We start from the raw sequence: 72089 nt of genomic DNA on the forward strand, positions 1-72089 counted from the left end.
TAGCCCGGCACACTGGCAGGCACCTGTAATCCCAGATACTTGGGAGGCTAAGGCAAGACAATCACTTGAACCTGGGAGGCAGAGGTTGCAGGGAGCTGAGATCACGTCACTGCACTCTAGCCTGGGTGACAGAGCAAGACTCTGTCTCAAATATAAATAAATATTTAATATCCAAAAAGAAAAATTGAATTGTGCATCTTTACAGTATTTAAGAGAATTCCTTAATATTGTTTGGGACATATTTAATTTCAGTTTGCATTTTCTGCTGTTTAGATCTGTCATTCTGTATTGTAAAAGCTATATACTGTAATTTTTTTTGCCTTAAGTAGATTACCTTATGTATATTTTTAAAAAATATAAGCCGTAATTCTCTAGTCTATTGAAATTAATTCTCACTCTTTTTCCTTTGTGTATAAAACTGTTCATTTTATTACTTCATCTTCTACTAAACATACTGTTTAAAAGAATTGTAAAAGATGTGTTTTACCGTGAGAGGGAAATGAATTTGAATGTTTACGGAAGATCACCTTTGAATAATTGCGGTTTGCTTCTGTTATAGAGCTGTTAACGATCTGTGCTGGAACCAATAGCAGCATATGGCCAGGTTGTATTTCGACTCCAGGAGTTCATTGATGAAGTCATGGGATACAGTTCCGAAAGCATGCTGCCTGGAAGTGGGTCTGTTCCTAAGAAGTCACCTACCAAGCTTTCATGTGAGCCCTGTACAAATACTTCACTGGTTTCAAAGAGGAACTTGCAGACATTGAGAAGTGCATCATCAATAATGGTATTAAATGTTCTTCAGTTTTACTCATACTACACATAACTCATAATTGGAATGCCATTTAGATTTTTCATTGTATAAGATTTGAAAGTTGCTTGGCAAATAAGTGGTTCTCGTGAATACTTCATTTTTAAAATTAAATTTGTATTTTTAACCCATTCATAGCTCTCAAAATCAAAAAACTACAGAGGATTTAGACTGAAAAATCTAAATTACTCTTCTTGCACCAGTTCCCCAGCCAGTCAATTCCCCTCCCCAGAGATGACCAGGTCCTCAGCTTCTTATACATCCTTCCAAAAAGAGTTCAACATACACAAGCAGTGCATATACATACACCCATATGTAACAGTCATTACACTACTCTCTTCAAATATTTCCAATTAAAATTTTGAGGATAATACCATAAAAATATAAAGAGCTTCTTGGTTTTTTATTTGTTTGTTGTTTTTCTGAGACAGAGTCTCACTCTGTTGCCCAGGCTAGAGTGCAGTGGTGCTATCTTAGCTCACTGCAACCTTCGCCTCCTGGGTTCAAGCAATTCTCCTGCCTCAGCCTCCTGAGTAGCTGGGACTACAGGCACATGCCATCATGCCCATCTAAATTTTTGTATTTTTGGTAGAGACAGGGTTTCACCATGTTGACCAGGCTGCTCTTGAATTCCCAGCCTCAGGTGATCTGCCCACCTTAGCTTCCCAAAATGCTGGTATTACAGGCATGAGCTGGAATTATACCACACCTGACATGTAGGGTAGCTTCTTATAAATGGAATTGCCATGTGTGATTTTGCTGAGTTTTGCCACTTTATGGGGAGGTACAAGTAAATAAATGTATACTCTTGTGAGCCATGTAGATGAATACCTGTTTCCTCACACTCTTGCCATCTGTGTGTTGTCAGATGTTTTGGTCCTCACCATTATGGTAGATGTAAAATGGTAACCCATGTAGCTTTTACTCTTAACTTTTATTTTGAAGTGCCACAGAAAATAATACAGAGAGGTCCTGTGTTCCCATTACTTTGCTTCCCCGCCTGGCAAAACCTCACATAATTATAGTACATGATCAAACCTGGGAAACTGGCACTGGCACAGCCCATTAGCCAAGCTGTAGACCTGACACAGTTTACCAGTGTTGCAGAACTTGCTTTGAGCAGGGGTGTGTGTAGTATCGTCTTGTATACTTCCAAGCCATTTTATCACATGTCTAGCTCCACATGGTGACTTCCATGTTGAGGTCCCAGCTGTGCCATCACCTCATAGGAGTTTGTGCAGCCCTCTGTAGGCACAGCCTCCTGCACTAACATTGGCCCATGGGGAGGTGTTTTGGTTTACCTAGTATAATTTAATTTGCATTCTTCTATTATAAGTAAGGTCAAGTGACTTTCTATTTGTTTTAGAACCACTCATCTTTCCTTTTCTGTGAACTGTCAGCTCCTTTATGTATTATTTTTCTGCTGAATTATTTTTTCCTCCATGACTTGCAGGAGTTCTTTTTTTTTTTAACTTTTAAAAAATATTTTAATTGACAAATAAAAATTGTATATACAGCATTTATGATATACATGACATATGTACATTTGTATATACTCATATACACACATTGTGGAATGGCTAAATTATGTTACTTAACATATGCATTACCTCACATACTTTTTTGTGATGAGGACACTTACAGTTTACTCTCTTAGCAATTTTTAAATATATTTCTGTCAGTCTTCTTGGATTTTCTTTCTTTAATCCTATTAAAGCAATAGAAAGCCTCTGTGCGCTGGCTTAATTCTCGGTGTGTGCATGCTGCACCACATCTCTTCTGCATCGCCCTGGACCACTGGTGAGGCAGTTAATCTCTTTGATCCCTGACAGTGGCCTTGATCTTTTACATCTGGGAGTCTTGCTGTTTGAGCAACTCTCTAATTGATTCAGGCCATCTTTCCTTTTTCTGGTGTGAAATATTTTAAAAAGATTATTCAAGAAGCTGTTATAAATCTTAACTGACGTAAGTGTGCTGAGGATGTTAAATCTGTTTGCTTTACTCTTCCTATCAGCGAAGCTAGGACTTCTTTATCAGATAGAGTAATTTCACAATAGAGACAGAAACTTGAAATGCTTCACATAAGATCCGTGGTAGCTAACATAATATTTGCTTAAATTAAAAAATGCATTTGTGTCCTCCAATCTGTATGCACTCTTTTGAGACCTATATACTCATAGAAATATGTTGGTACTTTGATGGCTATACATGGCCATAATAATAACCGTATGAATTTTCTGGAATTTTTCTTTACTTGAAATCATTTATTTTTACATTTTCTTAGAGTTGGAAATCCTTTGTTTAGTAGAGGTCTTTTTTTTTTTTTTTTTTAATTTTTTATTGGATTATAGGTTTTGGGGTACATGAGCAGAGCATGCAAGACAGTTGCGTAGGTACACACATGGCAGTGTGCTTTGCTTTGCTTGTTTTTGTCGGGTTTATCAAAGATTGTATAGTTGTAGATATGTTGTGTTGCCTCTGATGCCTCTGTTCTGTTCCATTGGTCTATATCTCTGTTTTGGTACCAGTACCATGCTGTTTTGATTACTGTAGCCTTGTAGTATAGTTTGAAATCCGGTAGTGTGATGCCCCCCGCTGTGTTCTTTTTGCTTAGAATTGACTTGGCTATGCGGGCTCTCTTTTGGTTCCATATGAAGTTCATGGTGGTTTTTTCCAGTTCTGTGAAGAAAGTCAATGGTAGCTTGATGGGGATAGCGTTGATTCTGTAAATTACTTTGGGCAGTATAGCCATTTTCACGATATTAATTCTTCCTAACCATGAACATGGAATGTTTCTCCATCTGTTTGTGTCCTCTCTGATTTCGTTGAGCAGTGGTTTGTAGTTCTCCTTGAAGAGGTCCCTTACGTTCCTTGTGAGTTGTATTCCAAGGTATTTTATTCTTTTTGTAGCAATTGCGAATGGCAGTTCGCTCTTGATTTGGCTTTCTTTAAGTCTGTTATTGGTGTAGACGAATGCTTGTGATTTTTGCACATTGATTTTATATCCTGAGACTTTGCTGAAGTTGTTTATCAGTTTCAGGAGTTTTTGGGCTGAGGCGATGGGGTCTTCTAGGTATACTATCATGTCGTCTGCAAATAGAGACAATTTGGCTTCCACTTTTCCTATTTGAATACCCTTTATTTCTTTTTCTTGCCTGATTGCTCTGGCTAGAACTTCCAGTACTATATTGAATAGGAGTGGTGAGAGAGGGCATCCTTGTCTAGTACCAGATTTCAAAGGGAATGCTTCCAGTTTTTTCCCATTCAGTATGATATTGGCTGTTGGTTTGTCATAAATAGCTTTTATTACTTTGAGATACGTTCCATCGATACCGAGTTTATTGAGGGTTTTTAGCATAAAGGGCTGTTGAATTTTGTCAAATGCCTTCTCTGCGTCAATTGAGATAATCATGTGGTTTTTGTTTTTGGTTCTGTTTATGTGGTGAATTACGTTTATAGACTTGCGTATGTTGAACCAGCCTTGCATCCCCGGGATGAATCCTACTTGATCATGATGAATAAGTTTTTTGATTTGCTGTTGCAATCGGCTTGCCAATATTTTATTGAAGATTTTTGCATCTATGTTCATCATGGACATTGGACTGAAGTTTTCTTTTCTCGTTGGGTCTCTGCCGGGTTTTGGTATCAGGATGATGTTGGTCTCATAAAATGATTTGGGAAGGATTCCCTCTTTTTGGATTGTTTGAAATAGTTTTAGAAGGAATGGTACCAGCTCCTCCTTGTGTGTCTGGTAGAATTCGGCTGTGAACCCATCTGGACCTGGGCTTTTTTTTGTGAGGTAGGCTCTTCATTGCTGCCTCAACTTCAGACCTTGTTATTGGTCTATTCATAGTTTCAGCTTCCTCCTGGTTTAGGCTTGGGAGGACACAGGAGTCCAGGAATTTATCCATTTCTTCCAGGTTTACTAGTTTATGTGCATAGAGTTGTTTGTAATATTCTCTGATGATGGTTTGAATTTCTGTGGAATCTGTGGTGATTTCCCCTTTATCATTTTTTATTGCATCTATTTGGTTGTTCTCTCTTTTCTTTTTAATCAATCTGGCTAGTGGTCTGTCTATTTTGTTGGTCTTTTCAAAAAACCAGCTCTTGGATTTATTGATTTTTTGAAGGGTTTTTCGTGTCTCAATCTCCTTCAGCTCAGCTCTGATCTTAGTAATTTCTTGTCTCCTGCTGGGTTTTGAGTTTTTTTGATCTTGCTCCTCTAGCTCTTTCAATTTTGACGATAGGGTGTCAATTTTGGATCTCTCCATTCTCCTCATATGGGCACTTATTGCTATATACTTTCCTCTAGAGACTGCTTTAAATGTGTCCCAGAGGTTCTGGCACGTTGTGTCTTCATTCTCGTTGGTTTCGAAGAACTTCTTTATTTCTGCCTTCATTTCGTTGTTTACCCAGTCAACATTCAAGAGCCAGTTGTTCAGTTTCCATGAAGCTGTGCGGTTCTGGGTCGGTTTCTGAATTCTGAGTTCTAACTTGATTGCACTATGGTCTGAGAGGCTGTTTGTTATGATTTCAGTTGTTTTGCATTTGTTGACCAGTGCTTTACTTCCAATTATGTGGTCAATTTTAGAGTAGGTGTGATGTGGTGCTGAGAAGAATGTGTATTCTGTGGATTTGGGGTGGAGAGTTCTGTAAATGTCCACCAGGTTTGCTTGCTCCAGGTCTGAGTTCAAGCCCTGGGTATCCTTGTTGATTTTCTGTCTGGTTGATCTGTCTAGTATTGACAGTGGAGTGTTAAAGTCTCCCACTATTATTGTGTGGGAGTCTAAGTCCTTCTGTAAGTCATTAAGAACTTGCCTTATGTATCTGGGTGCTCCTGTGTTGGGTCCATATATGTTTAGGATCGTTAGCTCTTCTTGTTGTATCGATCCTTTTACCATTATGTAATGGCCTTCTTTGTCTCTTTTGATCTTTGTTGCTTTAAAGTCTATTTTATCAGAGATGAGAATTGCAACTCCTGCTTTTTTTTGCTTTCCATTAGCTTGGTAAATCTTCCTCCATCCCTTTATTTTGAGCCTTTGTGTATCCTTGCATGTGAGATGGGTTTCCTGGATACAGCACACTGATGGGTTTTGGATTTTTATCCAATTTGCCAGTCTGTGTCTTTTGATTGGTGCATTTAGTCCATTTACATTTAGGGTTAATATTGTTATGTGTGAATTTGATACTGCCATTTTTATTCTAAGTGGCTGTTTTGCCTGTTAGTTGTTGTAGATTCTTCATTATGTTGAAGCTCTTTAGCATTCCGTGTGATTTTGGAATGGCTGGTACTGATTGATCCTTTCTATGTGTAGTGCCTCTTTTAGGAGCTCTTGTAAAGCAGGCCTGGTGGTGACAAAATCTCTGAGTACTTGCTTGTTCGCAAAGGATTTTATTTTTCCTTCACTTCTGAAGCTCAGTTTGGCTGGATATGAAATTCTGGGTTGAAAGTTCTTTTCTTTAAGAATGTTGAATATTGGCCCCCACTCTCTTCTGGCTTGTAGTGTTTCTCCCGAGAGATCTGCTGTGAGTCTGATGGGCTTCCCTTTGTGGGTGACCCGACCTTTCTCTCTGGCTGCCCTTAGTATTCTCTCCTTTATTTCAACCCTGTTGAATCTGACGATTATGTGCCTTGGGGTTGCTCTTCTTGTGGAATATGTTTGTGGTGTTCTCTATATTTCCTGCAATTGAGTGTTGGCTTGTCTTGCTAGGTGGGGGAAATTTTCCTGGATGATGTCCTGAAGAGTATTTTCCAGCTGGGATTCATTCTCTTCGTCCCCTTCTGGTACACCTATCAAACGTAGGTTAGGTCTTTTCACATAGTCCCACATTTCTTGGAGACTTTGTTCATTCCTTTTTGTGCTTTTTTCTCTGATCTTGGTGTCTCGTTTTATTTCATTGAGTTGGTCTTCGACTTCAGATATTCTTTCTTCTGCTTGGTCAATTCGGCTATTGAAACTTGCGTTTGCTTCGCGAAATTCTCGTATTGTGTTTTTCAGCTCCTTTAATTCATTCATATTCCTCTCTAAGGTATCCATTCTTGTTATCATTTCCTCGAATCTTTTTTCAAATCTTTTTTCAAGGTTCTTAGTTTCTTTGCATTGATTTAATACATGATCTTTTAGCTCACAAAAGTTTCTCAATATCCATCTTCTGAAGTCTAATTCCGTCATTTCGTCATAGTCATTCTCCGTCCAGCTTTGTTCCCTTGCTGGTGAGGAGTCTTGGTGGTCCTTTCTAGGAGGCGATGTGTTCTGGTTTCGGGTGTTTTCCTCCTTTTTGCGCTGGTTTCTTCCCATCTTTGTGGATTTGTCCGCTGGTCGTCTGCGTAGTTGCTGACTTTTCGTTTGGGTCTCTGAGTGGACACCCAGAATGTTGATGATGAAGTATTTCTGTTGCTTGGTTTTCCTTCTACCAGTCTAGCCCCTTCTCTGTACGACTGTTGAGGTCCGCTCCAGACCCTGCTTGTCTAGGGTGCACCTCTAGTAGCCGTGGCACAGCGAGGGATGCTACCAGTTTCTTTTTCTGCTCTCTTTGTCCCAGGATGATGCCTGCCTAATGACAGTCTTTTGGATATAGAGGGGTCAGGGAGCTGCTTGAGGAGACAGTTTGTACTTTATAGGGGTTTAATTGCTGAGCTGTGCACTCTGTTGTTCATTCAGGGCTGTTAGGCTGCTATGTTTGATTCTGCTGCAACACAGCTCATTAAACAACCCTTTTTTTCTTCTCAAATGCTCTGTGTTGAGGGGTTTGGGCTTTATTTTTGGATGTCCGATCAGGTGTCCTGCCCAGCTCGAAGGCAGACTAGCCACTGTTTGGCTGCCGATGCTCCGCCCTGCTGTTGTGTGATTCGCGCTGTTCCTGCCGGCTCTGCTGTGGTCTCCGCCACGCCCTGCGGCGGAGTCTCTTCGTTGTAGCGTGTTGCCTCAGCAACGGCAGGCTGCGTCAGCAGTGGGCGTGTATCTCAGTAGGGACGGGTTGCCTCGGCAACGGCTGGCTGCGTCAGCAGTGGGCGTGTATCTCAGTTGGGGCGGGTTGCCTCGGCAACGGCTGGCTGCCTCAGCAGTGGGCGTGTATATCAGTTGGGGCAGGTTGCCTCCGTAGTGGTGGACGTCCCTCCCCCACAGAGCATCTCGGTTCGTCTGCCTGGGATAGTTTGAAATCGCGGTTTTGTTCGTCCCACTGGGTATCCCAAACGATCTGTCCCTGCACACCCCTGGGCTGGGCTACTGTGCAAGTCTCGTTCAGTCTCAAGTCCAGCCCTCTCAAGTCTCAGGTTGCCGGTTCAACAAGGCACCCGGACAAGCGCGCCCTGTGGGGATTGCTGGGTAGGGCCGGCCGCCGCCGCCCCGGCTGCCGGCTTCGCCAGGCAGACCTACTGCCTGGCGTTCCGTGTCTTTTTATACTTGGGAGTTTCCCCGTTCTGTGGGCAACAAAGATCAGTCTGGAAATGCAGCACTGACTCACCGTTTGCGAATTCAACGCGGGCTCCAATCCTGGGTTGTTCTCACAGCGCCATCTTGAGTCCCCCCTCCGCAGGAGTTCTTTCTTAGGGAATTTAGGTCATTGTGATGTGAGATCAAAATCCACCATCCTTCATTTTGCCCTGCCTGCCCGTAAACCTGATGATTTGCCAGCATTTATGTCACATTTTAGATGCATGTATTTTTACTTGCTCTTGAGCTTGATTTGTTGATATTTGCAGATGCTACAATAACTCTTGGGATAGTGGTGGACAAGTTGTCACCTTGATTGGCTCAGCTCAAGGTTCACACAGAGTGTTCAGTATCAGAGTAGCAGAAGTTCCACCTGATACTCAAAACGTCTGGGCCTCTCACCTGCTCAACACCCTGTCCAAGGCCATCCTCGAATATGACAGTGTTGGAGAGGCTTCTGAGCAAACCGTATGTGAGACTTCTGTCTAAAGTGTGTGACTCCGTTCTGCCCAGCAGAGGGGCAGGAGACAGCTGGTCATGGTTCTGTGTTAAATGATACTCGAATGGTGACTTGTCAGACAGTTCAGAGTTTTCAAATTAGGTTCTAAATTTGAGGCTGTAGGAAACTAGCTTTTCAGCTCTAATTGCCAAGATCCTCAGAAGGATGAGGCAAGGGCAAAGCAACATGTGAGAAATACTTAGCTCATGTACATAGACATTTACAATAATGCTTTCTGACATAAAAGCTAAGTCTATTACATGAAATACCTGAAGTAGTCATATTCACAGAAACAAAGTGGAATGGTGGTTACCAAGGACTGGGGAATAGGGAGCTGTTATTTAATGGGTACAGATTTCAGTTTTATGACATGAAAAAGTTGTGGAGATTCGTCACAACGATGTGAATGTACTTAAAACCTCTGAACTTAAAAATGGCAAGGGCGGGACACAGTGGCTCATGCCTATAATCCCAACACTTTGGGAGGCCAAGGGAGGACTGCTTAAGCCCAGGAGTTTGAGACTTGCCTGGCCAATATAGTGAGACCCTGTCTTTAAACAAATAAGTTAAATTAAAATTTGAAAAAGAAACAGATAGGTAAGATGATAAATTTTATGTTATATATTTTATATTGTAGTTAAAAAATACAAATCCAGGCCAGGCATAGTGGTTCACGCCTGTAGTCCCAGCTACTTAGGAGTCTGAGGTGAGAGGATCACTTGAGCACAGGAATTTGAGACCAGCCTAGGCAGTATACTAAGGCCCTCTCTCTATAAAAAATTTTAAAAGTAGCCAGGTGTGCTGATGCCAGGAATTTGAGACCAGCCTGGCCAACATGGTGAAACCCCATCTCTACTAAATATACAAAAATTAGCTGAGTATGGTGGTGAACACCTACAGTCCCAGCTACTCAGGAGGCTGAGACAGGAGAATCATTTGAACCTAGGAGGTTGCAGTGAGCTGAGATCATGCCACTACACTCCAGCATGGGTGATAGAGCGACACTCTGTCTCAAAAAAAAACAAGTAGCGAGCTGTGGAGTAGTAGCCATGCCTGTGAGCCCAGGTACTCGTGAGGCTGCTGCAGGAATATTGCTTGAGTGTGGAAGGTCGAGGCTCCAGTGAGCCATGTTTGCAACAGTGCACTTCAGCTTGGGTGACAGAGCAAGACCCTGTCTCAAACAATATATAGATTTAACAAAATCTATTTAGAGGCTGTGATTTATAATGCTACAGTTTTATTTGGGTATGTTTATTAGGTGTATTTTCTAGTTTGTTGGTATAACTTTTTTTCTCACCAATTTAATATTGCATTTCAATATAAAAGAGATAGATTTTCTCTCAGCACTGCCATTTTTTATCCTCTGAGAGCTACTGGAATTAAGTAATTTCCTCACTCTTAATAGACACCTTGCTAGTAGTACAATTTAAATAGGGAAACCTTGCTCACCTGCCAGGGTTGTCTCAGGTCACACCTGCCTCTGTGTCATTTTCACTCTCAAGTTTCCCAGTCTGGACTGCAAACAATGTGATCCTTCCATACTTTGTGAGTTTTTCATAAGGATTTTATAGTATATGTTTTTGGATTTTTAAATTTCAAGGCATTTCGGAAATGTTTAAACCTCCTTTTGTTCTAGTGGCCAGGGAGCCCTGAGAGCTGACCATGCATATTCTCTGCCTCAGGTCTCCCTCCTGTTCTCTCCCTGGGTGGAAACGGTGTGGCCTTACCTGCAGACAGTGGATGAGTGGGTCGTGCATGGACACCTGCGGGACAACGCCAGGGAGTTCATCATCCAGAGGTGAGCTGCAGCAGAGCACAAGGTCGCTGGGGGCTGTTGTCACCAGTTTGCTCCCCATGAAAATCAAATCTTTCATTAGTTTCAAACAGTACGAAGAAAGTACAGTCCACATCACAGAACTCGTTGTCATCATAGGCTAGTTCTATTTCATTTATATGGAAGACGTCAGTAATACCAGCTGATTATTAATATCTTTGTCCAGGTTTTGTCAGTTCACAACTTCTAAGCAAATCATATTTTTGGATGATAGTGTATTTATATGGCTATCATTTCCCATAAAATGAGTTTAGGTGATATCAGATGGTTTCCACTATTTCCAGTATAAAATATCAGTAAAGAGATACAGAAATACTACAGAGTATGCCTCTAATACATTTATTTCTCAGAATTAGCTACTCACTTCTTTTACCTTACTATAATTTTTTTACTGTTCTCTGAAATGAATGAATTCAACCAGTACCTTAGTATAATATTTAATAAAGCAATTAAGAAAAATCTTAATCCATTTATGACAATTTCCCTTCTGTTATTTGATTTTTCTGAACAGAATCATATAAACTATAATGTAGAGCTATTTGTACTCTTTAAACCCAATTTTAAATGATGTGGTGTATTTAGATGTGTGGTTTCTATTGATAGCTATCCATTGAATGCATCAGGAAGGGTAACTTTAAGTCCTTACTGTTCTGGAAGCATAGCAATATGTATGTGATGCTCATATAAGTGAACTGACCTCCCTTCAATGTAGTCTCTTTTTCTGTCACTGTGTCCTGATTCATCAGTCTCACATGAGAATTTTTGTGAAAAATGGGACTCTGTTCTTGTAGGGTGATGATTGACCATCATTTTATTGTTAAAAGTAGTCCAGTTAAGAATTTTGTTAGGGAAAATGGTAGGGAAGTCTGCAAATTAGTTTCCCAGGAGATGGTAAATGGGAAAAACTTTTATTCTACTTCTAAAGAGGACCAAATTAGTCATATTTTAAATAATTCCAATTCAGGAAACTGTTTCTACTTAATTAAATTTTACTATACTGTTGAAAGTATCCATTCCCTTTTCTCTCTAAACTGAGATCAGATTGAAACTGCCCTATTTGCCTAAAGATTGTTTCAATTTAGTAATAATTAATATTGTTATGTTTTATAATATACAGTGTGTCAGAAAAGACAGAAAGTGAAGAGAAAATAAGTGATAATGTGAGTACAAGTTCCAGCAGTGGCCAGGGACCCTCCAGCAGGCAGCAGGTGTCCTTCCTCAAACCCGTCCTGAAGCAGCTCATAATGGCTGGCAAGTCCATGCAGCTGCTGAAGAACGTGCAGTGTGTAGAGAGCACCGCCTGCCAGGCTGCAGCCAGAGGTACCTGTTCCGTGTTCTGTCTTCCTCAGTCTTGGGACACCTGACCCTACTCCCTCTTGTCATCCTGATACCTGAATATTTTGTAGTTTGCAAGTCATCACACCCTCTTATTTCAGTGATGATTATCAATTATGATAGAATTAATAATCATGCTGCTCTTGATTTTTAAAAAGATTGTCTTATTGAAAACTTTTACTGCTGTGTTTAAAAAGGCAGTGACAATAAATTCCACATTAATTTTCCTTACTTCAGATTCCTTAAGACTGGAACTTTAAAAAATAATTCCTAGACATTTGTTTTCTTTTATTGTTTTTATAAACTGACATAATAATTGTACATATTCGTGGAGTACATAGTGGTTTTTGATACAGTTATAGTGATCAGATCAGGATAATTAGCATTTCCATCACCTCAAACATTTACTACTTCTTTATGTTGGGAACATTCAGTATCCTCCTCTTAGCTATGTGCAACTGTATATTATTAACTGTAGGCATCCCATAGTGATGCAGAACACTAGAACTTATTCCTTCCAGCTAATCGTTTGTATCCTTTAACAAATATCTTCCTCCCTTCCCCCTGCAAAATCTAGCATCTAGTATCCTGTTCTACTTTTTACTAACATGAGATAAACATTTTTTAATCTACCACATATGAGTGAAAACATGTAGTGTTTAACTTCCTGTTCTTGACTTATTTCACTTTACATAATGTTCACCATTTCCATCAGTGTTGCTGCCAATGACAGGATTCATTCTTTTTTATCTCTGAGTTTGTGTGTGTGTATACCGCAATTTCTTTACCCATTCATCTGTTGTTGGACACCTAGGTTGATTCCATATCTTGGCTATGTGAATAGTGCTGCAGTAAACATGGGGGTGCAGATGTCTCTTTGATACCCTGATTCCTTTCCTTTGGGTAAATGCCCACCAGTGGGGTTGCTATATCCCATAGTAGTTCTATTTGTAGTTTTTTGAGGAACCTTCAAACTGTTCTTTATAGTTTCTGCACTAGTTTATATTTTCATCAACATTGTGTCAGAGTTCCCTTTTCTCCACATCCTCACCAGTGTTTGTTATATTTTTGTCTTTGTGATAAATAGCCATCATGACTGGGCTGAAATGATACCCTTATTGTGGTTTGACTTGCATTTTCCCTAGTAATTAGTGATGCTGAGTATTTTTTCATCTATTTATTGGCCATTTGTATGACTCTTTGGAGAAATGTCTGTTCGGATCATTTGCTTTTTTTTTTTTTTTGAGACAGTATTTCACACCCATCACCCAGGTTGGAGTGCAGTGGTGTGATCTTGGCTTTCTGCAAGCTCTGGCTCCCGGCTCAAGTGATTCTCCTGCCTCAGCCTCCTGAGTAGCTGGGATTACAGATACCCACCACCATGCCCAGCTAATTTTCTGTGATTTTAGTAGAGATGGGGTTTCACCGTGTTAGCCAGGCTGATCTGAACTCCTGACCTCAAGTGATCTGCCCATCTTGGCCTCCCAAAGTGCTTGGATTACAAGCATGAGCCACTGAGAGGGGTGTCGGGACGGTGCCCGCTCTGCCGTGAAGTCCACTCGGAGCGTCTGCGGATGGAGCCGAGCACTGCGCGGACCCCCTGGGGACTGAGGCTTAGAGCGTTTGTTTTCTCGCGGCGGAGGGCACCATGGCCATGCCAGGAGCGATGGCGTTTCCTGGAGTCATCGGGTGGACTCTGGGATGAGGCATGGCCGGAGCCGTGGGGTTGCCCATGCGGGTGTGCATTGCTGTGCCTGACAGCTTGGTGGCTGTGACAGAGCCCTGGCCAGGCCGGGACCTGTGGGGCCCCACGTGTCCTGCCCTTTGCCTGCACTAGCCAGTGCTATCCATGTGAAGTCCAGATCCACAGGCATGGAGCCTGGAAGAATGAGTCATGTCGTGGGTGGGCACGGGCCGTGGCAGGTGTGCACTTGTAGGGTCCCTGCAACCGAAGCGCCCTGGAGTCCTGCGTTAAGTGTCTGTGTGCCACGCTCAGACAAAATGTATCCCCTAAGTTTGTGTGTGTGTTTAAATTTACTTTAAAATTTACATATAGTAAGATTTACATTTTGGTGTGCAGTTAGTTCAATGAGCTTTAACAGATGCGTGGACTGCAGTGAATACCACCGCAGTCAGGATACTCAGGAAGGCAGCCTCTCTCCTCCTCCCTGCTCCTGCAGCCACCTGTCTGTTCCTTAGTCCTGCTCCTTTGCCTTTTCCAGAAAGTCATGTGTGGGCTTGGAGTCTGGCTTGCTTCACTTAGCATAAGGAGTTGGAGATTCAGCCATGCTCTGGTTTGTCCCTGAAGCATAAAATACAAAGGTTTTAAAAGTGTGGCTCTCGGGTACAGCCTGAGAGAGAGACTAAAATGATAAAATGATAAAATTTTTCTCAGTTTATGAAAATTACGAAAAATTATGAAATTATAGTTCATTAAAAACATTAAATAGTATGGAACCAACGTGTATGCTGAAAGTGAAATTCCCTTGGTACTTTTAAGTAGTATACAGTCTTTGCTGTGCATACATAGTTTTTTTTAACATAATGAGAGCATATTGCATATGTTATCATCATACATTTTTCACTTAATGATGTTTTGTTAAACATCTTAGCAATCTTTACATGTTCATATACACAGTGTATACACACAGATTTCCCTTAGTCTTTTAAGTGGCTGTATAGTGTTTTGTTTTGTTTTGTTTTTGAGGCAGAGTCTTGTTGTGGCCCAGACAATAGCACAGTGGTGCAAACTTGGCCCACTACGACCTGTGCCTCCTGGTTCAAGCGATTGTCTCATGTCACCCTCCGAGGTAGCTGAGATTACAGGCATGTGCCACCACACCTGGCTAGTTTTTGTATTTTTAGTATAGACAGAGTTTCACTATGTTGCCCAGGCTGGACTTGAACTGCTGACCTCAAGTGATCCTCCCACCTCAGCCTTCCAAAGTGCTGGGATTACAGGTACGAGCCACTGTGCCCAGTCACATGACTATAGTATTCTCTAGTGTGGATGTTCCATAATTTTATCAGTCTCCTGTTAATTGATGTTATAGTTATTTACTGTTTTACACCAGTAAAATCAGTGCTTGTGTGTATATCTTTGTGCACATACTCATATTTATCATGCTAAAGGTGATGTTGGGTTGAAATAATAGCTAATATTTCATGAGTACTTCTCATGCTTCAAGCATCGTTCTAAGCTAGGGTTACCTGTCAAGGTCCAGGTAGTAACTGCTGACAGCCGTGCAGGCCGTATCGTCTCTGGGCTGTAGTACCCATACAGTGTGGACAATATGTAGGGCAATGAGTCTGGCTGTGTCCCATTGAAACCTCTGCATAGAAAGAGGCAGTGGTCTGTAGTTTCTTGACCACCGTTCTAAGTCGTAGACATCCTAATTATTCTCATAGTCCTCCAAGGGAGGTGCAGTTACTATCCCCACTTTGTGGATGAGGAAACTGACACAGTGAAAGGAGGAGTCCAAGGTGACATGTTGATCAATGGTTGAGCCAGGCCTTGACCGATCCATCCGACTTGCATGCTTCAAGTTTAAAGATGAGAAAGAAGCTGCCAAATGTCTTTTCCTAAATGTTAGACCCGGTGGCTTGACCCTCAGGCACCTGCTGAATCAGTAGCCTCTGGTTCTTTGAAAGCCATGTGCTTGCTAGGTACCACTCTGGGCAGCTTTTGGATGCTGGATAGGCCAGCACCCTCTCAGCACCTCCCATTGTGTGCCCGTCTATATTCCTGCTTTAGATAAATGTTTCCACATTTATCAATCTGCCTGCCAGATGGGTGGTCCCAGGCACTGGCTGAGCAGACTTCTCTCAGCCAGTGCCTGGGACCACCCATCTGGCAGGCAGGAGGAAAGACAGACTTTTCCAGCAGGGAAGATCAAGTTGGGTGCTGGCAAGGCTAACTTCCTTTGATGTCTGCTCCGGCAGTAATCACCAATCAACGTGCCCAGGTCGGCACGTCGCTTGGCCTACCATGGCCCATTTTCCTTCAGTAATGTGGAGCAGGCCTGGTGCGGTGGCTCATGCCTGTAATCCTCGCACTTTCGGAGTCCAAGGCATGGTGAATCATTGACGCCAGGAGTTCAAGGCCAGCCTGGCCAACATAGTGAAACCTTGTCTCTACTATAACTACAAAATTAGTTGGGTGTGGTGGTGCATGCCTGTAATCCCAGCTAGTTAAGAGGCTGAGGCAGGAGAATCACTTGAACCTGGGAGGTGAGCTCACACCACCGCACTCCAGCCTGGGCAACACAGCGAGAGTCTATCTCAAAAAAAAAAAAATTGTGAAGACCAAATGAGATAATGTATAGAAAAAATACTGCAAGCCAGCTCAGTGGCTCACACCTGTAATCCCAGCATTTTGGGAGGCCGAGATGGGTGGATCATGAGGTCAGGAGTTCCAAAACCAGCCTGGCCAAGATGCTGAAACCCCGTCTCTAATAAAAATAAAAAATTAGCCAGGCTTGTAGCATGCGCCTGTAATCCCAGGTACTCAGGAGGCTGAGGCAGGAGAATTGCTTGAAACCGTGTGGCAGAGGTTGCAGTGAGCTGAGATCATACCACTGTACTCCATCCTGGAGAACAGAGCAACACTCTGTCTCAGAAAAAAATACTGCATAAGCGACACTGTTTATGCTGTTTTCTAAAGGTTTTATCTTTGTAAAACATATTTTGTAGTGTGAAATTTTAACTAACGTGTCCAAGCTATTTTCATTGTTCTCCCTATTAAAATTTAGCCAACTTTTTGGTTATTCCTAGGCATCTTTTGTTGGTGGCAGCAGTAGTGAAATAGCTTTCTTGAATTTTTATTACAAAGGAATGTTAAATTTCATGTTTTTCAGCATCTACTGGAATGATTATATTTTTTTTCTTAATTTACTGAATGTGATGTAGCACATTTATATATTTGTGTTTATTGAGTAGTCTTCATATTCCTCAGACGAATCCCACTTTATCATGGCAGATGATCCTTTTGTCAAATGCAGGTTTCATGTATTTTGTCGAGGACTTTTTATATCTGTGTTCATCACGGATATTTGCCTGTGTTTTTCTTTTTTGTGTTGTGTTTTGGTCTGGATTTTGTACCAGGTATGCTGGCCTCATAGAACAAGTTTGGAAGTATTCCTTCCTCTTTATTTCTGGGCAGATATTTTGAGTAAAATTGGTACTAGCTCGTTTAAAAATGTTTCATTGAATTCAGCAGTAAAACTGTGATTCTTGTGTTTTTCTTTGACAGGAGACTTTTTATTACTACTTTAATTTCATTACCCATAATTGGTCTTCTCAGGTTTCTTATCTTTTTATCATTCTATCCACACCAGCCCAGGGATGCAGGGGAGGCCCCAGTGAGTGGCCACACTAGCTGCTGCCATTCTCTCTGGCTGCTGACACATCTGGTTCATCCCCAGGTGTTCTAACGGGGGCAGAGTGTAGCCTGCACTGGCCTGGAAATGCACAAACACAGGGCCCCTGAATAAGCCCAGAGCTGGGGCTGTAGCTAGAACTTCAGGGAAAGAGAGGTTCCTGACCTCTCACTTCCTGGTCCTGAGGTTTCAGGAGTGTGGCCAGAGTGGGCTCACTCAATGTTGTGTAATGACAGGACAGAGAAGGCAGCAGCCTTTGACATTTCACATGAAAATGTGGCATGAGAAGAACCACTATTCAGCCCAGTCTTGGCCAGAAAGTCATTGCTGTTGATGAAAGAGCCAGTGTCTGAGTGCCTGTAGCTATGTATGTATGAACTATATACATATATATATATGTAATATTTGTTGGTTTACAGTGTCTAAATATTTACCATCTAATGCGTCAGAAGAAATGTTTGCCTTTCCCAGTGCTGATTATGGCTGTGCATGACCCTATAAAAATTTAACCACTTTTGATAACAGTAAACAATAATATTAGCTGCCATTTCTGAGGCTCAGAAAATTTAAGTAACTTGCCTAAGATCACACAGCTAGTAAGTGGCAGAGCAGGATCTTACAGTGACAGTTTGGAGGGAAGAGGAGAATAAGTGATGGACTTTATTTTAGCCATGCAGATGCAGGTGGCCCCCTGGACTTAAGCTTCTCCAGGGCCGGGCTTAACTCCAGAACTGCCAGGCAGCTCTGTGACTCCATCTCCCCTCATGAGCTTTCTCTGGGATGGCTGCCAAAGCTACTTTTTAATTGCAATCCACGTGAGAACACTGTGGCCAGAAACTTCTGTCTTCCTGGCATTTTCCTTCCTGTGGGGCCTCCCAACCCAGCAGTTCCTCTGTAACATGGCTAACTCCCCTCTTGTTCTCTCCTAGACTTTACCTTGTGGGTTCAGAGGGGAGACTGCTGTTGCTAAGGCCTGCTGAGCGTCATTTCTGGTGTGGCAGAGTTGACAAGCCTCCTGCTTCTTGACCACTCCTGACTCGTTACTGCAGAGCAGACACACCTCACTTCTTGGATATCACTGAAGAAAGTGTGGTAAGTAAATTTTTCAGGAATGAAAGCTTACTGCTCAGAACACTCAACTTTAGAAACCTGGAACTATTTTGCCCATTAACCTTTTGTATTTTTGAGGTGGAGTCTTGCTCTTGTTGCCCAGGCTGGAGTCCAGTGGCACAATCTTGGCTCACTGCAATCTCTGCCTCCCGGGTTCAAGCAGTTCTCTAGTGCTAGCCTCCTGAGTAGCTGGGATTACAGGTGCCAGCCACCACACTCAGCTATATTTTATGTTTTCAGTAAAGATAGAGTTTCACCGTGTTGGTCTGGCTGCTCTTGAATTCCTGACTGACCTCAGGTGATCCTCCTGCCTCACCCTCCCAAAGTGCTGGGTCTGTGCTATGGTCCAAGACAGGGCCCAGCCAAGTCTAGAGTGATGGCCAGGGTAGGGTGAAACCTAGGAAAGGGCCAAGGCAGGGTGGTACCAAGATGAAGGCAAGGACAGGGAATGGCCTGGGTAGGGACAGAACAAGGGCAAGGATAGTGCAGGTTCACAGCACGGCCAGGATCCAGGGACCGGGTCAGAGCCATAGCATCACCAGCAACTGGACCATGGCTAGGACAGTGACAGCCAGTCAGGACTAGAGCACTGCAAGACCAGGGTAATGCCAGGCATTTCAGGGTCAGACAGGATCATGACCAAGTAAGAACCAGGGTAAGGCCTCAAGCGGGGCAGGTCCAGGACCAGGATTTAGGTTAGTGCCAGGGTGGGACCATCAGAGGGGCAAGGCCAAGGAAGAGCCTGAGTAGGGTAAGAATCAGGACCAGGACCAGGGTTGGGGGCAGAACCAGAACTGTGACAAGGTAGGGTCATGGCAGGGCATGGCCAGAGGTGGTTCATAGAGAAGGCAGAGCCAATTCTAAGGTAGGGCCAGTGCTGAGGCAGGGTCAGTGAATATCAAGGTTGGGACCACGGCCAGGGTACAGTCAAGGCAGGGTAGGTCAGGGTATTGGTACGACTGGGTTGTTGCAGTGTCATTTAAGTGCCAAGACAGGGCAGAACAGGGAAAGACGATGGTAGGGCCAGAGCAGGGACAAGCCAAGGCTGGGCCAGGTCAATTCAGGGCCAGGATACCTCCAAGTCCAGTTTAGGTCTGGGGCTCTTGCAGAACAAAGTGTAGGACCAGGGCCAGGTCTGGGGCTAGAGCCAGGTGAGTGCAGGGCCTAGTCAAAACTAGGTTAAGGGTCAAGGTAGGGCCAGGTCAGGGTCTAAGTCAGAGTAGGCCAAGGGCAGGGTGAAGACACAGCCAGGGCACAGCAGGGAAGGGTGGTTCAAGACAAGGGCTATACCAGGACAGAACAGGACCAGGGCCATCGCAGAGTCAGGGCAGGTCTTGGCACGGCCAGGGACTAGGGAAGGGTCAGGGTCAGTCCTGAATAAGAACAGGGTTACAGTCAGAGAAATGGCAGGGACGGGGCAGGGCCATGGTAGTGCATGTCCAGAGCGAGGCCATACAGAGGGTAGAGAAAAAGCCAAGGTAGGGTTAGGACAGGTCCAGGGAGGGACCAGGGCCAGGACACACCCAGGGTAGGATAGGCCAGGACCGTGACACTACTGGGCCATGGCAGGGCCAGGTCAGTCCTGGGAGAGAGCAGAACAGGCAAGGCCATGGTGGAGACAGGGCAGGGAAGGGTAAAGGCAAGGATGGGACAAATCAGGCCCATGACGTCCAAGTACAGGTCACAGAACAGGACCAGGACCATGACCACTGGCAAGTCTGGGGTCATGTCAGGACCAAGGTCAGGACAAAAGACAGGGTCATAGTGAAGCTGTGGTCAGCCCAGGCCCAGGGAAGGAGTAGGATAGGCTAGGGCCAGTGTAGTATAGGGACAAGGAAAGGGCAGGGCAGATAGAGGTCAGGGCAAGACCAGGACCACGGGAGAGCAGGGACAGGGAAGGCCAAGGGAAAGGGCAAGGCCAGAGAAGGGCCGGAGAAAAAGCAAGCCAGGGAGGGTCCAAAGCAAGAATGGGCAGTTCAGAACTTGAGCCAGAGAAGGCCAAAGACAGGGTCAGGACAGAGCAAGAGCAGGACAGAGAGTGTCATAGCAAGCCAGGGTAGGGACAGGACAAGGTTAGGGATAAAACTGGACTAAAATAGCACAGGACCAAGGCAGGGCTAGTGCCAGGGCAGAACCAGAGAATGGCAGGACCAGGGTAGGGTCAATTCAATGGTATGGCCAGGGTCAGCACCATGCTATGGGCAGGGAAGGTAAATGCATATTCAAGGAGGAGCCGGGGTCAAAGCAGGTTTAGGGTGGGTCCAGTGGCAAGACACAGCAATTCCAGGGCGAGTAGTTTGCCAGGGCTAGTTTAGGGCCAGATCAAGGTTGAGTCAGGGACAGGGCCAGAGAAGTGCATGGCCAGTCAGGGTCCAGGGCAAGGGCAGAGTCAGGGCAGAACCATGACAAGGAGAAAGCAAAGGTAGGGCCAGGGTAGGGTAGGGGTAGGGTAGAGTAGGACTAAGGTAGCACAGAACCTGGCCAAAAGCAGGGCAGGGCCATAGCAGAGGAAGGACTAGGATGAGGGCTAGGGAAAACACTGGGCCAGGGTATGGTGTGGCCAGTACAGGGCCAGGATAAAGGATGACAGGAGGATGGCTGGAGGAATGGGTAGGATCAGGCCAAGTGAGGGCCATGACAGAACAAGGGCCAGGTCAGGACCCTCGTATTGGCAGAGCAGGCAAGGAACATTGCAGTGCCCATTCAGGAACGTGCCAGGGCAGGACCAGAACTGGGGCAAGGCAAGAGCCACGGCAGGAAGAGGGCTAGGTCATGGCCAGAAAAAAATCAGGGGCAGGGTAACAGCCAGGGACATGACACGACTAAGATGAGGGCCACAACTGAGCAGAAACAGGGCAGGACCAGAGCCAGACAGGGCTTGGGACAGGATAGGTTTAGGACCAGCACAAGGCAGGGCAGCGATAGGGTAGTGCAGAGCAAAGGCAGTAAGGGCCAGTATAGATCAAGGATACAGCCAGAGGATGGCAGACTAGGGTCACAGCAGGCCATGCCAAGGACATGGACAACCAGGGCCTAGAAAAAGGCAGGGCCATAAAAGGGCCAGGACAAGGGCAAGGCTACTGAAGGGCCAAGGAGAAGGCAGGGTTACGGAGGAGCCAAGGCAGGAACAGGGCCATGTGAGGACCAGTTAGGGCCAGGGCAAGACAAAGGGAAGGGAGTGCCACAGCAGGCCAGAGTAGGGCCAGGGCAAGGTCAAAGCTAATGCAGGACTAGGATCACACAGGGGTAAGGCAGGGCCAGTGAAGGGCAAAGCCACGGCATTGCCAGGGCAGAACAAAGGTATGATCATATTCATGGCTTGAACAGGGCCGGGTTAGTGCCATGCTATAACGAAGGCAGGTCTAGGGACAAGGCAGACATACGGTGGATCCAGTGACAAGGCATGGCTGCATCAAGGAGAGGTCCAGTCCAAGTTCAGCTCCAGGGAAAGTCCAGAGCAAGGAGAGAGCCAGGGCAGAACCAGGAAAAGACAAAGGCAGGTCCAGGGCAGGGTGTGGTAAGGGTAGGAACAGAGAAAAGCAGGACTAAGGTAGTGCAGGGTGTGGCAAAACGTGGGGGAGGACTAGTAGTAGGGCTAGGGAAAACACTGGGCTCAGGCCATGGCAGGGACCGTTCAGCTCTGTGACAAGCAGTGCCAGGCCAGGATAGCACAGGACAAAGGCAGGGCTGATCCAACCAAGGGACAAGGTCAAGGCAAAGAAAGAGCAGCACCAGGGTCATGGCAGGACCAGCAACAGGGCTAGGGCCAGGAAAGTTACAGCGCCAGGTTGGAGGCTCAGGCCACAATAGCACAAAAGAGTAGGGTCCGGCAAATAAGAGCCAGGACAGGGTCAGGGTCCATGATAGGGCCAGGGCCGTTACAAGGACATGATCAGGTCTAGGAAAAGGCTGAGGGAGGGCTATGACAGGGCCAGTGTCATGGCATTACCAGGAGCAGGAGCAGGGGTCAGGCCTGGTTCAGGGGTATGGTGAGGTCCAAGGTCGGGCAGGGCAAAGAGGCAAGACTGGGACCAGAGAGAAATTAGGGACAGGGCAGGACGAGGATGGCACAGGGTCAGGGCTGTGCCAGCAATCAACATAGGGCCAGGGGCCAGGCCAGGGCCCAGGCTGGGACAGGAATTGGGCCAGAGCAAGGGCAGGGCCACCGAGAAGGCAGAACTAGGGAGAGCAAGGACAGGACTAGGGCATTCCAGAACCAAGATAATGCAAACGTAGGTACAGGTCAGACCACGACCAGGTAGTGACAGGGGAGGAACAGAGCATGGCCAAAAGTAGGGCAGGGCCATAGCAGGTGCAGGACTAGGAACAGGGCTAGGAAAATCAGTGGACCATGTTATGGTGGCACCAGGACATTGGATGACAGGGTAGGACCATGTCACGGACAGGGTAGTTCCAGCATCTGCCTGGGAAAGCTCCAGGGCAAGTCCAGGGAGAAGGCATGGCTGAGGTTGTACCAAGGCAGAGACCTCCAGTACAGAGTCAATGCAGGGTAAAGCCAAGGCCAGAGCATCAAAGGGCACCAAAGAGCAAGGGAAGGTCCACGGCAGGTTTAGGGGCATGGGCAGGGAAGGTCAGGGTCAGGGTCTGGATCAAGGGTGGTCTAGGGCCAGAGCTATGGTAGGGCCCGGTCTGCACCTTGGCTATATAAGGGCAGAGCCGTGGCAGGTCATAGAGAAGGCAGGGTAAAAGCCAAGGCAGGGTCAGAGGACATCCAGGGAGCATCTAGGGCTGGGCAGGGTAAAGGCACAACCACTAAAGGGTAAGACTAGGCAATGGCACACATGGGCCATGGCAGGGCCAGGAAAGGGCAGTATAATCATGGCCTTGAGGGGCGAGGGCAGAGACAGGTCAAGGTGGCCGGGACAAATCAGGCTCAGGAGATGTCCCAAGTCCAGTTCAGGACCACAACACAACCAGGAAAGTGACCACCGGCAGGCCTGGTGCTATGACCAGAGTCAGCAGAAGCAGCAGGGCCAGAATGAAACCATAGCCAGCATAGGTCTAGGGAAGGTACAGGGTGGCACATGGCAAAGACAGAGCTGTGTAGGGCCAGTGAAGTGGGTAGTGTAGTCAGGGCTGGACCAGGGCAGAACTGGGACTGGGTCATGGCTAGGGAAAAACCAAGGGCAGGTCAGAGCCAAGAGGCATGGCAGGACCAAGACCAGGAACAGGAGAGGGCCATAAGAGGGCCAGAAACAGCAAAGTGTCGACTAGGGCAGGTAGATGGCAGGGCCAGAAAGGGGCCAGGAAAAGGTCATGGCCAGAGCAGGCATAGTGAATAGGCAGGAGCAGGAAGGGGCCAAGGTACGGGCAGGGCCAGGTCAGAACTAGAGTCAGGAAAGACCAAAGGGAGGATCTGGGTAGGGTAAGGGCAGGACAGGGAGGACAAAGGCAGACCAGGACAGTGTAAGTCCAAGACAGAATTATGGCATGACAGAGGAAAGTCAGGACAGTGTCAGAACAATTGCGTGGACTGGGCAGAGTCAGCATTGTGCCACAGCAAGGACAGGTCCAGGGACAATGCAGGGCCAAGGAGGGGCCAGGGAAAAGGTAGGCAAAGAGTGGGTCAAGTGGCAATGTATGCCTGTTGCAGGACCAGGGCATTGCCAGGGCCACTGTGTGCTAGGCCAAGGTTGGGGCAGGAACAGAGTCAGAGAAAGGGCAGGGCCAGGAGGGCCCAGAGCAAGGGCAGTGCTAGGGCAAAACCATGTCCAGGATAATTCAATGTTTGGACGAGGGCAGGGTATGTCTGGGATAGTGCCAGGGCAGAGGAGAATTAAGGTAGCACAGGGCATGGCCAAAAGCAGGGCAGGTTCATAGCAGGGGCAGTACTAGGAACAGGGCCAGGGCAAGCACAGGGTCCAGTGCATGGCAGAACCAGGATGGAGGAGGGTAGGGTAGGACCAAAATTTGTCTCAGACAGAGTAGACTTGGGGTCATTCTAGTGCAAGGCCAGGGCAAGGCAAGGGAGAAAGCAGAGCCAGGGTCATGGCAGACCCAGGGTAGAGCAGAAACAGTGGAAGGCCAGTGCAGGGTGACGGCAAGATCAGGGAATGGAAGGGAAACACCAAGAAGGGTCAGGGTGGTCAGGACAAGGGTTAGGGGTATGGCCAGGAATGTGCAGGACCACAGGAGGGCCAGAGCAGGGAAGGACAGGGCGGGACTAGAGCCAGGTCATAGAGAGGGTAGAACAAGTTCCAAGACAGGGTCAGGTATTGCCAGGGCTGAGTGACAGTGAACCCTGAGTGTGAGGGCTGAGGCTGGGTCAGGGAAGATCTAGGGTTCAGTCAGGGTTAGATTTGAGACAGAGCCAGGGCAGGACCAGGGAGAGGTCAGGGTCAGGGTACAACCAGGACAGGGTTGGGCAGGATAGTGGGAGGACCAGAACATGGCAGAACCAGTTCAGTGCCAATACAGAGCAGGGCCAGTCCAGGATAGCACAGGGCAAAGGAGGGCAGGTCCAGTGCAATGCAAAGGTTCAGATTAGGGCCAGAGAAGTGCCAGGGCAGGCACCTGGAAATGGCAGTGTCAGTAGCTAGCAAGGCAAAGCCCAAACAAAAGCAGGGTCAGGGCCATGTCAGGACCAGCAACATGGGTAGGGACAAGACAGTGAAAGATCCAGGGTGGGAACTAGGGCCAGAACAATGTACCAAGGTAGATTGTGGGCAAATAAGACTCAGGATAGGGTCAGAATCATGGTCAGACCAGGGTTAGGGTAAGACATATGATACAGGCCAGAGCAATGTCAGGATACGGGCAGAGATATGGCTAGGATTATGACAGGACCAGGGCCAGGGACAGGCCTGGCATGACCAGGACAGGGAGATGGCAGGACAGGGCAGGTTAGACCAAAGCCAGGTCATAAGAGAACAGAGCCAAAGCCAATGCACAGTCAGTACAGTTCAAAAGAAGGGTTAGGGCTAATTTGGGCCAGGGCACAACCAGTAACTGGTGAGACAGGGAAATGACATGACAGGGCCATGGGAATGCCAGGATAGGACAGAACAGGAAGAGCCTTGGTGGGGTAAGGGACAGACATGCCAAGGCAGGACTAGGACAAATCAGGCCCAAGATGTGTCCAAGTCCACGTCAGGGCAGAACAGGACCAGGACCACTGGCAGACCTGGGGTCATGTCAGGAGCAGAGTCAGGATGAGAGGCCAATCCAGAGCCAAGGCAGAGCCAGTGCAGATCCCGGACAGGGGCAGCATAGGACATGACCAAGTCAGGGTCAGGGTAGGGCTGTGCAGAGCCAGTACAGGGGGAGGATAGGACATGTCCACGACAGGGTTAAGTTGGGTCCTGACAGCCGAGGTAATGGTAAGGTTGGTCCAGGGCAGCGTACTGCAGGGCCAGGTACAAGTCAGGGCACGTTTAGGACAGAGCCAGGCTAAATGCCAAGGCCACACTCAGAGCAGATCCATAGCGGGCAGGACCAGGACATGGCAGACCTGGGGCAAGGCAAGGGAGAAAGCAGACCCAGCCTCCCAGAGGGCCAAAGAAAGGCCATGGCAGGTAGTGTCTAGGGCAGGGACAGGGCCAAGACCGTGCCAGGCAAGAACAGGGTCAGCCAATAGAAGGGAGAGGCCAGAGCTAGGGCCGGACCAAGACCAGGTTAGCGTCAGGACTATGGCAGGATGAGCGGCAGTGTGAGGGCCATGGCGAAGTTGGGGCCAGGACATGGCTGTGGCATAGGCAGTGTATGGCAGGGCCCAGTCAGGGCTGGTTTATAGCAGCAGCAGAAGCAGGGAAGGGCAAGATGCAGAGTGGGACCAGGGCTGGTTCTTGGCCAGGGACAAACCAGGGGTATAGTCACAGCCATGGACATGACAAGATAAAGACCAGAACCAGAAATAGGGAACGGCCAGGGATTGGGACATGGGAAGGTCAGCGCCAGTGCAGGCCCAGGGAAGGGGATGGATAGGGTAGTGTGGAGCCGAGACATGGCAGGGCCAGTGTAGAGAAAGTAAGGACCAGGGGATGGCAGGGTAGGTGCAGGATTCCCAAGGGTTGGGACATGGAGCAGGCAGAGCCTACAAGGTAGGCCCAGGAAGGAGCCAGGGCAAGGGCAAGGGCAAGCCCAGTGAAGGACCATGTAAAAGGTAGAGCCAGGGAGAAGCCAAGACAAGGGCTAGGCCAGGTCAGAATCAGAACCAGGGCAGACCAAAGGGAGTGCCAGGGCAGGGCAGTCAGGGTAGGGAAGGCCATGGTAGAATAGGTTAGGACCAGGGCAAGGTGAGGGCCGAGGCAGAACTAGGGTAGCACAGGGCCAGGGAATGAGTGGGGAAAGGAAGGGTCAGGGCAGAACCAGTGCATGGTAGGAACAGGTCAGGGTAGGGAAAGTGTTGTGCCATAGCCAGGGTAGGTCCAGGGAAAACACAGAGCCAAGGAGGGGCCATGGGAAAGACAGGCATGGGTCCAATGCCAAGGCATGGCCGGTGTGTGGCCAGGGAATTTCCTGCCCCTATGTAGGGCCACGTCAAAGTTGGGGCAGGGACAAGACCAGAGCAAGGGCATGCCTAGGGAGGGTCCAGGGAAAGGGCAAGGCTAGGGCAGAACCAGTACCACAACAAGGCAAAGGCAATGCCAGTGCAGGTTATGGCCAGCATAGGGTCAGGGCAGAGCAGAACTAAGGTAATACAGGCCATAGATAAAAGCAGGGAGGGTCAGAGCAGGAGCAGGACTAGGAAAAGCACTAAGAAACCATGGGGCACAGGGCTTGTTAGGGTTAGGGCAGAGTAGGGCAGGGCCTGGGCCATGTAATAGACAGCATAAGCCCAGGATCAGCCCAGTGCAAGGCCACGGCAAGGCCAGGGAGAAGAAGGCAGAGCCAGGTTAGAGCAGGATCAGTGCTAGGCCAATGTAGGGTGAGGATAAGGCTGGGGCACAAAACCACAGGGTAAATGTGGGTCAGGACCAGGTCAATGGTAGGGCCACAGCTAGGATTGTGACAGGAGAGCCAGGGCAGAGCAAGGGTAGGGCAAGGGTAGGTCGGGACCAGAACCAAGCCATAGAGTGGGTAGAGGAAGTTCCAAGACAAAGCAGGGTAGTGCCAGGGCTGAGTGACACTGTGCCCTGAATGTGAGGGCTGAGGCATGGTCAGGGAAGGTTCAGGGCCATGTCAGGGTTAGATCCAAGACAGGGCCAGGGCAGGACCAGGGAGTGGTCAGAGCCTGGACTGGGCCAGGACACAACCAGGGCAAAGTTGGGCAGGGCAATGGGAGGACCAAGACAAGGAAAAGCCAGGTATTCACCACCAAAGGGTAGGGCCAGGCTAGGATAGCATAGGTTAAAGGCAGGGCAGTTCCAATGCATGGACAGGGTCCAGATCAGGGCCACAGAAGCTCCAGGGCAGGGCTGGGACCAGCATCAGGAAAAAGAAATGTCAGGACCAAGGTAAAGACAGAGCAGGCCCCAGTCCAGGGTTGTGGTAGGACTATCCACAGAGCTAAGGCTGGGACAGTGATGGGGCCTGGGTCAGGGCTAGGACCAGAACAGTGTACTAGAGTAGGGTCCAGGAAATCCGAGCCAGGACAGGGTCAGAGCCAGGGCCAGGGAAGGGTCAGTGACAGGGTCCATGCCAGGGCCAGGGTAACAGCAAGCTTATGGCAGGATAAGGGTCAGGAGCAGGGACAGTGGTGGGTTAAGGTGGGGATCGGGGCCAAGTCTGGGCTAGGGACAGGGTAATGGCTGGGCAGGGCCATGGCAAAGGGTCAAGTCTAGGTTCAGGGCGAGGTCAGGGCCATGGGAGGACTAGGATAGCACAGGACTAGGGCTAGTTCAGGACCAATGCAGGGCCAGGTACAGGAACAGAGCAAGGGTCGAGCCAAGGCAGAATGAGAACCAGGACAAAGCAAAGGGAGGGCAAAGGCAGGGATACTATAGCACAGGGTATGGTCAAAATCAGGACAGGGCCATAGCTGGGGTGGGACTAGGAACAGGACCAGGGCAAGCACTGGGAGAGGGTCTGGTGGGGCAACTTCAGAGCCAGGAGAGAGGAGGACAGGATAGGGCAAGGGGCATGTTATGTACATGGTAGGTCCAGGTCAGGGCCAAGTCCAGCTGATGTCTAGGGAGAAGGCAGCACTAGTACAAAGGCTGTGCCAAGGCAGAGAGGGCTGGTGCAGGGTCAATGCAGGGTGAGGGCAAGGCCAGTGCAATGAAGATCAAGGGAAGGACCAGGCGGACCAGAGCAGGTAGATGGCAGGGCAGGGTAGGTTAGAGCCCATCCAGGGCAGGGCAAAGACAGTGTTAGGGCCTATATAAGGGCAAGTAGGGACAGGCATATGGCAAGAACAAGGCCATGGAATTACCAGAAACAGGGTAGAACCAGGGCCAGGACAGGGACATGGTAGGGCTATGGGCTTGGGCCAGGGCAAGGTCAGGGCAATGACAGAGCACAGCTAGGTGTAGAGCAAGGACAGGACCAGGTGATGGCAGGGCATGGACAGGAAAAAGCAGGGCCAGAACATGAACAGAACATGTTTTAACAAGGCAGGGCCAGAGAGGGGCTAAGGCAATGGCAAGGCTGGAGAAAGTTTAATAAAAAGGCAGGGCCACGAAGGGTCCAAGGCAAAGACAGCACCAGGAAGACTAAATGTTAGGGTAAGACCAGAGTAGGAAGGATCACGGAAGTCCAGGGTAGGGCCAGGGTAAGTTCAGGGCTGATACAGGACAATGACGACACAGAGCCAGGGGATTGCTGGAGAAGGGCATGGTCAAGACAGAACCAGGATATGGCAGAGCAGGGTTAGGTCTTTGGCATGGACAGGGCAGTGTCAGCACTGTGCTATAGACAGGACAGGTCCTGGGACAACGCAGGGCCAAGGAGGGGTCAGAGAAAAGGCAGGTATAGGGTTGGTCAGGTGCCATCGTATGCCTGGTGCATGGCCAGGACGTTTCCATGGCCAGTGTAGGGCCATGTCATGTTGTTCAGGGATAGGGCCAGATCAGGGGCAGTGTTAGGGAGGGTCCAGGGAAAGGGCAGGTCTAGAGCAGAAGCAGGACTGCTAGAGGTAAAGGTTGGTCTGGGGAAAGACACGGCCAGAGTAGGGTCAGAGCAGAGCAGGACTAAGGTAGCACAGGGTCTGGCCAAAGGCAGGGAAGTACCATAGCAGGGGCAGGACTAGGAGAACGGCTTCGGAAAGCATGGATGCAGGATATGTCAGCACCAGGGCAGATGAGGGCACAGCAGTGACAGGGTCATGAGATGGACAGAGTAGTCCCAGGCAGGGTCAGGGCAAGACCAGACATGTTCAGGCCCTGAACCAAGGCAGTGCCAGGGTAGAGCAGGAACAGTGTAAGAACAAGGCAGGATGAGGGCAAGCCTAGGGCACAGAAGGGCAGGGCCATGGCAGGTCAGTACCAGGACAAGGGTAGGGAGAGGGACTTGAATATGGCAGGACAATGGCAAGGTTTATGGTTGCACTAGGGTAGGGCGAGGTCAGGGCAGGGACCAGAGCAAGGTCATAGAGAGGGTATGGTGGGGCCAGTACAGGGCCAATTCAGAGTCAGGGGTATGGCAGGTCTAGTGGGGCAAGTGCCATGGTCGTTCCATGTTGTGTTAGGGCTGAGTGACATGGAGGCCTGAGTGCAAAGGCTGAGGAAGGGCCAGGGAAGGTCCAGGGCTAAGGGAGGGTTAGAACCAGGACAGGGCTAGGGCGGGATTAGGGAGGGGTCAGGGACATGGAACGACCATGACAAACCCAGGGCAGCATTGGGCAACATGATGGAAGAACCAGGTCATGGCAGGGCCAGGTCAGCACCAGCATAGAGCAGAGACAGGGCAAAGACAGGGCATTTCCAGTGCAGGGCTAGGGTCCAGACCAGAGTGAGTGAAACGCTGGGGCAGGGCCAGGGCCAGGGCTAGAGCCAGGGCCAGGACCAGGACCAGGACCCAGGACCAGGATTAGGAAAGGGCAATGTCAGGATCAAATTAGGCCACAGCAGGGCCAGGGCTAGGGCCAGGACAGTGGCAGGTCTAAGGTCAAAGCAGTGTACTAGGATAGGGCCCAGGCAAATCAGAACCATGACAGTGTCGGGGCTGGGCGAGGGTCAGGGTAAGGACTTAAGCCAGGAAGGGTCAGTGCCAGGGCTTGTGCCAGGGCCAGGGCAGAGGCAGATACATAGCCAGGTCTAGAACACGGCTAGGGCAGGGCAATGGTAGGGCCAGAACCATGGCAGGACCATGGTCAGAAGTAAGGGTAGTGGCAGTCAAAGGTCAGGGCTGGGGCCAGATCTTGGCTAGGGACAGAGTGAGGGCCAAGGCAGGCAGGGTCAGGGAAAAAGGGCAAGACTAGGAACAGGGCAAGATCAAGGCTGTTTGGAAAACTCTGCCCCTACAGTGAAAGCTCTCTCTCTCTTTCCCTCCCCCACAAAGAGGCTCCCTTATCTCTCTCTACATACCGCCCTAGCCCTCCCGCCCGGCCTCAGCCACCTCCCGCCGCTTCTGCCTCATCAGCACTCCCCAGCTCCCCGCCGCCCAGCTTCTGCCTCATCAGCACTCCCCAGCTTCCCGCCGCCCGGTTCCTGCCTCATCAGCTCTCCCCAGCTCCCTGCCGCCCAGCTTCCTGCCGCCTGGCTTCCCACCACCCAGCTTCCCACCCAGCGGTTCAAACTGACCAAACGTTGCCCACCACCTCGGCTTTCTCAGCTTCCCCACTCCCTCAGCCCTTCAGCCCCGTATAAAACAACCCTGCCCCTCTCAGCGGCGCGGCCATTTTTCCTTTTCGTCCCGGCTGGCCCGCCCGGAGGCTCTTTTCTCTCAATAAAGCCTGAACTTAAAGACTTTCTTCTAGCCTGCGGTCCGGTTTCTTTCCCAACGAGCCCAGTCTTCCCGCAGAGGGTAGGTCGATCAAAGGCCAAGGCAGGACTAGGATAGCACAGAGCCAGGCCAGGATCAATGCTCGGCCAGGGGTCATGCCATTGCCGTGGACAGAGCAGGTCCCAAAACAAGGCGGGGCCTAGACTGATCCAGGGACAGTCCAGAGCAAGGTCAGGGCTCGGACAGAACCAAAACCAGGACAAAGGAAAGGTATGAACAGGGTAGGAGAAGGCCAGGTTAGGGCCAGGGACAGTGCAGTACATGGCTAGGATAGCACAGGGCATGGCCAAAAGAAGGCCAGGGCCATAACAGGGGCAATACTAGGAATGGGACCAGGGTAAGCAGTGGGCCAGGTTATGGTAGGGTCAGTACAGTGCCAAGATATAGGATGATAGAGTATTGCCAAGGTCAGGGAAAGACCATTGAGAAGTTACGGCCAAGATGGTGTTAAGGCAGAGAGCCAGTGCAGGAATGCAGGGTGAGGGCAAGGCCAGGACATGGAAGAGCAAGGGAAGGGCAAGAGCAGGTTCAGGGTCAAGGCTTTGATAAGGGCAGGGCTAGGGTGGGGCCAGGACAGGGCTGGGATAGAGCAGGCAACAGTAAGCTGGGCCAGGGCAGGACACTACAGGGCCAGGCCGAATGGCAAGGGCATGCTCAGAGCAGGGCCAGGTCAGAGGTAGGGCCAGAAATGGTAGGGACAGCATAGCAGAGGGCCACGGAAAGGCAAGGGTAGCTAGGGGCTTGGACGCTTGGACAGGGCCAAGGCCAAGGCAGTGCCAGGGCCAAGTAAGGGTCAGGGCTAATGCAAGATGAGTGGCAGGGTAAGGGTCATGGCCAAGTCTGGACCAGGCCCAGGGAAGGACCCTGACATGGGGAGTGTAGAGCAGGGCAGGGCCAGACAATGGGTAGTTCAGTGCCCAGTCTAGGCTGGGGAAGAGCAGGGCCAGAACTGGGCAGGTCCAGAGACAGGACAGTACTGGGGTGGGTCATGGCCAGGAAAAAAACTAGGGGTAAAGTCACAGCCCAGGCACGTGACAAGACCTATTCCAGGAGCAGACCCATTATCAGGGAAGACTCAGGGTCAGGGCAGGGACATGGCATGGTCAGTACAGGGCTAGGGAAGGGTAGGGGTAGGGCAGCTGAGAGCCAAGGCAGGACAGGGCCAGTGTAGTGTAAGGTAGGGCCAGAAAGAGGCAGGGTAAGTTCACAGAAGGGCCAGGGAAAAGGCAGGGCCCAGGGAGTCGCCAAGTCAAGTGCAGGATTAGCTCAGAACTAGAGCCAGGGCAGACGAAAGGGAGTGCCAGGACAGGGAAGACCAGGGTAGGAAGGGACATTGCAGGCCAGTGTAGGGTCTGGGCAAGGTCAGGGGTGAGGCAGGATTAGGATAACACAGGTCCAGGGCAGAACCAGGGCATGGTAGTGCCAGGGCAGAGCATGGTCAGGTCTATGACATGGGCAAGGCAGGGTGAGTGCTGTGCCATAGCCAAGGCAGGTCCAGGGACAACGCAGGGCTAAGGAGGGGCCAGAGCAATGGCAGACCTAGGGTGGGTCTTGTGTTAGTGGATGTCCAGTGTAGGGCCAGGACATTGCCAGGGCCAGTGTGTAGCTCCAGGCCAAGGTGGGGCTAGTGAGAGTTTACAGCAGTGGCACAGCCAGTGCACAGCCAGGTCTAGGAAAAGTCAAAGGCTGGGCCAGGTGAGGTAGGGCTAGGGCAGAGCATGACTAAGGTAGCACTCAGCATAGCCAACAGCAGGGCAGAGGCATAGGAGGGCCAGGACTAGGAAGAGGGCCAGGAAAGCACTGGGCCCAGCACATGGCAGGGCCAGGGCAGAGGAGGGCAGGGTAGTGCCACGGTCATGTCATGGACAGTGTAGGTCAGGTGTCAGTCCAGTGCAGTGCCAGGGCAAGGCAGAGCCAACATAGTTCAGGACCAGTTCAAGGTCAATGCAGGGTGAAGTCAAGACTAGGACATTGAGGGAAGAGCCATGGCAGGTCTGGGCCAGGAGTAGGGCCAGGGCCAGAAATATCATGGGATCAGGACCAGGGCTGTGCCAGGGCAGGGCCAGAGCCAGACCATAGAGATGGCAGAGCAAGTACCAAGGTGGGGACAGGTAGTTCCAAGACTAACACTGACCGAGTGCAAGGGCTGAGGCGGGGTCAGGAAATGTCCTGGGCTGAGTCAGGTTTGATCCAATACAGTGCCTGGGCCTGGCCAGGGAGAGTCCAGGAAAAGGATAGGGTTGGGGAGGGTAATGGGAGGACCAGGACCAGGTTAGCACTGGATCAGGACAGAGCCAGTCCAGGATAGCACAGAGCAAAGGCAGGACAAAGATAGGGCAGGTCCAATGGAGAGCCAGGGTCCAGACCAGTGCCAGAGAAATGCAGGGCCAGGGACAAGGCTGGGACCAGGACCAGGGAAGGGCAATGTCAGGTCCAAGGAAAAGCCAGAGCAGGGCAAGGACCATGGCAGGACCAGCAACAGGACTAGGGCCAGGCTAGTGACAGGGACATGTAAGGGGTTAGGGCCAGAACCTTGTACTAGGGCAGGGTGCGCACAAATGGAAAACGATTTGCTTTTCTATAATAGGGGATGTGGCATTTTGGAGTCCTAGCTGGGCTGGGTGGGCCATTAGGCTATATAGAGTTTGCTCTATAATTTAACTTTGACAAAGTTATGTAATTAAAAACACTTTACATTCTTCACATAAGTGTTTTTTTTCTTTTCTCAGAGTTTATTTAAGAGAAGGCTACAATTGTTGAGAGTGCTTTTGTGTAAGACTTGTGAAATGTAGTGGGAGGAGAGGACTACTGTTTGTAATATAATTTTATAAACTATTGGATTCTTTAAACTATGTGATGATAAGCAACCTCAATAAATATAAAGATAATGTAACTGAAATATAAGGAATATTATAACATATATAAAGAAAAAGATAAAATTGTTGTTTTTGTTATTATAGATTCCTAATCTGAAAATCTGAAGTCCATAGTGCTCCGAACTCTGAAACTTTTTGAGCACCAACATGACACCATGTGTAGGAAATTCCACTTGTGAGTACTTAACACAAACTTTGTTTCATGTGCAAAATTACTTAAAATACTTTGTAGAATTAACTTCAGGCTATATGTATAAGGTATATATGAAGCATAACTGAATTTTAAATTTAGTTTCGGGTTCCATTGCCAAGATAATCTCATGTATATGTAAATATTCCCATATCTGAAAAATTCAGAAATCCAAAACACTTCTTGGCCCAAGCATTTTGGATAAGGATACTCAACCTGTCAGTTGAAAATAAAATATTTTTCTTTCATAGTTCCACATGCCACAAATTGTTCTGACTCCAAACAAGCCCATACCACTGTTGCCTCAGAGATGTGTGATTTGAAGCTTAGCAGAAAACCTGCCTCCCACTTTTTCTACATTGTTTTCTAGGTATAATGCAGACCACTTGTAAAAATAACGTTCCAGGGTGTAATATATAAATCCTACCTAGGCAAAAGCAAAAAATGCAGGAAACAACTCTAGGATTAACTCCTAACTGGCTTACACATGCTTCTCCAAAAGAAAAGCCGAAAATGTGCCCCCGAGGGGGATGGCTGGCTAGTAAACTATGGGGAAGAGTGTAGAAGACAAGACAACCTAAGACAGGCACAGCCATAGTGAGGAGAGCAAAAGCTAAATCCATACTAAAAGCCAGTCTGCTTCCAAGAAGGAATGGAGCAGCACTAGGAGCAGATACACCAGCAGCGTAATTGACAGGCAACTAATTTGCCTGTGTATCCCCCCAGGTGGATGGCTGGTTAACAAATTACAGGAAGGACTCTCTGAAAGATGAGAGCGACCTAAGACAGGCACAGCTGTGGGGCGGCCAGCAAATGCTAAATTCGTGCTGAGAGCAGATGCACCAGCAGCGTACTTGATACGCAAGCAAGTCCCTTTGTGCCCCCCAGGTGGATGGCTGGTTAGCCAATGACGGGTAAGACTCTCTGAAAGATGAGAGCAACCTAAGACAGGCACAGCCGAGCGGAGGCCAGCAAAGGCTCATTTCGTACTGGGAACAGATGCACCAGCAGCGTACTTGACAGGAAGGCAAGTAAGTCCGTTTGTGCCCCCCAGGTGGATGGCTGGTAAGGCAATGACGGGTAATACTGAAAGATGAGAGCAACCTAAGACAGGCACAGCTGCAGGGAGGCCAGCAAAGGCTAAATTCGTACTGGGAGCAGATGCACCAGCATTGTACTTGACAGGCAAGCGAGCAAGTTGCCTGTGTGCCCCCCAGGTGGATGGCTGGTTTGCCCATGACGGGTACGACTCTCTGAAAGATGAGAGCAACCTAAGACAGGCACAGCCACGGGGAGGCCAGCAAATGCTAAATTTGTGCTGGGAGTGGATGCACCAGCAGCGTACTTGACAGGCAAGTAAGTCCTTTTGTGCCCCCCAGGTGGATGGCTGGCTAGCCAATGATGGGTAAGACTCTGATTCAGAGCAACCTAAGACAGGCAAAGCCATGGGGAGGCCAGCAAATGCTAAATTCATGCTGAGAGCAGATGCACCAGCAGCATACTTGACAGGCAAGCAAGTAAGCTGCCTTTGTGTTCTCCACGTGGATGGCTGGTTAGCCCATGACGGGTACGACTCTGAAAGATGAGAGCAACCTAAGACAGGCACAGCCGCAGGGAGGCCAGCAAAGGCTAAATTCGTACTGGGAGCAGATGCACCAGCAGCGTACTTGACAGGCAGGCAAGTAAGTTGCCTGTGTGTCCCCAGGTGGATGGCTGATTAGCCAATGACAGGTACAACTCTCTGAAAGACAAGAACAACCTAAGACAGGCACAGCTGCACGGAGGCCAGCGAAGGCTAAATTCATAGTGGGAGCAGATAATAAACACTTAAATGCTGAGTTTTTTCTGTTTTAAAATTAGAGAAAGAGGCAAAGTGTTTTCTGATCTATTTGTTTAACAAATTCTTTTTGCCAAGTAATATTTTATGTTCACTTGATAAACTTAAAGGTAAAGTATATATTTATACAACTTATATATATATATATGTTAAAAAAGTCATTTATCTTGAGAAAATTTATTTTAAATGGTTGCTTTAGACTCTTTTAAAGTATTACCTTTTCAAATAAAGCCGAGTGTGGCAGCTCATGCCTGTAATCCCAGCACCTTAGGAGGCTGAGGCAGGCAGAGCAACTGAGGTCAGGAGTTCAAGACTAACCTGACCAACATGGAGAAACCCCATCTCTGCAAAAAATACAAAATTAGTCAGGAGTGGCGGTGCATGCCTGTAATTCCAGGTACTCATGGGGCTGAGACAGGTGAAACACTTGAACCTAGGAAACAGTGGTAGTAGTGATCCAAAATCACACCATTGCACCCCAGCCTAGGCAACAAGAGGGAAACTTCTCAAAAACAAAAAAAGACCATAGAAAGTAAGAAGGAATATAAAAGAAAGAAAGAGAAAAAGCAAAAGAAGAAAGTGAAATAAAGAAAGAAACTCTATTATTCTGAACAATAACAATTAACATATTTTATTATTGAGTGGTAGGTTCAAGCTACTCATGATATGTAAGTTTACTTTTTTACATCACTAAATAAGCAAGCTATGTGTAATGAAAAATATATGTATATTTTTCCTGAAATTATATGAAGAAACATTTATTTCTCTTGCCCAATTTGTTAAATTTTCTTAGAAAGGCACATGTACTACTAGTATATTTTTTTGACAAATCAAAATTGTATACCTTTGTGGGGTACAATGTAATGTTTTGATATATGCGTAAAGTATGGAATAAGTTAACATATCTATCACCTTACCTATAATTTTTTGCAGTGAGACATTAAAACTTACTGTTAGTTATTTTGAAATGTACAATACATTATCATTGTTGTCAACCTACTGTGCAATAGGTCTCAAAACTTATTTATCCTGTCTATAAAACTTTGCATTATTTTATCAACAACAATCTTTTGTAACCAATTATTCCACACTGTACTTTGTTATTTCACCTTTATTAGATTCCATATAAAAGTGGAATCATGCAGTAGTTTTCTTTGTGTATCTGGCTTATTTTACTTAGTATTCTCTAAGTTTATTCCTATTTTTTCAATTGACATTGTCTCCCCCCTTTTTAAGGCTGTATAGTATTCTACTGTGTATGCTATTATTCTAAATGTATATACCATATTTAGAATAAAATTGTAATTTAAATACATTTTCATCCATTTGTTGGAAAACTCATGTCTAATGGAAAAATATTTGTGTGACAACGTATTAACATAATTCAGCATATAAATATCTCATTTATAGCTAATTTGTACTGAGCACTAACCATAATACCATAGATGTGTTAATAAATTTTGTTCTCACAGTGATATGGTCTGGCTGTGTTCACACCCAAATCTCATTATGAATTGTAGTTCTCATAATCCCTATGTGTTATGGGAGACACCTGGTGGGAGGTAATTGAATCATGTGAGCCGTTGCCCTCATTCTGTTCTCATGATATTGAGTGAGTTCACATAAGACCTGATGGGCTTTTTTGGTTTGTTTGTTCATTTGTTTTGATGGAGTCTTGCCCTCTCACCCAGGCTGATGTGCAATGGTGCAATCTTGGTGCCACTGCAACCTCCACTCTCTGTGTTCAAGTGGTTCTCCTGCCTCAACCTCCTGAGTAGCTGAGACTACAGGTATTTCATCATTTCTGGCTATCTTTTTGTATCTTTAGTAGATTTAAAAGGTTTCACCATGTTGGCCAGGCTACTGTTGATTTCCCAATCTCCTGATCCATTCACCTTGGCCTCCCAAAGTGACTTGATTATAGGTGTGAGCCAGCCTGCACAAAGGATTTGATGGTTTTATAAGGAGCTTTTCCCCCTTTTGCTAAGCACCTTTTCTCTTCTTGTGAACATATAAATAAGGACATGTTTGTTTCCTCTTTCATTATGAGTGTAAGTCTTCTTAGGGCTCCCAGCCATGCTGAATTGTGAGACAAATTAACCTCTTTACATTATAATTTACCTAGTTTTGGGTACATCCTTCTGGCAGTGTGAGAATGGGCTAACACATACAGTAACTTAATAACAAAGACATTATTGTTATCCTCAATTTACAAATAAAGAAACAGAGCCAGAGAGAAAAAGAACTTGCTCACAATAGCAACTGACAGACTATTTTTGAAATCTACTCAGCTGAGTGGACAGAATTTTAAGATGACCCTCAGGATTCCCACTTCAGTGCATACCTGCTGTGTAAACCTTTTCTCTGGAGTCTGTGAGAATGTGTGACTGTGGTGGGACATTTTTTATGTAATTAGGTTATAATATATTGGCTTCCTGTTTATCATAAGAGAGATTATCTTGATTAGACTAAACCAGATGTGCTTTTAAGAGAAAAAGCACATCATAGAAAAACACCTCTGCTTCTCTGAAATTAATCAAACTTCGTGGTGAGCCATGTGGTAAGCTGCTCATGGCCACATGGCAAGGGTTATATTCGAATATTGTCTCAATTTCTTCTTTCAACATGTTGCTTTTAGTAGGGAGAATAGGAGTTTCTCATGATGGAGAAAAAATAAGGGATCTCATTTATGCAACAAATTATCACCCCCTCATCTGGGAGAGCTTAAGAAAAAACAGATCAGAACGTGACCACGTCAACGGGAAGCAAAGGCAACTTGGTTGAAAGGGCTCCCTGGCATTATGAAGCAATGTCTACACAGCCAAAGTAAACAGCCTCTGGGATACCAGTAGTCTACCAAAGAGGCTGATTTCATTCTCATCCTGATTAAATTAGCATTTCTGCAATATTCTGGTTACTAAATTCTACATAATTGATTACAAAAATACCATGCAGACCAATAAGTACCCTCCTAGAATTGAATTTATCATGAAAAAGCATACTCAATTCTTTACATTTCAACATTAGAAAATGTTGAAAAAATAATGAATTTATTAATAACCTGAATTTCTAATTTTAGAAACTTCCACTATTTTGTAATACATTACTGAACTTTGAACATCTTAATATGAATATTTATTAAATGCATACATTGTTACACAGATAGTTTCTCTTTTACATTACTGCAATAAGACCAACAATTAGAGAAAACATTTGAAATAAAAGTCATCAGAACCACATTTTTCAATGGCTTGGCATAATTGTGCTGCTCTTTGAAATGGTCATGAAGCAAAGACAAGATTTTGGCTTTGCCCAATTTTTTAGTCTTTCACCTTTTGAAATCTAGTATCTTGGCTAAAAAAATTAGGAGGGAATATTTTTTAGGTGGCTGCCTAGAGTGTCCAATAGAATATGAGAAGAATTTTGATAGTTGGGTAAGAAAATGCATACAACATACACACATTGCTCTTCTCTGATTTGCTTTAACATTGAAAGATTAGAAATTGCAAATCTAGTCCCTCAATTTAGGGTAAACTAACAAAAGTTTTATGTTTCAGCTTAGCAATGTATTGTATAAAACTTATAGGTAACAGATGTCATTAGCTTCAAAAAACAGAATAGTATGAGTAGATTCAGTAACTAGTCATGCAAATGATAGACCAATTAGATCAAGATCCTAATAGGGGTTGATAGAAAGCATTTCTGTGCAACGTTGTGACCCTCCCTGAAACACCTATTTTTGTCTCCTTACAGAGATACCAATTTTTCCTGAATGACTTGGGGAATACCAGGAACTGAGAATGCTCTTTGTTCAGAGTTGAGTATCGGGAACAGAGTTCACACATTTCTTCTATATTGTAAAGAAATGTTATGAATCTTACTCTGCCTCAGAAAGGCTTCTAGTAAAAAGATTGTTCATGTATAACCCTCTATTTGAATTCATGGGAATTTTCAATATTCCATTTAACTCAGAGACACTAAAATGTCAACCAAATTTCATAAAACATTTAAATGAGATCAAGTCTTAACTTTAAGAATTTTATTTCATCAGTAAGTTTAGAGAAAAATAAGAAATATGTGTGCTTTGGGGCAAATTACAGTGTTTGCCTTATGGGAACAATTCAGACAAGTGCTCTTCGTCATCACTCTTAAAGTAGCAATAACACTACATCCATTTCCTGGCAGCAGCTGTCCTGTTTTTCAGTGACCTGAAGTTCAGAAGGTATTGAAACAGCAAGGAAGGCTGCTATGAATGGAATACATATATGAAGTACAATTGGTAATGAAAAGTATCATTTGATATTCTACAACTAGAGATAAGACTATTAGTATGAGATAAAAATATTTCTACTTAAATGGACAGAAAAACTTTATTTACAATATTTCTATTTCAAATAACTTTGCTCTTTATTTGCTGACTTTTTATCCAATATTACTTGAGCTCAACAGGAATCAGCAAAATGAATTTTAATTTTACTGTAAGAATTTTATTTATGTATATGTTTAATTTACTGAAAATACATTGATATTCCATAAAAGGTTTATACTTTTTATTTGATGGAGTCTCGCTCTGTTGCTAGGCTGGAGTGCAGTGGCACAGTCTTGGCTCACCACAACCTCTGCCTACTGGGTTCCAGTGATTCTATGTCTTTTGCATACATATATAAATTTTTAAACCAGCTTGTCAAATTTTGCTTAACAGTTTGTTAGGGTATTGATTGAGATGATGAACCTGTAGATCAATGTGGGGAGAGCTGACATCTTAAAATTTTCAAACCTCTAATCCATTAACATGGCATAGCTCTCCATTTATTTATAGTCTTCTTTAATTTCTCTCAGCAGTGTTTTGAGGTTAATATACAGAACTTATATTTATTTTGTTAAACTTATCCCTAATGTTACATGTTTTCGATATTATTGTGAATGGGACTTTTTTTTGAGATAGAGTCTCACTCTGTTGCCCAGGCTGGGGTGCAGTGGTGTGATCTCGATTGACTGCAACTTCCACCTCTTGGGTTCAAATGATTCTTCTGCCTCAGCCTCCGAGTACCTGGGATCACTGGGGCTCACCATCACACCCAGCTAATTGTTGTAGTTTTAGTGGAGACAGGTTTTCACCATGTTAGCCAGGCTGGTCTCAAAATCCTGACCTCATGATCTGCCCACCTCAGCCTCCCAAAGTGCTGGGATCACAGGTGTAAGCCACCACACCCAGCCTGAGTGGGACTGTTTTTTAAAATTACATTTTTCAGTTGTTTATTGTTTGCATTAATCTTGTATTTTGTGACCTTGTTAAGGTGACTTGTTCATTAAAATATCTTTTATTTATTTTTTAAATTGCATTTTAGTTTTTGGGGTACACATGAAGAACATGCAAGATTGTTGCATACGTACGCACATGGCAGTGTGATTTGCTGCCTTCCTCTGCTTCACCTATATCTGGCATTTCTCCCCATGCTCTCGCTCCCCAACTCCCCATCCCCCATCTTTTTGTTTTTAAATGTACACAATCATGTTCTTTTTCAATACAAACAATTTTACTTCTTAATTACCAACCTCTCTGCATTCTCTTTTTTTGTTGACTTATTTCACTGGCTGGAACCTCCAACAAATGTTCAGTAGAAGCCCCTTTTTGATTTTACAGGGAAAGCATTCAATTGTTAACCATTTTGTTTGATGTTAACTGTAGGTTTTTTGTAGTACCCTTTAACAGGATGCAGAAATTCCCTTTTATTCATACTTTTCTAAGTTTTCATGGAGAATGGGGGTTGAATATTGTCAAATGCTCTTCATGAATGAATTAGGATGATTGTAATTATTTTTCTATAAATAAAATAAATTACATCGATTTCATCTTTTAGAATTTAAGATTTAAACTAAGTTTGTATGACTCAAAAAAGCTCCAACTTGTCAAGATGTCTTATCCTTTTTATATATTGCTGGGTTCTGTTTGCTAATATGGTTTCTTTTGCATTCATTTTTATTGTTTGTTTTGGTATTGTCTGTTTCTGATTTTGGTAACAGAGAGACAGTAGCCTCATAAAACGATTTGTTCTGTGTTCCTTCCCACTTTCTATTTTATGAAAGCATTTTATTTTCATTACTTTTTCCTTCCATCTTGTTTCAATTTAGTTTGCTCTTCTCTTTTTAGCTATGTCAATTAGAATCTTAAAACATTGGTGTTAAAGCTTTTATCTTTTTTATTTTTAACTTTTCATTTTTGTTTCAGGGGTACATGTGCAGGTTTATTAGAAAGGTAAGTTGAGTCTTTCAGGGGTTTCGTTTACAGATTAGTTCATCACCCAGGTAGTGAGCATAGTATCTGATAGGTAGTTTTTTGATCCTCACCCTTCTCCCACACTCCATTTTCAAGTAGGCCCTGGTGTCTGTTACTCTGTTCTTTCTGTCCATGTGTACTCAATGTTAAATTCCCACTTATAAATGAGAACATGCAGTATTTGATTTTCTGTTTCTGTTCTGCATTAGATTGCTTAGGATAATGGCCTCCAGCTCTATCCATGCTGCTGCAGAAGACATTATGCCATTTTTTTAATGTCTGCATAGTATTTCATGGTGTATATGTACCACAGTTTCTTTATCCAGTCTACCATTGCTGGTACTTAGGTTGATTCCATGTCTTTATTATTGTGAATAGTGCTGTAATGAACATATGTAGTCATAGGACTTTGGTAGAATGATTCGTATTTCTTTGGGTATATACCCTAATAGATTGCTGGGTAACATACTAGTTCTGCTATATGTACTTTGAGTAATCTCCAAACTGCTTTTCACAGTGGAAGGATTCCCTTTTCATTAACTGTTGCTGGAATAACTGGCTAGCTAATGCAGAAGATTGAAACTGGACCCCTTTCTTTTACCGTATGCAAAAAACATCTCAAGATGGATTGAAGGTTTAAACTTAAAACCTAAAGGGTTTATGAGGCCATAGAAACCCTTGAAGAAAACCTGAAATATACCATTGTGAATATAGGTCCTACAAAGATTTCATGACAAATATGCCAAAAGCAATGGTAACAAAAACAATCATTGACAAATGGGACCTAATTAAACTGAAGAACATTTGCAAAGTGAAAGAAACGAACAAAGTAAACAAGCAACCTACAAAATTGGAGAAAATATTTGCAAACCATACACGTATTAAAGGGCTAATATTCAGAATCTAAAAGAAACTTAAATTCAGCAGATAGCAAACAATCCCATTACAAAGTGGGCAAAGGACACAAACAGTTTTCAAAAGAAGGCATATACATGGCCAATAAGCATATGAAAATATGCTCAACATCACTACACATTAGAGACCTAACCACAATGACAATTCTAAGTATTTCTTTTGTTTTCAATTTCAGCACATTATAAATATTGTTCAGTTGCCTTTTTGTTTGTATTGTTTCTTAAAAGTAGTAATGTCATCTCTTTGTTCTGATATAACTTGTTTTACTGGATACTTTAATATTTTTCTCTATCATTTCTTTTCAGTAATTAGATAATAAGGTAGCTTGCTTGATTTCTGTTTTCTTGATTTATCTTGGAGCAAGTTGTGTCATGTGGAGCTGTATATTTAGGCTTTTATCAAATTGAGAAGTAGTAGCCACTATTTTATTCAAACACTTTTTTGTTTAAACTTTCCAACACACACACACACACACACACACACACACACACACACACACACCACATGCACAGAGTCTCTTTTCTTGCTTTAGGTTTTAAAATTAAATATATGTTAGGCAACTTGGTATTGTCTCACCTGTCATCAAGGTTTTTAAGTTTTTTTAGCCCATGTTCTTCCTCTGATTTAGTTTCTATTATGCTTTCAAACTCACTTATTTTCTGCAATACCTAATGTTATGCTAAGCCGTCAATAGATTTTTCACATTAAATACACATTTTTCACTATAATTTTATTTACTTCTTTTTAAAATAGTTTCCATGCATCCTTTTATTGTTCACAGTTTGCTTTAAATTCTTGAACATATTTCTAACAGCTGCTCGAAAAACCCTTCTGCAGATTTCATTGCCATTGTTATTTTTGCTTCTGTTTCCATGGACACTGTGGGTGTTATGTTGTTGAGTTTCTGAGTTTTGATTTTGTCCTTTGCAGCGTTTTGAAGTTTCTTTGTTAGTAATTCGATAAGCAACTTGGGAATCAGCTTGATCCAGTTGATATTTGCTTTTAAATTTTGTTAGGTCAAGCCTCACAATAGCTGTTATTTTAGAGCTAGTTTATTTCTGCTGCCAGGAAGGTGCCATCCACCTATGGGCTCTTTTGTACCCCTCGGTGTTCAATGAGTTTTCTTACTCAGGATCATCAGAACTTGCCTATGTTGCAGTTCCTTCTTACATCTAGAAATTGCTAAACTTATACCTCTCCACTAACTGCTCTCCTCCTAGCTGCATGAGATTTTTTTTAGTCTTTTTATGCACATATTAGTTGTCAGCTAGGAACTTAGAGAAGTCTTTATGAAAAATTACTACCTTTTTATCTGTGTAGCCTTCTCCTCTCCAGTTCTCTGTCCCCCAAAATCTAGCTACCTAAACCTCCATGAACTCTGACCCCTCAATTTACTGAGAATGCTGTGTTATATATGGCTTCCTTTTCCTCTACAGTGATACTAAGAATATCTTCAGATAGAAAGCTGGGCAGTCACAGGAAACATGTAATTTGTTCACTTCTCAGATGGATCACAGCCCTGTACTATCTGTTGTCCAATTACAGAAAACAATTTGTACATTTGTTTAGATTCTAATTGTTAATAGTGGGAGGGACACTAACTTATGTTGGTTGGTGCAAACATAATTGAGGTTTTTGCAATTACTTTTTTTTTTTGAGGTGGAGTCTTGCTCTGTTGCCCGGCTGGAGTAATCTCAGTTGATGGCAACCTCTGCCTCCTGGGTTCAAGCAATTCTCCTGCCTCAGCCTCCCAAGTAGCTTGGGATTACAGGCACCTGCCACAATGCCAGGCTAATTTTTGCATTTTTAATAGAGGCAGAGTCTAACTATGTTGGCCAGGCTGGTCCCCAACTCCTGACCTCTCAAGTGATCCACCTGCCTTGGCCTTCTAAAGTGCCGAGATAACAGGCATGGGCCACCATGCCCTACCTCCATTACTTTCAATGGCAAAAACTGCAATTACTTTTGCACCAACCTAGTAACATAGAAGCAAAAATTGCTCAGTTTTCTATTTAGTGGGCAAGTTCTCTATGTTCAGAATTTAGTGAATAGCTATTTTCTTTTAGTGAACCAAAGATGATACCAATGACTATAAGTTGTACTAACTTTTTAAAAATTTTTGTTGAGAAGTCATCTATCTGGTGAATTGTTCCTTTCAAAGGTGTATATGTGTGTGAAGCAGAGGGGGCCTGGTTGGTTTTAATAATTCGTCTTTGGGTTTTAGAAATACAATGATGACTGCTTTCTTGTGAATTTCATTGCACACACCCTGCTTGGAGTTTATAGAACTTCCTGAATGTGTGACTTTATGTCTTTATTGGTTTTGAAAAATTCTCAGTCAGTATTGCATTCATCCCACTCTTTCTCCCCTTTTTTTTCAGTTTTCACTTACATGTTTGACCATTCACTGTGCTCTGATTCTCTCTTATTCTTTTCTCTATTCCCACCTTTGCTTCTCCTCACACATAGCAGGATATGTTTTTACTGACCGATTTAAAGTTTACTAATCTTTTCTGCTGTGTCCAATTTGCTTTCAGCATATCTCCTGAGTGCATTTTATTTATTTATTTTTGGTTGGTTCCAGAATTACTATTTTATTCTGTGTTAAACAAATTTTGGCTGGACACTGTGGCTTACAACTGAAATCTCACACTTTGGGAGGCTGAGGCAGATGGATCACTTGAGACCTGGAGTTTATAACCATCCTGGCCAACATGATAAAACCATGTCTCTACTAAAAACACACAAAAAATTGGCTGGATGTATTGGTGAGTGCCTGCAACCCCAGCTACTCAGGAGGCTGAGGCAGGAGAATCACTTGACGTTAAAGGTGGAGGTTGCAGTGAGCCAAGATTGTGCCACTGCACTCCACCCTGGATGACAGAGCAAAACTTCATCTTGAGAACAAATAAAATAAAATAAAATAAAAAATAAACAAATTTTAGCTTAATAGAGATCAAACTAAAAATCATATATGGGATAATCAGGACAATGTATGTGTGTGGATTGGAGAAAAAAGTAAGTATTATATCTTCATCCTTAAGTTAGAAGTTTTAATCAGGAAAAAATTGATATATATATTTTTGAAATTACTTATTTGGAAATATGGATATACATATGTAAAAAGATAACTAACTAGATGAAGGGTGTAATCTTTGAGAAAGAAATGGAGGAGGATGAAAGAGAGAACTCTGTAATGCACAACTGAACTTTTAGAACTGTCTTATATTTATTTTTTAATTCTGCATGACAAATTTGACTTTTAACAATTATGGATTACTGATAAAGAATAAAAGTTAAATTATTTAGTAAAAAAGAAACTCATGATAAATAGACTTTAGTTATTCACTGGTGAAATTCTTTATCTTGTTATTCATTTTCTTAAACATCTATCACAATTGTTTTAATGACTGTTTTATCAACTCCAATATCTGGATTTCCTATGTTTTATTGTCTGTTGTTTCTCTTTATTTTGTATTAATTTAGTTCTTTTTCAACACATTCCTGCTGACTTTTGATTAAATTTTCTCTTTATTTTTTATTAATTTGGTTCTTTTTCTGGACATGCCTGTTGACTTTTGATTAAATTCCACATGCTATATTTTTAAAAAATTATAGTGTCAATGCATTTGTTCTCTCTTCTCAGAAAGATTTGACTTTTCATCCAGCAGGAATTTGGGGTACATAAAGATCATTTTTGGCTAATCAGTTGAGATAATTTAAGACTGAACTTGATTCCCCAGAGGCTTTTGGTTTGCCCTTAATCTTTTTTTTAAAGGTTTAAATTTTGTTGTGTGTGTGTGTTGTTGCACTTTAGGTTGTGGGGTACATGTGCAGAACATGCAACATTGTTACATAGGTACACACATGGCAATGTGGTTTGCTGCCTCCATTCCCCCATCATGTATATCTGGCCTTTCTCCACATGGTATTTCTCCCCAAGCTCCCTACCCTCCATTGTCCCTCTCATAGATCCCCCAACAGACCCCAGTGTTTGATGCTCTTCTTGTGTCCATGTGTTCTCATTGTTAAACACCTGCCTATAAGTTGAAAACGTGGTGTTTGATTTTCTGTTCTTGTGTGAGTTTGCTGAGAATGATGGTTTTCTGATTCATCCATGTCCCTACAAAGGACAGGAACTCATCATTTTTTATGACTGCAGAGTATTCTATGGTTGTATATGTGACACATTTTCCTTGTCCAGTCTGTCATTGATGGGCATTTGGGTTGGTTCCAGGTCTTTGCTACTATAAACAGTGACACAATGAACATAAGTGTGCATTTATCTTTATAATAGAATGATTTATAATCATTTGGATATATCTTAATGCATATAATATTTCAAGAGCTTCAGCTGAAACCCTGGGGTGTTTATCAGTGCCCCTCCACCTAGGGAGGTTAGAAATTCCAATTTCCCCCAAATTCTCCTTCACTCCTTAGCCTCCTACCTGCTGCTTGGTTCCTTTCTCTCTTCCTTTTCCTTCCTTTCCCTCCCTCCCTCCTCTCTGTCCCTCCCTTCTCTCTCTTTCTTGCTCCTGCTTCTTTCTTTTCTTCCTTCTTTCCTTTGTATTTCTTCTTTATGTTTTTTCTTTTTTCCTTCATTCCCTCCATCCTTCCCTTCTCTTTTTATTTTCCTTTATTTTTATCTTCTTTCTCTTTCCTTCTCTCTCTCTCTGTTGATCCTTCAGTTAGATGTTTTAATCAGAAAAGAAAATCAATAGTTTTTAAAATGACTTATTTAGAAATATGGATATAAATATGCAGAGAGAACTAATTAACTAACGGAAAGAGCTAACTAACTCTTTCACATATGCCTTTCATCATGTGCAGTTTCAGGACAGGTGAATGAATGCCTTTAAGGGGACAATGGAGAAGAATGGTGCCTCCACTTTTTTAAGGTTTCATTTTGCTTCTATGCCTGTGATACTCTGAAGATCTCTAAGATGTTACTTTCTTTTGGCATGGTTTTTACATGCTACTTGGAAATTAGCTAACATTTAAAAGAAAAGGCAGCAGAGAAAGTCAAAGTCATTCCCTCAAATGCCTCTAAATTCTCTCTGGTTTTCTTAGCCTATTCTTGAGGTCAAAACTTTGATTCCCATTTTTTGGCTGCATAATACATGTTTTGAGAAATGTTTTTAGACATACAAAACAGGCTTTCACATCTGAAGCCAACTTTGATTTTTTTCCCTTGGTTAGTATCTTGGGTTTTTGTCTGGTCTGAATTTTAGAAATTTAAAAGATTATCAGCATATGTGTAAATAAAATATTTTTATTAAAAAATTCTGTAACAAAATAACTTTAGTTGTTTTCTTAAGGCAGTGACTGTGTTAGACCTCTTCTGAGCCTGTATCTCATATTTATTCCTTTGAAACAATGCTAATGCAAAATTTTTTTCATTAAAAAAGAAACTAATATTAAAAATGCTTGTTATAGAATGTTCATACTATATGGTTATATAATAGTTTATAATTACCTATAAACATAAATATATAATTATAGTATTTCTATTTATAGAAATGCCATATATTAATGCAATATATTATATATGTTTATAATACAGAAATTTAATATATAATATAAATTTATATTATATTTATATATAATATATTTATATATATAAATTTCTGTATTATAAACATATAATATATTGCATTAATATATGGCAATATATTATATATGTTATATTTATATATTATATAAATTTATATATAATACATAAATTTATATTATATTTATATATAATATATAAATTTATATATTATATATAAATATATTTAAAGAGCATATGTGTATATAATATATAAATTATGTTTACATTAATATTTAGTCATGTAAATTTACATATATAAAATTATATGGTAGTCATATTTATAGATAAATATATATAAATATATGACATATGTACTAATATGACAGGTTATGTTATATTCTATGTATTATATTTATTCATAATATGTAATATATTATACATATATAATTATAATATAAAGTATATATGTATTATATACAAGTGTATTTTATATAGTACATATATATAGTATATAATCTATTATAAATATACATAAATTATAAGCTTATATTCTATTTATGTTTTTATATATAAATATTTACATTTGATTCCATCTTTTGGCTAATTTTTTTGAAATTTTTTTCAAAAAGTATAAAAAGCAATTTTTCATTTATTAAAAGCCATTTACATAGGAAACAGAAATAAACAAATGTTTACATTAATAAAAGCATATAAATATTTATATACATAAAATATATATACAAAATATAAATACATAAACAAATTTATATACAATAGTTGTATATAAATATTTGCAAAATATATATAAGCATATAACTATAATTATAATATATACTTATTTGTATATAAACTACATAAACAAAATATATATTTAAAAAGAAATACAGTATGTCAATAAAGAAATATATATATAGATATATTTATCCCTCAATACTGATTCTCCAGAGTTAGTTAACAGTAAGCATTGTAATTATAGTCTGTGCAAACACAGTATGTGTACATGGATTTCATATACAAAATTTTCTTTTTCAAAGGTGGTACCATATGTGTTACTTCGCTATTAACTGTTTTTACTTTACAACATATTTTGTGACATCTTTATAAGTTAGTAAATTAAATTTTTCTTATTTATTGCTGCATAACTAATATTCATCCCAAAATGAAGTTAGTTAACACAATAATTTGACTGCCTCTTGTAGTTCTGTGGATTGGGAATTCAGATAATGCATGGTGGGAGTGGCTGGTCTCTGCCCCACAGAATCTGTGGCCTCCTCTGGGAAGACTCTCACAGCAGGGGCTGGAATAGCTGTGGACAGGCCCCCTGGAGCCTCCATTTCTCTTCCTGTCTCTTTTTCTCTTCAAAAATCACACCACTGCACCTTATACTGGAGAACAGAGTGAGACTCTTCTCTAAATAAGTAAATAAACAATATTTAAAAATTTAAAAAATAGATCTTCCTTTATCTTCAGGCTCCTGTGAAGCTGCTGAGTGAGGTGCAGTGTCTTTAAATATGTAGAAGCCAGCCGGGCCAGGTGTCTCACACTTGTAATCTCAGCAGTTTGGGAGGCCAACCAGGTGAATCAGCTGAGGGCAGGAGTTCATGACCAGTGTGGCTAACATGGTGAAACCCAGTTTCTACTAAAAATTCAAAAAATTAGCCAGGTGTGGTGGCTAACGCCAGTAATCCCAGCTGCTCAGGAGGCTGAGGCAGTAGAATTCCTTGAACCCGGGAGGTAGAGGTTGCAGTGGGCTGAGATTATGCCACTGCACTCCATCTTGGACAACAAGAGTGAAACTTTATCTCAAAAAAAAAAAAAAAACATGCATAAGTTCTTTGGGCATGACCTGAAATATGTCTGAGTCCTTAACAAAGGATTGTACAGCCCCATTCTTGAGTTCATCTTTCCCAGAGACCAGATTTTACTGCCCTAGATTTGAAAGATTTTGCCTGGAGCTACCACAGTGAGAAACAGTAGTCCTTTCTCACCCAGCAAACCCTGGTTCCTTTTTATTCCATCTCAATTCTACTAAAAACCTGAAATAGCTTCTTTTTTAATTAGTCTCTCCCTGCTTATCTTTTCTCATAGGCATCTTGAAAAACCCAGCTAGCATTTTCTATTTTTCTACTTGGAAATCTCCCTAGTCAGATAGATCCATGAGGTCAGTAGGTATCCTTTCTGTTTTTGTCGTTGTTGTTTGAGATAGACTCTCGCTCTGTCCCCCAGGCTGGAGTGCAGTGGTGTGATCTCAGCTCCCTGCAGCCCCCGCCTCCTGGGTTCAAGCGATTCTCCTGCCTCAGCCTTCCACGCAGCTGGGATTATACACGCACACCACAATGCCCAGGCAATTTTTTTGTAATTTTAGAAGAGACATGGTTTTTCCATGTTGCCCAGGCTGGTCACAAATTCCTGAACTCAAGTAATCATCCCGCATCAGCCTCTCAAAGTGGCGAAATTCCAGGAATGAGCCACCGCGCCCAGCTCACCATTGATCATATTGTTACAGGCAGCGATTTCGTACACTGTTCTGCTGAGCCCAGACTCAGGTTTTCTCAGGCGACAGTCTTTCTGCCACCAAGAGGGGAAAAGAAACTGGGGACCTGGGAAAGGAGGGTGCTGTAAGGAAGGACTAGTCTGCTTCAGCCAGGTTTGTTGTTCCTTCTTTATTGGCACACCTTAGGAGCAGCAGAGAAGGACTGGAAGCTTCTAATCAGTCTACCAGACAGTCTGAGACCCACATTGCTGCTTTGATTTTTTTTTTTTTTTTTTTTGCGAAGATAACCTTTGGTTGCACTGTGTATTCCATCAACTCCTGGGAGGCAGACAGGTGGAGACTAGGAAAGGTGACTACTTACTCCAAGCCAATGCATTGCCCTTGAGACCCAGGGCAAGGGAGAGAGGAGTCTGTGTGTAGACTCAGCAGAGGTAAGTGCATGGGCAGTCTCTGAACAGTCTGTGAATTTGTAGCTCACCCCTGTGCCCAAGTGTCCTCTCCCTCCCAACGGATTCATCCTGTGAACTTGGAAGAAGTGGGGGTCATGCCACACGTTCTCAGGCCCTGGAGGAGTGGGATCCGTGGTGGGTTGGCGATGCCCCGCAGCAGCCGTGGATGTTGCAGGGGTGGTTGCAGAATCCTCCCCAACTCAGCTCACACAGTTTCTGGCATCAGCCCTCCACCTCAATGCTTCACCTTCCCCCTGGGCTTAGGTGTGATTGTTGTCCTAGGGTGTGGGCACCTGGGATGAAGTAGTGAAGGCGGCAGGTGCTGGGGGGAGTTGTCCTGTGCCAGGGAGCAGCAGTTTGCCAAAGTTAACATGGATAGCTTCTTTGGGAAGGGAAGGAAGGAGTGCGGTCTGCCAAGCTCCTGCTTGCCCCTTGAGTGTCTGCCTCTGTGTGCTGTGCATATGTGTGCAAGGGTGAGTGTGTGCACAATGAGGCCCTCGGGTTGCACAGCCTGGAAATGGAAGGAGCCTTGGTGAGGCGGACAGTGGTGGTAGGGGCTCCCTGACCCTCGGAGTAGCCAAAGTGCAGGTGGCTGGGGTGAGCCCAGAGGCTGGTTGCCTAGTGGCGATGGTGCTCCAGACTGCCGCCAGGCCCCCGGGTTCTGCTGAGGAGGAGGCCAGAGATGGAGTTTCTAGGGCATGCAACTCCATGGAGCATCCTTGGCCACGGGTTCCAGGTCACAGCGAGGCAGCAGCACACGGGCTTTGCCTGCACTGCCAGCAGGAGCAGGAAGGGTAGAGGAGCATGTGGTGCAGGGAGTGAGGGGCACACATCCCCAGACTGGAACAGAGGACAAGAACAGGGAGGCATGTACCCATATCACAAACCTAGTAGACGAGGGGGATTATGCCATTTTGGCAGGCATGGGAAGTGGCCATAGGGCCCTGAGGTAGCCGGTGGCAGCAAGGATGCTGAGGCTGCCAGCTGGGGATGTGAGTGAGAGGCTGAGCTGCCCCCATTTTGCAGGCCTCAGAGATAGCCCCCTGCCTCACTTCCACTGCTGCACAGCAGGGCCCCAGCCCAGTGACAGTTGTGTGCCACCACCTGCTCTCCAGCTTACTGGCTCATCTGTGTGCTGCTTCTCCTTTTCCCTGGGTCCTCAGCCCTCTCCAGGATGTCCCTGGATACCGCAGGTCCCCATGTTCAAAGTGGGTGGGCGATCTGCAGACAATGCCTCCTGTACCTATTTGCTCTAGCACCAGGCACCAAACCTGTGGTCTGGGAGCCTCCAGGGCCACCTTGCCCTCCTTGGAGCTGACTTGTGGCCACCTACCTGAGGGCATCGGGTTAGGAAATGGCCAAGCTCAGGGCTGGTGACTGGAAGCCGCACCTCTATTCCCCAGTCCCTGGTGGCCACCAGGCTGCCATCTGCCAGAAGCAGGCACCTGGGTGATGGGGAAGGAGGGCAGGGACCTGGAGCTACACTTCAGCCCGGGTAAAAGCACCGGGCTGCAACCAGGTATTTTCCAGAAGCTGGAGACCTGGTGAATGGGGGAGGTGGGAGGCAGTTTTCTCCCCATCCAGCCCCAGCAGGGACTGCTCACCTTTCCGGGTGCCTGCTTCTTGCTGCCACCCACTGAGGGTCCAGGTTTCAACGGGTAACCAGAGAGGCATCTGTAATTTAGCTGGGACCCTGTCCCTGAGCTCCAAGCAGCTGGATGAGTCTGGCACCCAGGCAGGGGTTGGATCTGTCTTCTGCAGTCTGGGTTTAGCCAAATGCCCAGTCTCCCTGGACCAGCGCAATGTGGAGTGAACTTCCCAAGACGTGGTCTGAGGGTGCCTAGGCAGTAGCAGGTAGTTCTGGATCAGCATCCAGTGAAGGTGAGTTGGGGGATGCTCCATCTTAACAGGCTAGGGGTCTCCAGGGCATCAGCTTGTGTCTTAGCCTGTGGTCACTTGTGCTATGGTCACCACTTCACCATCGTTTCTCACAGCTTTTTCCCTGGACAAGGCTTGTGTGAGGAAGGCACCTTTCCTCCATTTGTGTCAAAGCCCTTAGCTCCAGGGTGAAGCGGTGCCTGCAGTTTCCTGGGTGCCAAGACTGAGGCACTAGCCATCCCCAGGCCCTGAACCAGTTTTCTGCAAAAAAGAGGACTTTCTTGGGTTCAGGGAATAGCAGCTTAGCATCAGATGTGTGTGGCCGGGAAGTCTGTTTAGTGGTGATAATAACATTCTAAAGTTACCTATGGTGGCTTGTTGGTGATTTTATTTCATTTTTGTGGGGTGCAAAGAAGTGTTGGAAGTAAAAGAATGTGGAGTCTTGATTTTTATCTGCTACCTGTGTGTACTGATGCCCAGGTGTCCCCTCAGACCTCTCAGTCTTGCTGTTCTATCACCATGTTCAGTTTAAGATTCATTCCTGGGCTTCAGGGACTGTATAATTTTGCTAGTTCCTCTGGCAATCCATGGGGTCCCTGACAAAAGTCCCAAGGATACCCTGAGCTGTGTGTCCCCAGCGGCCTGCCCTGGTAGAATCCCAGTGGAGGGGCTCTGTTTCTTGAGTTCATTGCAGATGTGTGGGTTTTTCATGGCAATAGCTGCACGGAGCTGTTTACTGAGGAGCTGTTTAATGACAGTGAAGTTGGTTACTGGGTGTATCCAAGTAGAGTAAAGAAAACAAAACTCTTTGGAAATCCAATCCTCATGATATTTTATTGGAGGAGATTGAAATCCTCTTAAAATTGTTCAGCAAGATGTCACTCTTCCCTGAACTCTGAAAGCAACTATTGCCAGTAACCAGGCCTTCAGCTAAGGTGCAGGATAAGGGCTTTTCAGAAAGAAAATATTTTAATTCAGCTGATTCTGTGGAGAAATGGATGGACAAGACCAACATACATGACGTCCTTTTTTCTGTAAGGCGGGTGTTTGATGACAGCTGTTCTTTGTTCTTTTACATTTATCTTTCCAGTAGGTAGCTTCTGATCCCTTCTTAAATATGTGCAGGGCTGGGCTTCCACTTAGAATTTCTTTTCAATAGCAAGTGGCCTCAGGAGAGTCACCAACAGTAGAGGGGGTCTGTGGCTGGCCCTTCCTCCTGTTGTGGTGTGTGCAGTGGGGTCTTTCACCATATTCTTGTACTGACAACATATGCAGTGCTCGCTGGGTGTCAGAAGGGGCACTAATTCTCATTATGAGAGAGATTCTGATTGACAAAACTTTGGACATTGAAAGGCTTCAAAGACCCTCTTAATTCAGATATCTGAGACTCTACTTGTGTGCCAGACCCCTTCACACCTTTGAGCTTATGTCATCCTCATTTTTCCTGTTTGGAAATGGATGCTAAGGGAACTGAATCTAGGTTAGCATCTCATTCCACATTCCTGGTGAGGAAACTGAGGCACAGCAGGGGCTGTGTCTTCTGCAGTTGTTCCAGGGAGGAAGGAGAATACTACATCAAAGCTCTTTTCTTCTCATATGTGTCTGTACTGGTTTGAGCCCAGACTGGTTTGATGTTTGATAATAAGCTTTTTTTTTTCTTTTCATATTCCCTTTCTGTACCCATGTTGGTATAGAATGGGTGGCACCTTGGCTCTTCACGCTCTTCACTTGGGGTTTTAGCTCGTGTAGTCAGGGAGTTCAAAATGTCCTTCCATGATTGAGAACCATTAAGCAGTGCAACGAGCAACAGCCTCTGATGCTTGTTAAAACAGTGTGAGTTTTGACTCTTAAGCTATGAAACCATTTTTCAAGATTAGCAGAGCATTGGCAGGTTTCTCAAAACACTCAGTTGGAGGATAATTCCAAATGTGGTTCAAAAGGAGGAAAGGGAAAATGCTACTGTTGCATCCAGTTTGTGGTTATTCTTTTTTTTTTTTTTTTTGAGATGGGGTTTCACTCTTGTTACACAGGCTGGAGTGCAATGGAGTGATCTTGGCTCACTGCAACCTCTGCCTCCTGCGTTCAAGCAGTTATACTGCCTCAGCTTCCTGAGTAGCTGGGACAACAGGCACGTGCCACCATGCCCAGCTAATTTTTGTATTTTTAGTAGAGATGGAGTTTCACCTTGTTGACCAGGATGGTCACCTCTTGACCTCGTGATCCACCCACCTTGGCCCCATAAAGTGCTGGGATTATAGGCATGAGCCACTGAGCCAGGCCCGAGCTTGTGGTTTTTCAATGTGAATTATGTTCTTGATCATTTAACATTCAACAAATATTTATTCAGTGGCTTCTATGTGGTACCAATAGAGAAATGAAGATGACACAGTGCCCATCATCTAAAAATTCACAGATTAGTGGGGTGACGGACCGTGTTTCAGGGCTGCACATTTGTGAGAAAAGATGGATGGTAGCTAGTCAAGGGTGGAGGTGATGTCTGAGCTGAGTTTAAAGGGTGATTAGGACATAGTTAGCTTTTAATGGGTATTCCAGTGCAGAGTAAAGGGTGGGAAAGGCTGAGAGATTAGAACACACATGGCAATATGAGGAAGCAGCTGGTAGTTTGGAGTTCTTGGTCCTGAAAGTTTGAGACAGGGAGATACAAAAGGCCAGCATGATAGATGGAGCCTTAGTCAGGACCAGAGGCTCAGCATTTCTTCATTAGGGCGGCATGGTTAGATTTGGCTGGTGACTTCTAGGTGGATGGATTTGGCACTGAGAAGACCAGAAACATGGATACCAGGGAAGAAGCTGGCTATGAAAGCCAGGCAAGGCTGATGAGGCCATGGCGAGGAGGATGGAGATGATGGGCTAAATTTGGCAAACAGGAGAATTGTCAGAATCCTTGAGTTGCAAATAACAGAAACTAAGTCTGATTAACAATGTCAACCAACTTCGCATTAGAAATATTCACAGGATTGAGAGTATTCTTGAAGAACCAGACATGAAAGAAACAGGAATTAAGCAGTCCAGGAGTTCTCAGTGGCAAAATTTGACTTAGAGACTTTCCCAGGGGTTGCTATGGGAGTAAATGATGTCCAACCTTTTTTATTAGTATTGAGGTAGAAGGTGGTACACAACTCTGGAGGTGGGGCTCAGGCACTGGATTAAATAGAGGACCAGCTAAAACACAGCTGGGGCAGAAGCAACTTTCCATAAGACACACCCACCAGTGTGCCATGTCAGTCTACCATTGCCATGGCAACAACTGGAAGTTATCTCTATTTTCCATGGCAGTGACCGAACAACCCAGAAGTTACCACACTATTTTTAGAAATTTCTGCATAAATTGTCCTTAATTTGCAGTAACTAAAAATGTGTATAAATATGACTGAAGCACGGCTTCTGGGCTGTTACCCTGGACACACTACTTAGGGAGTAGCCCTACTCCACAAGAAGGAGTATCTCTGCTGCTGCTGTACACTGCTGCTTCAATAAAAGTTGCTGTCTACCATTCATAATAGCAAAGACATGGAATCATCCTAAATCCCCATCAATAATAGACTGGATAAAGAAAATGCGTGTATATACAATGGAATACTATGCAACCATAAAAATGAATGAGATTGTGTCCTCTACAGGGATGTGGATGGAGCTGGTGGCTATTATCCTTAGCAAACACATAACTGAAAACCAAATTCTGCATGTTTTCACTTAGAAGTGGGAGCTAAGTGATGAGAACATATTGACACATGGGGACACACACACACACATTTGTTGTGTGGGGTTCGTTGGAGGGTAGTGGCTGGGATGAGGAAGAGCTAATGGATGCTGGGCTTAATACCTGGGTGATGGGATGGTCTGTGCAGAGAAACACCATGATACACATTTACCTATGTAACAAACCTGCACATCTTTCACATGTAACCCTGAACTTACAAGTTGGAAAAAAATGAAACGAAGTAAATAAATAAATACATAAATATTATGTGACTTTTTTTTTAAGGTTGTTGACCCACACCCCTGGCTTGCCCTTGAATTCTTTCCTGGGCAAAGCCAAGAACCCTCCCAGGCTAAGAGCCAATTCTGGGGTCAACTGCCCTTCATTATTATTACTGTATGATTCTGCTGCATTCAAGATGCTCAGAGGGCATATATGATTGTCATAGATTTGGGTCTTTATATCTAGGGGTTGTATTCTGAAAAGGCACTGGGATTTGGAGAGATTGTTTTCTTAAAGGAAACTGGAATGAATCTGCTATAAGACAATGACAGTGATATTGGGCTTCTCTTCCACAGGAGAGAAAATTGGCAGGACTTATTAATTGGCATGGGAGTGGGAGAAAGGAAAGGTGTCATTGGGTTTCTGGTTTAGGTAACAAGGCAAAGAAGCAAAATCGAAGTCTGAACAAGACTAAATAACTGATTTGCTTTCCTACTGGCAGGGCTGTGGGCAGGTCTCCATGACCAGGCTACCAGAGAGGGTGACAATCTATCTTAAAAGGTCTCATTAAGAAACTGTGCTGCTGTGAATAAGACCTATTTAAGCAGAATACTTTGTCTCATGCACCACAAATATGGATTCTTTGAAAATTCTTTCATTCACCCAACCAGTATGTATTGAGCATCTCTGGTTCAGGTACTGGGAAAATAATAAATTAGACAGACATAGTACCCTTATAGCCTAGTGGTGTAAGACACAAAAAATGTATAAATAAAATTGGATAATATAATTGAGACAGAGAGACAGATGCAGGGGCTACTTCCAATTGGATGGCCAAGAAAAGTCTCATTGTCTTTTTTTAATTTAATTTAATTTTTAGTTTTTGAGACAGATTCTTGCTCTGTTGCCCAGGCTGGAGTGCAGTGGCATGATCTTGAATCACTGCAACCTCTGCCTCCCGGGATCAAGTAAATTTCTCCTGCCTGAGACTCAAGTAGCTGGGATTGCAGGCATGCACAACTTCACCCAGCTAATTTTTGTATTTTTTTAGTTTTTTTTGAGATGGAGTCTTGCTGTGTCACCCAGGCTAGAGTGTAGTGGTGCAATCTTGGCTTACTGCAATGTGTGCCTCCTGTGTTCAAGAAATTCTCCTGCCTCAGCCTCCCAAGTAGCTGGGATTACAGGAGCCTGCCACCACATCCAGCTAATTTGTATTTTTAGTAGAGATGGGGTTTTCAGCATGATGGCCGGGCTACTACATATAGGCTTCATCTATAACAGTGCAAGCACCATCCCCGAGCCAGATTTTCTTATGCATTCTGGGGAGCAAACTGCTGAATTGGAAATACCCTGGTTTGGATTGGGGCTAAAAATGGCCCCAGCCCCCATTTCCCACCAGCTGTGCAAGCGACTGCCCTTCTTTGTTGAATTTGGAATGGCACTGACTGGCCCAAGGGTTTTCTTTCTGACACTGTGTGCAAAGACTAGGTGGCTCTTTTGAGTTTTGATTGACATTATTGCCTTGATTTGCTTTTTTACTGTTACATTCCTTTATTATATGCCCAAATTGGTTACAGGTATAACAGCTGCCTGGAAAACTTTTTACTGGACCTCCCATTTTTATTCCTGCCATAGCCTGAGCCATAATCATTGCTGTATGCATTATTCCTCCTATCCCATTGAAAGCTTTAACATACTCAATAAGCACATATACTCCTACTGATACCTTTCCTTTTATTGGATTCATAGCAGCCTCACACTCAAGGTTAGCATTCTCGTCCTCCACCAATTGGAGTATAACCTGTCTAGCATTATCATTAGATATGGAGTTTTTGAGCTGAATCTTGAAGTCTGGAAATAAATCCAGATACAGCTCTTGTGCTCCTTGTCTGAGAGAATTAAGTGATGGATAACTGGTACCTGTATTCTGAATTTTCTCTCATGCTCATTGACAGCATGTACGTATTTGAGCAATTGCATCATCTGCCAAGGTAACTTGCTGATCTATATGACCCCAAGCATCTTTTACCAATAAATTACCTTCAGTACTGGGTACTGGGGTTGGGGTTCCTGATTAGCCTGCACTTGGTCGATTGCGGCATCTGCTCACCAAGTCCTTAGTTGTAAAAATTGGGAAGGTGTTAATGCAGATTTTGCCAGAATCTCCGAATCGTAGGGTGTCATTCTTCTATTATTTGCAATTGAGTGTAATAAAGATCTAACAAAAAGAAAATTAGGCCCATATTGTCCTGCCACTTTTAAGTCCTTCATGAACTTATATAAGCATGCTTCTCATTGTGCCTCATACTGTCCTCCAGGCTGTACAGAAGGATGTAAAATAACTGGAAATCGCCAGGCATTTGACTTTCCTTCCAATTGAGTCTGTCTCAATGCTGCTCCCTTGCCTCCAACTGTGTAGGGAGGTGCTGAAGGACCATAGTATGGTACCATAGTGCCCTCTGGTGGCGGTGACAGATACTGCCCACCACTATAAATGACAAGAACTGCAACCTTTACAGGTGGTCCTGGCAGCCAGTGTCCTGGCAGCGTGCCTCCTGAGTTTGCCAATTAATAAATGAATTTTACCTTGCCAAAACTGTGGAGGAGGTAGCCATTCATGACCAATCCACTTTGGTGCTGTTGGCTCAGACCATTTCTGAGTGAATACTGAAGGAAAGTTTCTCCAAACTGTGAGGCATTTTAGACACATTTGCATAGACTACCTTTTTTTCCTCCTGATGCTCTCCTGAAATTGCTCTTTCTGTTTCTCTTTTTTTCTGACCTGACAAATTTTTTATCAAATTCTTCTTCACTGTCATCTTCTATACTAATGTTTACACTACACTCAGAACTTCCTATGGCCCTCTGACTCTTTGCACAAAGAGTGTTTATCTTTAAAGGTTCTATTGCAGCCCTGACCAGAGCCCAATATTTCCACACAGTCACAGTATAAATTTTCCTTCATCCTGTGCATAGAGTTCTGACCAAAATCTTTCCTATACACTCACATGTAGAGTTCCAATATTTGGAAAACACACACAGCACTGATCCACTGCCTCAAAGCGGGTAATGCGATTTTCAGTCCTGATCTTTACACCCCCCCCTTTTTTTAAAGTACCCAAATAAGGCAAAGGTAATTATTATGCTTGCTGGGTAACTTTCAAGTTTTGTTACCCTGGAATATTCTGGGCACACAGCAAGGCCAACAAAAATATGTTCCTGGGACTCCCTCAATGAACATTCACCACAGGTGACCATACTAAGGTGTGTTTCTTCACCAGGAACACAGGGAATCCACACTGAGCACCAGATGTTGAGATCCAGCCCAATCCTTTACATATGCCTGAGTCCCAGTGGTGATGAGGGAGTGGGAAAAGAAATAAGACAGAGACAAGAGTAGAATTCAACAGCCTGGGTCCAGGGGGCCAATATGCTTTCACAGGATGAATTTAATTGGCACTGAGGTCTGGGCTCCACATACTTTTATTAAGTGCATTATCTTGTTAATCTTGTAGGCTGTGGGGAGAGTGTTAAAAAGGAAGATGGCCAGGGGAAGAGCATGTGTCTGCAGCATTCAATAGCAAATGTGGTTCTTCTAAGAAGTGCTAAGGGCACTGAGTTTTACTACCCATTGTGTATCCATGTGCATCTGCAGATAAGGCACCATAAGGTCTGACCACACACAATGCATCATCAGAAATCATATAAGCTAGAAGAGATTGGGGGCCTATTTTCAGTGCCGTTAAAAAATGCGAACCAAAAATAGCATATCCCACTAACCTAAGCTCCATAAGCAAAGTGGAAATACAATTCTTTTCAGAGAAGCAATTGCTAAAAAAATCCATTACCACTAGATGAGTCTTATAAGAGGTCCTTAAAGGAGTGGTAAATGTATAAATGAAAGAATAATACCTGATACACACACACACACACACACACACACAGACACACACACACACACACACACACACTTCAGTACATAGCCCAGAGATATTAAAAGGTAACTACACAATCAAATCTACCTATTGACCAGCTAAGAACATGATGAAAGGACAAAATCCTCACAAATCAATATTGACTTTGAATGTAAATGGGCTAAACACTCCACGTTAAAGTTATAGAATGGCAAATTGAATTGGAAAAAACAAGACTCAAACATATGTTGTCTTCAAGAGACCAATCTAATATGTATCAATACGAATTGGTTCAAAGTGAAGGGATGGAGAAGAATCTATGATGCAAATGGTAAACAAAAAAGAGCAGGGATTACTATTCCAATAGCAGATAATATGGACCTTAAACAATGACATTGATTAACAATAAAACAAAGAAGGGCATTAAATAACCATAAAGAGTTAAATTTGTAAAGGAAAAGACAACTCTTAATCAATTTAGAAGTTTATTTTGCCAACATCGAGGGTTTTCAGGACATCAGGCAATCCTGAAAACATATGCCCAAGGAGGTTAGGTTATGGTCTGGCTTTATATATTTTAGGGAGACATAAGACATCAACCAGTATATGTGAGGTGTACATTGGTTCAGTCTAGAAAGGTGGAACAATGCAAAGAGGAGGCTTTTACATCATAGGAGGATTCAAACATTGTCTAATTGGTAATTGGTTGAAAGAGTTAAGTTATTATCTAAAGACATGGAATCAAGACAAAGGAGAATCTGAGTTAAGAAAAGGGGCCGTGAGGGAGAGGACTCAAGATGGCGCTGTGAGAACAACCCAGGATTGGAGCTCTCATTGAATCCGCAAAGACGTGAGTCAGAGTTGCATTTCCAGACTGATCTTTGTTGCCCACAGAACGGGGAAACTCCCAAGTATAAAAAAGACACGGGATGCCAGGCAGTAAGTCTGCCTGGCGAAGCCAGCAGACGGGGCGGCGGCGGCCAGCCCTACCCAGCAATCCCCACAGGGCGTGCATGTCCGGGTGCCCTGTTGAACCGGCAACCTGAGACTTGAGAGGGCTGGACTTGAGACTGAACGAGACTTGGACAGTAGGCCAGCCCAGGGGATTGCAGGGGCAGATCATTTGGGATACCCAGTTGGACGAACAAAACCGCAATTTCAAACTATCCCGAGCAGACGGTCTGAGATGCTCTGTGGGGGAGGGGCGTCCACCACTACCGAGGCAACCCGCCCCAACTGAGATACATACCCACTACTGACGCAGCCTCCTGTTGCCGAGGCAACCCGTCCCTACTGAGATACACGCCAACTGCTGACGCAGCCTGCCATTGCCGAGGCAACACGCTACAACGAAGAGACTCCGCCGCAGGGCGTAGCGGAGACCAAAGCAGAGCCTGCAGGAACAGGGCGAATCACACAACAGCAGGGCGGAGCCTCGGCAGCCAAACAGTGGCTAGTCTGCCTTCTCCCTGGGCAGGACACCTCAACAGAAATCGAAAAATAAAGCCCAAACCGCGCAACACAGAGCATTTGAGAAAAAAAGGGTTTTTTTAATGAGCTCTGTTGCAGCAGAATCAAACATAGCAGCCTAACAGCCCTGAATGAACAACAGAGCTCACAGCTCAGAAATTGAGCTCCTAAAAAGAACAGACTGTCTCCTCAAGCAGCTCCCTGACCCCTCTATATCCAAAAGACTGACATTTGGCAGGCATCATCCTGGGACAAAGATAGCAGAAAAAGAAACGGGTAGCATCCCTCACTGTGCCACAGCTGCTAGAGGTGCACCCCAGACAAGCAGGGCCTGGAATGGACCTCAGCAGTCGTACAGCGAAGGGGCTAGGCTGGTAGAAGGAAAACCAAGTAACAGAAATACTTCATCACCAACAATCTGGGTGTCCACTCAGAGACCCAATCGAAAAGTCAGCAACTACGCAGATGACTAGCGGATAAACCCACAAAGATGGGAAGAAACCAGTGCAAAAGGGAGGAAAACACCTGAAACCAGAACACCTCGCCTCCTAGAAAGGACCAAAACTCCTCACCAGCAAGGGAACAAAGCAGGATGGAGAATGACTGTGACGAAATGACGGAATTAGACTTCAGAAGGTGGATAATGAGAAACTTTTGTGAGCTAAAAGAACATGTATTAAATCAATGCAAAGAAACTAAGGAACTTAAAAAAAGATATGAGGAAATGATAACAAGAATGGATAACTTAGAGAGGAATATGAATGAATTAAAGGAGCTGAAAAACACAATACGAGAACTTCGCGAAGCATGTACAAGTTTCAATAGCCTAATTAACCAAGCAGAAGAAAGAATATCTGAAGTCGAAGACCAACTCAATGAAATAAAACGAGAAACCAAGATCAAAGAAAAAAGTGCAAAAAGGAATGAACAAAGTCTCCAAGAAATGTGGGACTATGTGAAAAGACCTAAACTACGTTTGATAGGCGTACCAGAATGTGACGAAGAGAATGAATCCAAGCTGGAAAATACTCTTCAGGACATCATCCAGGAAAAATTCCCCCACCTAGCAAGACAGGCCAACACTCAAATGCAGGAAATAGAACACCACAAAGATATTCTGCAAGAAGAGCAACCCCAAGGCACATAATCGTCAGATTCAACAAGGTTGAAATAAAGGAGAAAATACTAAGGGCAGCCAGAGAGAAAGGTCGAGTTACCCACAAAGGAAAGCCCATCAGACTCACAGCAGATCTCTCGGCAGAAACACTACAAGCCAGAAGAGAGTGGGGGCCAATATTCAACATTCTTAAAGAAAAGAAATTTCAATCCAGAATTTCATATCCAGCCAAACTGAGCTTCAGAAGTGAAGGAAAAATAAAATCCTTTGCGAACAAGCAAGTACTCAGAGATTTTGTCACCACCAGGCCTGCTTTACAAGAGCTCCTGAAAGAGGCACTACACATAGAAAGGAACAACCAGTACCAGCCATTCCAAAATCACACTAAATGCTAAAGAGCATCAACATAATGAAGAATCTACAACAACTAACAAACAAAACAGCCACTTAGCATCAAAATGGCAGTATCAAATTAACACATAACAATATTAACCCTAAATGTAAATGGACTAAATGCACCAATCAAAAGACACAGACTGGCAAATTGGATAAAAATCCAAAACCCATCAGTGTGCTGTATCCAGGAAACCCATCTCACATGCAAGGATACACAAAGGCTCAAAATAAAAGAATGGAGGAAGATTTACCAAGCAAATGGAGAGCAAAAAAAAGCAGGGGTTGCAATTCTCATCTCTGATAAAATAGACTTTAAAGCAACAAAGATCAAAAGAGACAAAGAAGGCCATTACATAATGGTAAAAGGATCAATACAACAAGAAGAGCTAACGATCCTAAACATATATGGACCCAATGCAGGAGCACCCAGATACATAAGGCAAGTTCTTAATGACTTACAAAGAGACTTAGACTCCCACACAATCATAGTGGGAGACTTTAACACTCCACTGTCAATATTAGACAGATCAACCAGACAGAAAATCAACAAGGATATCTAGGGCTTGAACTCAGACCTGGAGCAAGCAAACCTGATAGACATTTACAGAACTCTCCACCCCAAATCCACAGAACATACATTCTTCTCAGCACCACATCACACCTACTCTAAAATTGACCACATAATTGGAAGTAAAGCACTGCTCAACAAATGCAAAACAACTGAAATTATAACAAACAGCCTCTCAGACCATAGTGCAATCAAGTTAGAACTCAGAATACAGAAACCAACCCAGAATCGCACAGCTTCATGGAAACTGAACAACTGGCTCTTGAATGTTGACTGGGTAAACAATGAAATGAAGGCAGAAATAAAGAAGTTCTTCGAAACCAATGAGGACGAAGACACAACGTGCCAGAACCTCTGGGACACATTTAAAGCAGTCTCTAGAGGAAAGTATATAGCAATAAGTGCCCATATGAGGAGAATGGAGAGATCCAAAATTGACACCCTATTGTCAAAATTGAAAGAGCTAGAGGAGCAAGATCAAAAAAACTCAAAACCCAGGAGAAGACAAGAAATTACTAAGATCAGAGCTGAACTGAAAAAGATTGAGATACGAAAAACCCTTCAAAAAATCAATAAATCCAAGAGCTGGTTTTTTGAAAAGATCAACAAAATAGACAGACCACTAGCCAGATTGATTAAAAAGAAAAGAGAGAACAACCAAATAGATGCAATAAAAAATGATAAAGGGGAAATCACCACAGATTCCACAGAAATTCAAACCATCATCAGAGAATATTACAAACAACTCTATGCGCATAAACTAGTAAACCTGGAAGAAATAGATAAATTCCTGGACTCCTGTGTCCTCCAAAGCCTAAACCAGGAGGAAGCTGAAACTATGAATAAACCAATAACAAGGTCAGAAGTCGAGGCAGCAATTAAGAGCCTACCACACAAAAAAAGCCCAGGTCCAGACGGGTTCACAGCCGAATTCTACCAGACACACAAAGAGGAGCTGGTACCATTCCTTCTAAAACTATTCCAAACAATCCAAAAAGAGGGAATCCTTCCCAAATCATTTTATGAGACCAACATCATCCTGACACCAAAACCCGGCAGAGACCCAACAAGAAAAGAAAATTCAGGCCAATATCCATGATGAACATAGATGCAAAAATCTTCAATAAAATATTGGAAAGCCAAATGCAACAGCAAATCAAAAAACTTATTCACCATGATCAAGTGGGATTCATCCCAGGATGCAAGTCTATCTGGTTCAGCATACGCAATTCTATAAACGTAATTCACCACATAAACAGAACCAAAAACACAAACCACATGATTATCTCAATTGACGCAGAGAAGGCATTTGACAAAATTCAACAGCCCTTTATGCTAAAAACCCTCAATAAACTCGGTATCGATGGAACGTATCTCAAAGTAATAAAAGCTGTTTATGACAAACCAACAGCCAATATCATACTGAACGGGCAAAAACTTGAAGCATTCCCTTTGAAATCTGGCACTAGACAAGGATGCCCTCTTTCACCACTCCTATTCAATATAGTTCTGGAAGTTCTAGCCAGAGCAATCAGGCAAGAAAAAGAAATAAAGGGTATTCAAATAGAAAAGGTGGAAGCCAAATTGTCCCTATTTGCAGACGACATGAGAATATACCTAGAAGACCCCATCACCTCAGCCCAAAAACTCCTGAAACTGATAAGCAACTTCAGCAAAGTCTCAGGATATAAAATCAATGTGCAAAAATCACAAGCATTCGTCTACACCAATAACAGACTTAAAGAAAGCCAAATCAAGAACGAACTGCCATTCACAATTGCTACAAAAAGAATAAAATACCTTGGAATACAACTCACAAGGAACGTAAGGGACCTCTTCAAGGAGAACTACAAACCACTGCTCACCGAAATCAGAGAGGACACAAACAGATGGAGAAACATTCCATGTTCATGGTTAGGAAAAATTAATATCGTGAAAATGGCTATACTGCCCAAAGTAATTTACGGAATCAACGCTATCCCCATCAAGCTACCATTGACTTTCTTCACAGAACTGGAAAAAACCACCATGAACTTCATATGGAACCAAAAGAGAGCCCGCATAGCCAAGTCAATTCTAAGCAAAAAGAACACAGCGGGGGGCATCACACTACCGGATTTCAAACTATACTACAAGGCTACAGTAATCAAAACAGCATGGTACTGGTACCAAAACAGAGATATAGACCAATGGAACAAAACAGAGGCACCGGAGGCAACACAACATATCTACAACTATACAATCTTTGATAAACCTGACAAAAACAAGCAATGGGGAAAGAATTCCCTGTTTAACAAATGGTGTTGGGAAAACTGGCTAGCCATGTGCAGAAAGCAGAAACTGGACCCCTTCCTGACACCTTACACTAAAATTAACTCCAGATGGATTAAAGACTTAAACATAAGACCTCGCATCATAAAAACCCTAGAAGGAAATCTAGGCCAAACCATCCAGGATATAAAAGTAGGCAAGGACTTCATGACCAAAACAGCAAAAGCATTGGCAACAAAAGCCAAAATAGACAAATGGGACCTAATGAAACTCCACAGCTTCGGCATGGCAAAAGAAACAGTCACTAGAGTGGATGGGCAACCAACAGAATGGGAAAAATTTTTTGCAGTTTACCCATCTGACAAAGGGCTGATATCCAGAATTTACAAAGAACTCAAACGGATTTACAGGAAAAAAACAGACAAGCCCATTCAAAAGTGGGCAAAGGATATGAACAGATACTTTACGAAAGAAGACATATATGAGGCCAAGAATCATATGAAAAAATGCTCATCGTCACTGGTCATCAGAGAGATGCAAATCAAAACCACATTGAGATACCATCTCAAGCCAGTTAGAATGGCGATCATTAAAAAATCCAGAAACAACAGATCCTGGAGAGGATGTGGAGAAAAAGGAACACTTTTACACTGTTGGTGGGAGTGTAAATTAGTTCAACCATTGTGGAAGACAGTGTGGCGATTCCTCAAGGCCTTAGAAATAGAAATTACATTTGACCCAGCAATTCCATTACTGGGTATATATCCAAAAGACTATAAATCGTTCTAGTATAAGGACACATGTACACGAATGTTCATTGCAGCACTGTTTACAATAGCAAAGACCTGGAATCAACCCAAATGCCCATTGATAATAGACTGGATTGGAAAAATGTGGCACATATACACCATGGAATATTATGCAGCAATCAGAAATGATGAGTTTGTGTCGTTTGTAGGGACATAGATGAATCTGGAGAACGTCATCCTCAGAAAACTGACACAAGAACAGAAAATGAAACACCGCATATTCTCACTCATAGGCGGGTGATGAAAAATGAGAACACATGGACACAGAAAGGGGAGTACTAAACACTGGGGTCTATTTGAGGGAAAAGGGGAGGGCCAGTTAAAGGGGGAGGTAGGGAGGGATAGCCTGGGGAGAAATGCCAAATGTGGGTGAAGGGGAGAAGGAAAGAAAAGCACACTGCCATGTGTGTTTCTACGCAACTGTCTTACATGCTCTGCTCATGTACCCCAAAACCTAAAATCCAATAAAACATTAAAAAAAAAAAAAGAAAGAAAAAGAATGGACTTTCAAGGGCAGGCAGATCTCTCCTGAGAATTCAAGGAGCTCGCACCTGTGAAACACTCAAAACAGTGCCTGGCAAACGGTGGTGCTTATGTCCATGTTTAGTCGTTATAATCTGTAAATTCCACAACACAAGCTCTTCACTTCTGTTTGCTACTTCCTCATACTATATTATCATGCCTTAAAAAATCTCACCATCCAGACACAGATATTGTTAATAGTTCCATGTATATCTTTCTTTACTTTTTTTTTTTTTTAATTTTTATTGGATTTTAGGTTTTGGGGTACATGAGCAGAGCATGCAAGACAGTTGCGTAGGTACACACATGGCAGTGTGCTTTGCTTTTCTTCTCCCCTTCACCCACATTTGGCATTTCTCCCCAGGCTATCCCTCCCCACCTCCCCCTCCCACTGGCCCTCCCCTTTTCCCCCCAATAGACCCCAGTGTTTAGTACTCCCCTTTCTGTGTCCATGTGTTCTCATTTTTCATCACCCACCTATGAGTGAGGATATGCGGTGTTTCATTTTCTGTTCTTGTGTCAGTTTGCTGAGGATGATGTTTTCCAGATTCATCTATGTCCCTACAAACAACACAAACTCATCATTTCTGATTGCTGCATAATATTCCATGGTGTATATGTGCCACATTATTTCCAATCCAGTCTATTATCAATGGGCATTTTGGTTGATTCCAGGTCTTTGCTATTGTAAACAGTGCTGCAATGAACATTCGTGTACATGTGTCCTTAGAGTAGAACGATTTATAGTCTTTTGGATATATACCCAGTAATGGGATTGCTGGGTCAAATGTAATTTCTATTTCTAAGGCCTTGAGGAATCGCCACACTGTCTTCCACAATGGTTGAACTAATTTACACTCCCACCAACAGTGTAAAAGTGTTCCTTTTTCTCCACATCCTCTCCAGCATCTGTTGTCGCCAGATTTTTTAATGATCGCCATTCTAACTGGCGTGAGATGGTATCTCAATGTGGTTTTGATTTGCATCTCTCTGATGACCAGTGACGATGAGCATTTTTTCATATGATTGTTGGCCTCATATATGTCTTCTTTCGTAAACTATCTGTTCATATCCTTTGATTTGCATCTCTCTGATGACCAGTGACGATGAGCATTTTTTCATATGATTGTTGGCCTCATATATGTCTTCTTTCGTAAACTATCTGTTTATATCCTTTGCCCACTTTTGAATGGGCTTGTTTGTTTTTTTCCTGTAAATCCGTTTGAGTTCTTTGTAAATTCTGGATATCAGCCCTTTGTCAGATGGGTAAACTGCAAAAATTTTTTCCCATTCTGTTGGTTGCCGATCCACTCTAGTGACTGTTTCTTTTGCCATGCCGAAGCTGTGGAGTTTCATTAGGTCCCATTTGTCTATTTTGGCTTTTGTTGCCAATGCTTTTGCTGTTTTGGTCATGAAGTCCTTGCCTACTCCTATGTCCTGGATGGTTTTGCCTAGATTTTCTTTTAGGGTTTTTATGGTGCCAGGTCTTATGTTTAAGTCTTTAATCCATCTGGAGTCAATTTTAGTGTAAGGTGTCAGGAAGGGGTCCAGTTTCTGCTTTCTGCACATGGCTAGCCAGTTTTCCCAACACCATTTGTTAAACATGGAATCCTTTCCCCATTGCTTGTATTTGTCCAGTTTATCAAAGATTGTATAGTTGTATGTATGTTGTGTTGCCTCCGGTGCCTCTGTTTTGTTCCATTGGTCTATATCTCTGTTTTGGTACCAGTACCATGCTGTTTTGATTACTGTAGCCTTGTAGTATAGTTTGAAATCTGGTAGTGTGATGCCCCCCGCTGTGTTCTTTTTGCTTAGAATTGACTTGGCTATGCGGGCTCTCTTTTGGTTCCATATGAAGTTCATGGTGGTTTTTTCCAGTTCTGTGAAGAAAGTCAAAGGTAGCTTGATGGGGATAGCGTTGATTCTGTAAATTACTTTGGGCAGTATAGCCATTTTCACGATATTAATTCTTCCTAACCATGAACATGGAATGTTTCTCCATCTGTTTGTGTCCTCTCTGATTTCGTTGAGCAGTGGTTTGTAGTTCTCCTTGAAGAGGTCCCTTATGTTCCTTGTGAGTTGTATTCCAAGGTATTTTATTCTTTTTGTAGCAATTGCGAATGGCAGTTCGCTCTTGATTTGGCTTTCTTTAAGTCTGTTATTGGTGTAGACGAATGCTTGTGATTTTTGCACATTGATTTTATATCCTGAGACTTTGCTGAAGTTGTTTATCAGTTTCAGGAGTTTTTGGGCTGAGGCGATGGGGTCTTCTAGGTATACTATCATGTCGTCTGCAAATAGAGACAATTTGGCTTCCACCTTTCCTATTTAAATACCCTTTATTTCTTTTTCTTGCCTGATTGCTCTGGCTAGAACTTCCAGTACTATATTGAATAGGAGTGGTGAGAGAGGGCATCCTTGTCTAGTACCAGATTTTAAAGGGAATGCTTCCAGTTTTTGCCCATTCAGTATGATATTGGCTGTTGGTTTGTCATAAACAGCTTTTATTACTTTGAGATACGTTCCATCGATACCGAGTTTATTGAGGGTTTTTAGCATAAAGGGCTGTTGAATTTTGTCAAATGCCTTCTCTGCATCAATTGAGATAATCATGTGGTTTTTCTTTTTGGTTCTGTTTATGTGGTGAATTACGTTGATAGACCTGCGTATGTTGAACCAACCTTGCATCCCCGGGATGAATCCTACTTGATCATGATGAATAAGTATTTTGATTTGCTGTTGCAATCGGCTTGCCAATATTTTATTGAAGATTTTTGCATCTATGTTCATCATGGATATTGGCCTGAAGTTTTCTTTTCTCATTGGGTCTCTGCCGGGTTTTGGTATCAGGATGATGTTGGTCTCATAAAATGATTTGGGAAGGATTCCCTCTTTTTGGATTGTTTGAAATAGTTTTAGAAGGAATGGTACCAGCTCCTCCTTGTGTGTCTGGTAGAATTCGGCTGTGAACCTGTCTGGACCTGGGCTTTTTTTGTGTGGTAGGCTCTTAATTGCTGCCTCAACTTCAGACCTTGTTACTGGTCTATTCGAATTCGGCTGTGAACCTGTCTGGACCTGGGCTTTTTTTGTGTGGTAGGCTCTTAATTGCTGCCTCAACTTCAGACCTTGTTACTGGTCTATTCATAGTTTCAGCTTCCTCCTGGTTTAGGCTTGGGGGGACACAGGAGTCCAGGAATTTATCCATTTCTTCCAGGTTTACTAGTTTATGCGCATAGAGTTGTTTGTAATATTCTCTGATGATGGTTTGAATTTCTGTGGAATCTGTGGTGATTTCCCCTTTATCATTTTTTATTGCATCTATTTGGTTGTTCTCTCTTTTCTTTTTAATCAATCTGGCTAGTGGTCTGTCTATTTTGTTGATCT

General features: G+C 44.1%; 1 pseudogene across 1 annotated transcript; it reads left to right on the forward strand.

Moving 5' to 3' along the window:
• Nucleotides 1-568: 568 nt before the first annotated feature.
• LOC103791213 (gamma-tubulin complex component 5-like) lies at nucleotides 569-40687 on the forward strand (annotated as a pseudogene). The gene is made up of 8 exons (XR_013531350.1): nucleotides 569-787; nucleotides 8517-8715; nucleotides 10429-10544; nucleotides 11698-11900; nucleotides 18223-18385; nucleotides 34207-34297; nucleotides 37841-37939; nucleotides 39903-40687. The product of XR_013531350.1 is annotated as a gamma-tubulin complex component 5-like (transcript).
• Nucleotides 40688-72089: the final 31402 nt, after the last annotated feature.

The sequence above is a fragment of the Callithrix jacchus genome, chromosome 22, assembly GCF_049354715.1.
Source record: "Callithrix jacchus isolate 240 chromosome 22, calJac240_pri, whole genome shotgun sequence".
Classification (NCBI taxonomy): Eukaryota; Metazoa; Chordata; class Mammalia; order Primates; family Cebidae; genus Callithrix; species Callithrix jacchus.